General features: G+C 36.6%; 4 protein-coding genes across 11 annotated transcripts in view; 2 read left to right on the top strand and 2 right to left on the bottom strand.

Annotated features, from left to right (window-relative positions):
* Positions 1-8,201: 8,201 nt before the first annotated feature.
* On the bottom strand, positions 8,202-45,513 carry SPCS3 (signal peptidase complex subunit 3). Of its 2 annotated transcripts, XM_072037286.1 has the most exons (6): positions 45,476-45,513; positions 17,921-18,073; positions 13,269-13,344; positions 10,628-10,702; positions 9,102-9,217; positions 8,202-8,640 (listed from the first exon to the last, which is right to left on the bottom strand). In XM_072037286.1, the coding sequence occupies exons 1-6, from the start codon at positions 45,496-45,498 to the stop codon at positions 8,508-8,510; spliced, it is 576 nt and encodes a 191-aa protein (XP_071893387.1). In that variant the 5' UTR covers positions 45,499-45,513; the 3' UTR covers positions 8,202-8,507. The 2 variants fall into 2 exon arrangements, with proteins under 2 accessions (XP_071893387.1, XP_071893388.1); XM_072037287.1 differs by lacking the exons at positions 17,921-18,073; positions 45,476-45,513 and adding an exon at positions 15,599-15,984.
* Positions 28,072-53,667, top strand: ASB5 (ankyrin repeat and SOCS box containing 5). Of its 4 annotated transcripts, none has more exons than XM_021277734.4 (8): positions 28,248-28,386; positions 44,403-44,470; positions 47,511-47,590; positions 48,718-48,825; positions 50,370-50,520; positions 50,658-50,792; positions 52,595-52,786; positions 53,051-53,667. In XM_021277734.4, the coding sequence occupies exons 2-8, from the start codon at positions 44,413-44,415 to the stop codon at positions 53,176-53,178; spliced, it is 852 nt and encodes a 283-aa protein (XP_021133409.1). In that variant the 5' UTR covers positions 28,248-28,386; positions 44,403-44,412; the 3' UTR covers positions 53,179-53,667. The 4 variants fall into 4 exon arrangements, with proteins under 4 accessions (XP_038034129.1, XP_021133409.1, XP_005027942.1 ...); XM_021277735.4 differs by lacking the exon at positions 28,248-28,386 and adding an exon at positions 39,968-40,277; XM_038178201.2 differs by lacking the exon at positions 44,403-44,470 and having other exon boundaries at positions 28,072-28,386.
* A 2,159-nt stretch (positions 53,668-55,826) lies between these two features.
* On the top strand, positions 55,827-61,112 carry SPATA4 (spermatogenesis associated 4). The gene is made up of 6 exons (XM_027456381.3): positions 55,827-56,013; positions 56,093-56,222; positions 56,617-56,735; positions 57,114-57,334; positions 59,830-59,943; positions 60,841-61,112. Exons 1-6 carry the CDS (start codon positions 55,925-55,927, stop codon positions 60,930-60,932), a joined length of 765 nt encoding a protein of 254 aa, XP_027312182.1. The 5' UTR covers positions 55,827-55,924; the 3' UTR covers positions 60,933-61,112.
* Positions 61,113-61,136: 24 nt separating this feature from the next.
* WDR17 (WD repeat domain 17) overlaps positions 61,137-71,689 on the bottom strand; it is a 64,335-nt gene continuing 53,782 nt past the window's right edge. For all 4 annotated transcript variants that reach the window (XM_027456379.3, XM_072037283.1, XM_021277737.4 and 1 more), the window contains 7 exons: positions 70,938-71,049; positions 70,093-70,234; positions 69,889-69,991; positions 68,921-69,022; positions 66,619-66,714; positions 66,254-66,437; positions 61,137-64,432 (listed from right to left, as the gene is read on the bottom strand). In XM_027456379.3, coding sequence (XP_027312180.1) covers positions 64,313-64,432; positions 66,254-66,437; positions 66,619-66,714; positions 68,921-69,022; positions 69,889-69,991; positions 70,093-70,234; positions 70,938-71,049 — 859 coding nt within the window. In that variant the 3' untranslated portion in view covers positions 61,137-64,312. The remainder of the gene's footprint in view (positions 64,433-66,253; positions 66,438-66,618; positions 66,715-68,920; positions 69,023-69,888; positions 69,992-70,092; positions 70,235-70,937; positions 71,050-71,689) is intronic.

Below are 71,689 nucleotides of genomic sequence, written 5' to 3' on the forward strand. Positions count from 1 at the left end.
ATCCCAAACAACAACAAAATAACAGTATTTTAGTTAGAAATTGATTGTAATTTTTCTGTGTTTAGAGCTGTTTCTACCAGCTGTATGCTACTAAAATTGTATGCCGTAATTAAGACTGCATTCCTGAAGCATTTTACAAAAGCCACATCCACTACAAGCATCTGAAGAGTCAGTGAATAACTTTTGTCTCAGCAACTGGCAACTAAGCCACCAAAATTTTGGGACCCGACTTCAGTTTCAAAAAACTGCTGTCTTATCCTTCCTGACAGCCTGCGATTTTAACTTTTGAAACAGAATTACCTGGAATCCTTGCTCTGTGAACATGAATTTACTGTCCGGAGGATCAATTCATATGCTCAGGTCAGTTGGGGTAGTTTCATTTACATTAAGATTGTATAAATGCCAACTTGTAACCACACAGTCTTTCCCACTGAACCTTTTAGATGAATGAACGAATTGCTGCCCTAGCATCACGACAAGGAAGACACAGCTTCAACTGCTCTCCCATTGCTACGCTCATCTCAGGGTAGAGGTGGGATGCTGGTGCCCACATCAATGACTTACACAGTGCAATGCACAGGGAATGCTGTCTTCACGAAAACCCATGAGAAAAGCATTAAAGTTGGGTATGCTCAATGGAACAATTTAATCTATATCACCACTTTTCCCAGAGGCAAGATCTAATAGATATAAATTATCCCAGATAGATACTGGTGTAAGTTATTTCCAGAGAGAGTTCTAGAGAGATACCTTCCTAGAAAGTATGTGATAACCTTTTAAAGTTCTTCTTAATGGGTGAGGAGGAATTTAAGACTAAATATTCAAACAAATATTTTAAGAAAACAGATTCTATCATCATCTACTCTGAGGAGATGTGACACTTATTTTTCTTCCCATGTACAGTAAAGTATTACACATGTCAAGACCTACAACTCAAGGTACTCCTAAATATTTTGTAAAAATAAAACACCTCCCCATTAAAAAAAAAAAAAAAGTGAATTCCTGTTCTGCATTTCAGATTGAGTCAACAGAGTCAAAAAGCACTTAAAGCACTTCCAAAGTAACCCACCTGTGGGTTTGGCAGATAATATTAAATAGATCTTCTTATGTGTTTATTTACTAACTACTTTTGCTCTCAGAACAATTGCAATTTTCTAAGCATAATCTCTGAACGCATAATTCCTATTCTATCATCCCCACTGTTAATGAGTAGTGAGTAACACAAGTTTCAGAAAAGGAAAAAAGTTTCAGAACCCCAGTGTAGTCTTCTGGTACAATAGCAAAACCCTTGTAGTTACTACTTTTGTACTATTGTCCAAACAGTTTTACACTTATCTTCAGGTATTTTCCTCTTTAATGATCTTTTCTTCATGACTCATTAACATCACAGAAGACAGGGTCAAAAGTTTTATTTCAGTCAAGACAGCATGATAGTCTTCACTACTTCTAGGGATGCTGCTATGAATAAATACACAAAGCTCTGTTTTTTTTTGACGACCTTTGAAAAGACAAGTTCTGATGAGATCCTCTGTTTAGGAGACTTGAGAATACAGAGAGGTTACAATGAAGTAAAGTTCATCTGCTATCTGGAAGTGGATCAGAACTTGAGAAATCAGATACTCCTTATAGGAAACTCGGATGACATATCTGATGAAATCTATGATTTGTGGTAATTTAATTTAATTACTTAATTTATGGTAATTTTAATTTAATCACAGCTTTAAGTTTTACAAGTCACTTTACCAATGAATCTTAACATTTGCAAATGTAAAATAAGTAAGTAAATAAATGGAAACCCTAAAGAGAGGGGAATATCAGCATCGGCCATTGCCACATATATGACTAGACTGCAAGCACAAGCGTCCCTCCACATTTCTCAATGTGATTTCAACAACATATAGAAAAGGAAAGAAATTACCTTTCAGAAATAAAGGAGGGGGATAGGTGGTGTGTGTGTGTGTGTGTGTGTGTGTGTGTGTGTGTGAAAAAGACACTTGAGCAGCTACAACTAACCTCATCACTGTGACTTTCCAATCACAGTTAAACTAGTTCCATCTTAATCTTCAATTGCTACCTGACATGAAAAAAATTTCTCTCTTCCTGACTTGTCAGCTGCTTCATTACACCTAACGCAAGTCATTCTTAACGACAAACGTTTCTTACATTGAAGTCCCACACTCATTTCCCAAACTTCTCTAGCCACATCCAAACGACTTTTTGTCATAATAACTCACATCGCTTCACTGTGAAACCTCTCCTGCATGCCAAACCCACCTCCTTCACCCCCAGAACAAACACCCTAGACCATAGCTACCATTTGGAAAAGAAAAACAAAGCAACACCACCCCTCTTACAGCAAGAAGAAACTCTGAGCAAGACATCAGATCAAATTAATAAGACCATACCTGTTCTCCCTTTAGCAGCACAGAAGCAAAAGCCTACACATGGCATCCAAAGTCTGGTTCTGCAAAGGGAGCCCTCAGAAATTACCCCTAGGTAATTATACCCAGCAAGCACCTGTGAAGCCAGGTGGTGCAAATCCTGCAGGAGGTCGGTTGAACACCAGAGACTATTCTAGAAAGGGCTTCATAGTAATTTTGAGGTGGTCACTTGCAAAAGCAGTGCTGATATGGCTTCAGAATGCCAGCCTGTCCGTGGAAATAAGTACAGATAATTATTGTAAAACACTTGAAACACTGGATTACTGCTGCAAAATATATGACAATTACTGTTACCAATGTTAAGGACATAATATAAATATGTCTCAAAATTACAAAAATGCTTGTTCACTCTCACCGGCCTCTAGTGCTGGGAATAAACACATTCTCTCTGATCCAGTTGTGATTTTAAGGAGTACCAGCTATTTTTTCAGTACTGGCAGCCTGGGGCACTGCTAACCAGGGCATGCAGCTGATTATGCACCTGAGAGTTACAGGTGGCTTCGGTGGGCTTCATCAGCACAGAGCCTGGGGGAGGGAGGAAAGGACATGAGGTCAAATGGCATCTTTGACTACTTCTGAGTTTTGAAATTTCCTCTTAACTCTATAGTTGGCTCCATTTTTTTTTTTTTTTAATTCAAATGTCTTGTAATTCTGGTTAATATTAGATTGATTCAGAGGGTGGCTGTTTTCTGTTGTTGTTCCTTAATACTTTGCACATAGAGGAATTAGAATTTCACTGTTCCCTCTATCACCCAGTAGATATCAGAAATGCAACAATGTTGAAGTTAGAATTAAAAAAAAAAAGAAAAAAAAAAAAAAGAGAGAGAGAGAAGAGGTTCTAGTTATTCTTCCAGGCAAATAAAGACAAATTAAATATTTGTGGATAAACTAAATATTATTTTATGTGAAAAGACTATTAGTGTGACACTATTAACGGGATAAGAAACCTTAACAATGGTATGCCTACTTCGTCTCTCTAAGAAAGTGTAGGTACACAAAAATGACATCAGAAAATGCAGCTGAGAGCGCTCAGGGGAATGGTGGGCCCCAGAATAAGATCCAGCAGTAGTTTCAGCTGTTCAAGCTAAGTTTGGGGCTTTTTTGTTGTAGTTGTTTGATGTTTTTTGTTTATTTTAGTAAAAATATGCCTGATCTTAATAGTGTAAGACATATATTTACATGTGTTCTAACAGTGGGACCCATACTAAAAAGCATATGCGTGTTTGTTTGTATGAAGTTAAATTGTTTTTCAGAGAGGAAAATCTCGAATTTCTTCCAAAATGAAGAAGCCAAATAAACTGGAATATCATCCTTCCAATTCAAAAGATTGTCAGATATTTACTTTTCATGTAGTTTCTGAGACAAATTCAGAATGCAATTGGTCCTCCAATTTTTGTTTTATTATCTTTTTTTTTTTTTTTCATTTTATAGAACTGCTTCTGCAAAATGTCCTTTAAAACCCTTTCCAGAGAGATGGTATTTTCTGTATGTAATCCAAAAATAATGCAGGAACTCTGTTTGAATCTGGCTGTTAAGCGATTTAACAACCAGCTTTAGCTTCATTGTTCAGAAGGAAGTTATTAAAAAAAAAAGGAAACAATGACTAGTAATTTATATTCTACATGTCCTTCTATTTTCAGTATCTATAGTGTCAATCCATAAATAAGACTACGTGCAGGGCAGTAGAGGTGTAAATAGATATTCTAAATAGTTATTTTCCTTTCATGCACATAGTGCTTTCCGTTTTGTGCTGCATGCTCAAATCAGTAAATAGAAACCCAAGCTACTGTAAGAGTTCACATTTTTTTTTTTGGCCTTAGACCAGAACTGTCTCCAGCACCTCAATAAATTGCTATCTGAAATGCATCGGGGGTGGGTTTGGTTTAAATTTCCTACAGAGGGGTTTCAAGCCCTTTCACATTAAGTAAATTGGTTGCTTGGGAATAGGTATTTTGTACACATCGCTACATAAACTGGCATTATTTAGTTAGTAACACATCTAAGAGAACAATCAGCTGCTATTTGCTTCTTTTTATATGAACCACAGGCCATTTGTTTCCCTAAAGGAGGGTTCTTTTTAGAAATGATTCGAGAATTATCACAACAAAATACAGTAGTCATTTGGCTTTTTGAAAGGCCTTACAGAGACCAGCTGAGGAATTTGCCTTACTCCCTGAACCAAGAAGGGAACAGGGAGCATCCTGTTCTTGTAGGTGGCTGAGAAGCCAGGAGCAAGCACTTACAGTGCCATTTAAGTGCTTATCTATGGTGACCTTTCCATCAGGACAAACCCAAGTTCTTGCCTCTGAGAACTTGAGCATAAACTCAGAAGTTGTGGTTTCTTCTTCAGCCCCAGGTAAGTTTGAGCTTACCTCAAACACTGCAATGACCTAAAAAGGCTAGAAAAGCTGCAGGCATCATGCCTGAAGTTACAATTCTGGTATCTCAAAATTCTGGTACTGTCTGCTGGCAGGAATATATAATTTTTCAGAAATGAAGGCAGATTTCTCTCCAATGTTTTCTGACTGTGGGTCCTTGTCTTTGAAGTTAAAACATCTACTTCATAGACAGTCTTTACATTCATCGGACGAGTGCTGCCAAAGGCATACAGTGATGTGGTTGAATGCCAAGCCACAAGAAATAAGTTTCAGTAAACATTTCAATAAAATAATTTGTGGATAAACCAAACAACCAACACTTATTTCTCAATTAAAAACAAAACTAAAGGGAAAACATCCCCCCACTATTTTGCCCAATTATATTTAAAAAGACCTTTTTTCTCCTCTATGACTATATTAAGTTCTCTATAATATTAAAAAAAAAAAAAAAAAAAAAAAAGATTTTATATCAAAGCATGTTAAAAACAGGATGTATTTCAGAGTGCTGATTATGCTAATCTGTGGAATACAGCACTAGTTCAGGGAAGTGACATTCATGTAAGCATGGTGGGTACAAATGAAAGATTGTCCTAAAATAGGACTTTAAAATAGTTTTTATTTTTCACACTTCAAAACCAAAGTGTTTGCTTGTTAAAAGACAAAGCAGTTTCTGGATTTTTTATTTTTATTTTTTTAAGAGCTCTCTGATTGTTATGCCAACAGAGAATATACCTACTTATAGTTCAAGTAAATAGTCAGTTGGGGATAATTCATAAATATTAAAAGTTCCTTTTTAAAGAGCAAGCTGGTCTCTTCAAGATCAGCCAGCACTTGGGTCAGCTCCCAGCAAAGGAGGAGACCACTTTCCCTTGCAGCCAAAAGCAGCAAACAGAAGTTAACTCCTTTCCAGTGGTGGAAATATTGTGAAAGTACCCTGTCACGCTTTTTACCTTAAGTTCAGGAGGTACGCTCAGTAGTTCTCCTTCCTGCTTTGGTTTTGCTTTTTCTGCTTTTTAAAAAGGTGTTATTTTCAGTACAAACACCACATTCCCTGAGAGTCATAACAGAACACATCATTGTTCATCTGTCCTCATATCCAGGGGTCATCTGTAGTCCCTCTATGGATCAGAAGAAATGAGCCCCACTTAAAAGCTACCCTTTACATAGAATGTACTGTTTGCACTGTATTGTTCATGGCTCCAACCTCCTCTCTTTTTTTAGGTCCCATTTATACCCAAACCAGCATTTTCTGCATAAACGAATCCTGTAGCAATTGTATGCCAATAGTGTCCTAATGTCAGCAGGTGCAATTAGCTGGCTTGTTAGTAACAGCAGTATAGCTTCTGCAGCATAAAATTAAAAGTGAGATCACAGAACAACACATCCAACATCTCTGTTGGATTTTGGTTTGTGTTAGACAGGATCTAAGATCACTCCAGCCATGAATTGAATTCCCTCCAGACTAGCAGTGCTCCAAACCATTCCAGGGTCCCCTACTCCAACAGTAGCTCTGAGGGATGGTATCTGTACCCCAAATCAACAATACCATACTATGACCTCAATATGGAAACTCTCAATATGGAACACTAGAAGAACAGAATTCCACCTAACAGCCTTCCATTTTTTTCTGTAGCTAAAAAGCATCACATTTAGTAATCAGCTGCTTTATAAAGCATGACTACAATTGCAGAGTATTAAAATAACCACATAAGCCATCTTAAGAAACATATGAAAGTGCTGAATGTTTCACTTAATGTCTCCAGTTCAGCCATTTAAAAAAAATGTAAAAATGTCACAGCCCCCTTTAGTCAGGCCTCCCTCCTCCCCCCCAGTTGGTGAAAAAAAGGCACATGGAGAAAGAGAACAAGATCTGATTAGTACACTTCTAGGGTCAAAGATCAATTATCTCTGTCTAGATTGTTCATTTCCTTTCTGAAAATGGACATAACATCTTTCAGAATGAAATTAATGCTATAGAACAGCAGGTTTATCAAAGACAGCCTGTCCTATGGGAAGTTTCTCCCTACTTGCAGCCATCTCATCACAGATCACCTTACTTGTAAGAGGCAGCACATAGATGCAATTTTATATCCACGTGGCTTGTCTAAATATTGAACATGGTACAAGTCTTTTTGATTTCAGTCTTCCAGTTTTGGCATTGCTTAAAAAGTCAAGCAAACTGAAGTCAACATCCATTTTTCTATCTAGACATAATTCTGTGTTCATCTATTGGTGAACCACTACCTACTGGTGGTCTTTTTTCAGTTTTTCAATGTTTTGCATCTATACCTCTAGACGTTTGACGCAATGCCCTTCTAATCATTTTTCCATGATTTACAGTAGTAAAAAATTTCTTCATAGCTCTAATTTCAGATTATTTGCTCTTTTTGAAAATCTCCAACACATCCAGAACATTTTGTGTTTGGCAATAAATTAATTTACACCATACGTTGTTTGAATATACACGATATTAGTAACCATGTCAGGAAGGCAATAATGGCAAGTGCTCCTTCTCCTCGATACCTGATGAGCAAGAAACACTATTTGATCAGTATAAACTACCTTTATTGCCAAAAGACAATCCTGATACAGTGTGTTTTTCTTTCTGTCCTCTTAGCATTTGTGCCCATAGCTGTGGAAGGACGCAGAGTAGGATGTGTATGCAACCAGTGAGAGGCCACAACTGTTGTGGCAGAGGTTCTGCCTGAAACTGCTACACTCACTGCTATCTTTTGCGGTTGCTAAAAGAACAGGTGGGCTTGCAGGTATAGTTACACTCATATAAGCTAGTAAATCTGCCCATATTCTGTTTCAATTTCTGTTCCCATAGGAAATCCCATATTTTTCAGATGTTTTCCCAGACTGTTTTGGAGAACATCTGTCTCGTTCCTTGCTGTGAAGGGCCCCCTAATAGTTGTCCTAGTCCTCTCCAGAACCATTGTGCTCATTTTTCTCACTGAGCAGATCCTAATAAAAATAAACAAAAATAAAATGTTCAGCTAAGGCTTCTACATTCCTTATTGACTTAAGCTTAACACACTGAGATTTCTTTCCATTCTTCCAATAAGAATAGCAGTATTATCTGTATTATAAAGTTATTAAAATGCTTTATAGTACAGTATTGCAAATGTGCTACATCAATGACACTCAAAACAAGACCTATAGTCTGACTACAATGATGTATCATTTTTCAAAGTAGCTCTTGGCAGTCCTAGAAAGGGCCAAGGTTACCTCACAGCAACATGCCAAGCATGCATTTAGCAAAAGCGTTCTAAAACTGAACTTCCAGGCACTCACAGAAATTTCATTCCACTCAATGTTTTTGAGTTCTGCACAAACAAAATAACTATCACAGTACCTCAAAAAAAAACAGTAAGACTAGTTTCTGGCATAAAAATGTTTATTTAAAAGAAAGGTAGATTTGTACCCAGATGGCCAAGAAAAAAATTTCCTCAGTTTTCCCCCCAAAACCATTACTTCATAATTTACCTTTCCTTTAAGTTTCAGCTTCAATATTTTATTAAAAAAAAAAAAAAAAACAAAAAACTTTCATTTTCTTTCCTATGCTGTTAGACCTGAGGAAATTAAGTACCTTTCACTGGAGGGTGGCATGGGATGTGAGAAGAAATTGCAATAAAATTTATTCACAATATACAAGTATAAAAATATGTTGCTTCATTATTATAATTTAATAACTTTTTGGTGTTTCATAGGTATCTGGGAAAGGTACAGACACATGTCCTGACCCTGTCACAAGAGGTAGAATGCCAGCATTTGGTACAACATTCCAGGAGAGAGTCAAAGTGATGTTCCTGTTTCCCCTGCAAAAGCAACATAAGAACATCAGCATAAGTACTGAAGTTAACTACTTTAATTAACCAATACTAACATTAATTTATTTGGGATACAAATAGTCTTCCTGGTCCAGAAACAACTTTTTGATTTTATGTAGTTATTTCATGAAATATTATCTATTTTCTGGATAAGACTCTTTTTGGTTTTATTTTTATTTTTTACTATTATTCAGCTCCTTTAAAATTTAGGGCAGCACAGAACCAATTCTAGAGACCAACAAGAATATTGGAAGTAGTTTGTTTTCTAGTCTACAGAAACAGATGACAATCTTGGGATACACGATATCCCAACACTTAAACTATGAAGACACAATAGAGTGATAGAATATAGTTACCTTACCACAGCAATACAAATGCATTAAAAATGCAAATAAATCAAGATGTCAGGATTAAAAATAAAAAACAAACAATAAATAGGATTTACTTACTTGAGACCATTTCCATCATCAAAGAAAAAGTATTTTGACTTCATGTCTTTTAAGAACAGTCTTGGATTATCTCCTCTCAACATGATCTTGTCCCAAAGGACCACTTGGTTCAGAGCCTAAAAATGCAGTTATAGTTAAGTTACCTTGCTGATTTATCAGAGAATTTCCAGTCACTGAATTTTCAAGGCATTATCCACCTAGAAACCTTGAAGTATATTTCCAATTCATACAACTAACTTAATAAAAATAATGATTGACCGATGGGAAAACTAGTACTACTGAACACTAAAGTGCAGCACAATAAATGGAACAACAAAGAATAGCTTGATACAACATGACAATGCGATTTTAAAAAGTCTCAAGATTTCAAAGTCTTGCAAAGTATGATGGGTGTTCCTTTTGAATTGCAAAACTTGTTTCTAATCTAAGGTGGCATTTAGATTTTGTCTCAAACAAAAGACAAATAGAGCTACACTGTCCAGGTATTTAACATTCTTGCTGACTTTAATGGAAAAAATCTTTGCATGAATTGCAAGCATAATTCAAAGAGTTGTATCAACACATTAAAAGATGGATCCAAACATTTGTAAGCATTTGAAATACTGCTCTTCTAAGTAGTCACACAGTAAGAAGGGTACGTGGGTATCCTTCTAGTCTTGTTTAGTACCATACAGCCCAAATGAGACAAGGTATTTCTTAATATTTATGAGAACTGGTGAATTAAGTTAAAAATACAAAACAAAACAAAAAAAACACTAAAAGATGAAGCAAAACAATGAAGTTCCAGTCTCTAATAAAAATACCTAAAAACTATTTTAGCACAATGCAATACCCACCAGCATTTATAAAACACCTAGCATATTAAAAAAAATACAGTGTAAAAATAGTTTTATGTAGCCAGATAAAAAAGCCTTCACTATATCCTTGCAATATAAGTATACTAGATTAAAACAGCGTTCAGTGTTACCACAGCAGTACAGTAGTTGATTAAAGTTAACTTCCATAGGCTGTTCCACACAGATCCTTTCAGACCAGTGGAAAAAAAAAAAATCCAAAGTGAAGTACCAGTAACAACCAATTATTTTGAGAAATCGGGTGAGATAACAAATGAGGCTACAATAGCTGACCTGGGCAAACATTTATGTAACCAAAGAAAAAAAAGACTCGCTACATCTGGCCAAACCAAAGGCCACTGTATCTCTAACAGCAGTCAACTGCAAAATTAGGGAAAAGTTAAACAGACAGCACAAACAGGTGAATATGCCACAGTCCACCATTCTAAGTGAACAGCAAGGCATGCGTTACATTTTTCCCCTGTTTGCTAGATACATAGCAAGTTTCATCAGCTTTTGAACTTCCAACCCTGCAGTTAAACTGTCAAGAAAATAATAACCATAAAGGCTGGTGAAAACAGTCCAAGCCAGTAGGAAACACTGGTGCCTTAACTCTTTCCAGCACAACTTCAGAATGTTAAAAATAGTTGCAGTACAAAATGGGTTATAGCTTCAACTTTTTTTCATACTTACATTGTTTTTTGTTGAATATTCTGCAGACAAATATATAAACAATTGTTTAACATTCCAGTCAAATATACTCTCCAGATGTATGTGCGTTAAGGAAAACACCATATTGTACTTTCATAATCTTGTTTTATTTTTACTAGATCTAACTAGACTATGATAATTACAGTGAGTTCTTACATTTCAACATACTTGATCTTATTTGTAAATCAGAACATTTCCAGGAGTTCTAACATATACTTCCATCACTTTAAAGTAATAGGGTTCATTAATCGGACAAAAAATAACAACACAACTAACAGCTACTTCCTCTAATGATTTAAGAGTTCCACATTTAACATTACAAATCAGTAACTATAATCTATTGCTAGTTGGTCTACTATAAAATCTTAAATATAATATGCAAGATAGAATTCTTCAGAAAATACCTTCAAAACTGTTATTTATCAAAGAACACTGAACACAAAGAACAAAAAACTATCAAAGAACACTGGTATCCAACTGTGGATCAAGATATAATAGCATTAACCAAACAAAATTTAGAGGATAGCGAGAGCTCCAAGAGCCGGTAACATTAGAGAAGTCAGTAGATTGGAATCTATCACATTGGAAGATTCTAAATAAATAAATAAATAAACATCTGTTGTTTATTTAGCAATAAAACACACCATGTGTGCTGCTGATATCTCTTAATTGACAATAAAGATTAACTGTAACCTTCTATTCCTCCAACCTACAAAAATGTCGTCTTTTTTATTCTGTTCTCCAGTATCCAGAACAGATCTCCAGTATTCTCCAGTTATCCAGAACTTTTTTTCATTTTCTTTCCCACTCACCCCAGTCTGAATCATGTTTTTAAGCCTCTAATTCAACAAAAGGCAACAAATGAAAGAATTACATAATTAAATGCTGTTTCCACAAGAATAGCTGGAGCTATTTCACTTGAATATTTTAGTCATCTACTTAAAACAACAAACAAGAAATCCCATATGAGAGATCTCCAGAATAATTGCTAAAGCAAGCCATGTATTAAGCACATTCACGACCGCTTTTGAGAATTGCCTCCTCCCCTTTTCTTTCCCTAGGTTTTTCTTTTAACAGTTATTTCATTTAATTCTCACTAGGACTAACAACTTGTGTCCATTAGTTAAGGCAGCCAATGCACCAATATCTTTTTACAGATTTCATCAAAAGAAAACTATCAGAAAGTTGTATTTTACAACTCTACACACCGGAAGATTTATTTATGCCAAGGATGAAATATTAATTCAGGATTTTTATAATTAAATTTAAAACTACTGCTTCCATTAAACAAAATTAATAAAAGATGAAATCTTTAACATCCACACGCTGCAGACTAACCCTTGAATACAAACGTTTCTTCCAGAGGTCCTGTCCTGACTCACTCTGTTCTGTTCCCAAATACACTGTATACAATTTATTTCATCAATTTTAGAATAATTTCAGTCTCTGGTTTTAATACCTATAAGAATTTCAGAGGAAAAAAACTCAGCATAAGGAGTTCTGTTCTCCTGCTTCCAGCAGATAAAACTAATCCCTCTCATTCCTGTGCAACAAACACCTGCAACAATCTGGCTAACCTGTTTATCCAGCTTTCTTGTTCATTCAGGAATTGTTATTTGTTTCAGTTGCTTACACAGTGTATCATTCTCCAAAACAGGGAAGCTGAAGCACAGAGGAAACCAATGTCTTTTCTAACACAGTGACAAAAACCAGCAGACAGGGAAAAATCCCAGGAATCTCTTGATACCCAGATTCAAAGCAAGGCTTAGTGTAATCACCTAAGGTAAAGCACGACGCCTTATATTCAGTACCGATTTCTGCAGAAAAATACTATTTTAATACCAAGATCCTAAATCCTAAGAATGATTCCCCTCTACCTTCAAAAAAGCTACACCAAACAAAAACAAAGAACATCCACAAACCACTCTCTTTTCCCAATAAAAGCAGACTAACAGGGAAGTCAAGAAGAAAAATACAAAAAGAAAAGCTGCCCAAAGGCATCAGTAATGCGAAAGAGGTCAAAAATTAATGTGATTAGTTTTGTAGTACCTCATACGCTTCCCGGTGAATTTCACATTACTGTACAATAAAAATTTGACAGTTTAACTTCTAAGAAAGTAAAAGGATGCAGTATCTTTTAAAGGAGGACAGGTGCTTGTATACTATGTGGCCAGAATTTTAAAAGCCTCACAGCAAATTTGAAAGTTGCATCAGAGTTCCTAGACTCTGTATGACAGTCCAAATTGTGTGTTATGTAAACTCTACAATTAATTCACACCTCAAACCACCAATACAACCGTCACTTAATGCTAATGATGTCCTGGCGTTAAAATGCACTTCCCATTATTAGATGCACTGCACTTCCCTACAGAACCTTATTTTAAAAGTAGGTATCAAAAAGGAGAGGAAGCACCTCACCCAGTGTCATTTACATAACAACTATTCCAGGTTCTATTTTTATGCCCCATAAAAATACTATTTTTCACCACTTTAAATTTAGATTTTAAGACAAATTGCTGGTTTTCCTCAAGTCCTGAATATCTGAAGATTATAAGGTAACAAAAATAAATGTCAAGATGTTCTTATTTCAGAATGTTCTCAAACCATTTTTTCCATTAAGGATATCTGCAGTAATGTCAAACGTGACGAATCCCAGATCACTTCTTTCTCTAGGTCCAGTGAAATCTTCCACATTTTTTCTAAGATAAAACAAAACACAAGATTACCTTTTCTCATTATTTCTCTCTCACACTTTACATAAATTATTATTCTTTTTGCATACTTCCCCCATGCATTTCCTGTACTTTCTTTTAAATACATTTGTTTAAAATATAACCACATTATAAAATAAAGCCTGCCTTCCAGAAGGTTTGGAGACCCAGTCTCAAATGACAAGCCTTGCCCCCAGAGAATTCAATGTAATTTATACAAATGGCCTATAGGCATTTTTTTTTTCTGCCTGTTAATAAAAACCTGCGTTTGTCTGTACCTCAACTACACTACATTTTGTTTTTAGCAAAAGGTGCATTACCCATCCCAAGCTATATAAATCTGATTCGAAAATCAGCAGCATAGCTGTCTGCTGGCAACCATTTTCAATAATATTTCTTGACTTTACATAAAAAGCCTCTATTGCTCAGTCTCATACAAGACACTCCAAAGGTGCTGATAAACTCTCGTTTATGTTTGCAGTTCTCCCAACTTACAGAAATTCTCCTTGGCATTTACAGTTATTAAGTAGCAGTAGAAAGAAAATGCTTTCTTTTTTCTACCATACGGTTTTGGAACCTTATTACAAATCTGCTGTTTGAGAAATATCTGACATTGCCACAGTAAACCACATTAAAAAAGAAACCAGAAAATAACACTGAGGCACAGCAGATATTTTCATATTATCGAAGTTTATCAGTTTACCAAACTCACTGTTTACAAGAATTCCATATGCAGGCTGGCAATGAACTATGAACCCTAATTCCTCACATAACAAAAGTATTAGTAATTATGAATTTATCAATTGCATTTATTTCACTGTGAAAATTAGTAAAATATAATCTCAGGAAAATTACATTTAATAATCTCAGAGGGGAAAAAAAGGTTACCAGTGAAAAAACACTTTTGGAGACAGCAGTCAAGAAAAATACCACCAAAACTGACCAGTTTAAGACTTGGTAGGCATTTCCAACCCTTTGCAAAAATCAACACCTTTGTAAGTATTAAGCCTTAAACTGTGAGCCTGCAGAACTTTTTATTAGTTTAAGAAAAAACAGCTAAGGTGTAATGCCTCTTATTCTCATTAATATCAGATCTGTGCATCACTGAAAGGACTGGCAATATAAATTTCATCCAGATTAGGCATTAGTATGCTACCTCACATCTGTCAAGCTCACCAGAACACTATAAGTCTTTTCTTATGCCAGTTTTATGGTGTTTGCAACCCTCAACCCACTAGAAGTATGGGTTTGCTTCCTTGAGGTATTAAGCCAATCCAAAAGGTGACTGCAGTTCCCACTCTTTAATTGGGTTCATCTTGCCTTTCAAAGGCTGCTGCCAGCCATTCACTCCTGCCACTTCCCTTGGGGTGGCTCTAAACCTCCATCAGCTGTTTTAACTCACTGACCAAAACCGGTAAGAAAACAAACCTACATTTTGACTCAATAGGGAGTTAGAGCAGCTCAGAAAGGTGTCCAGCGTGCCCTATTCTCATGTTCCATCTGGTATGGGACCATGCCACCAGAAGGCCAAGTTGAGGCCTTCAGGTTTTGTTGGCGGGAGCTCAACCACTTGTGAAACTACAGCCCCACGCTTAACTTGATGCAAGCTTCCTGTGACAAAGTTTCCTTTGAAAAAAAATATGAAAAAGACAGTTCCGCTGGGCAAGGCGCTTTCGGTGCGGTGTTACATATTCCACACCTGGTAGGTTTCACAGGAAGACAAGCCACCCGAGTCAGCCTGCTGCTCCACAACTCGCCCACACCCCATAAAAAAAGGGACAATACGTTACTAAAAGGAGCATCTGCGGGAACTAGTAATTTACACTGTATCCATATGTATGTTAATTCCGGTGCAGTCGAGTCCCCGCAGCCCACACAGCCTCCCTGCCATGCCCCCTGCCCCCTGTGTAAGCCACGGCCCTGCCTCAGGGCACCCGCGGGCTGCCGGTGGGCCCCTCGGCGCAGCGCGCCCCGGGCCCCGCCCGCCACTCGGGGCCCCGGCCCGCCGCGAGCTCCACCCGGGACGGGAGGCGGCGGACGCCGTCGTGGGGCTCCCTCATTGGCCGCGGCAGGGGGCAGCGGGCAGGAAGCGGGGCTGCTCCGGCAGCCGGGCGTTAACGGCGAGGGGCAGAGGGGCGCGAGCAGGCCCCGCAGCCCGCCGTTACCCCCCCCGGCCGTTACCGCGCCCCGGCCTGTAACCCCCTCCCCCCGCCGTTAGCGGCCCCTCGCCCCCCGCACTCACAGCGTGACCCGGGAGATGGCGATGCTGACGGGCACGCTGCGCTCCTTGAAGGCGGTGGTGATGAAGCAGCCGAAGGTGAGCGCCGCCATCACGCTCAGCGAGAAGGCGAAGAGCGAGTTGGCCCGGGACAGCACCGTGTTCATCTCCCCGCTCGGCTCGGCTCGGCCCGCCGGGCTCCAGCCGCTGCTCGGGCGCGGGGTGTGAGCGGGGCGGGGGGGTGGGGTGGGGTGAGGGGCTGCTCCGCCGGCCTGGGACGAGGCGGGCGGCGGCGGCGACGCCTTGCCTTGGGCCGCGGAGGAAGGGGCGCGCGGCCGGCACGGAGAGGCGCGGCCCCGCCGAGAGCACGCCCCCCCCGCCGGCCGGCACCGCCCCGCCCCGCGCCTCGCCCCGCCCCGCCGCGCCCGCGCGCCTGCGCGCGCGCCCGCGGCGGGAATGACGGCGCGCGCAGCCGCTGGGCTCTGTCACAGCCGGGTCCCCGCAGGGCTCCGGCGTTTTATTTTAAGGCAATTTTGTTTTAATAAAGTGGAAATAACACGAAGCGAAGCTTGATTTTTTTTTTTCACTTGCTCTCTATCTTACTAAATTTGGCACTCCACCTTGCCGTTCGTTACACTGTTTCCTACAGTATTCCCATTGCTTTCCACCTGGTCGCACACGTATTAGTATATCGACCCTCTTACCGTTAGAATTTTTTCTCTTCACCAAAGGGCTCAGTGGTCCCACACATTAGCCTTCCACCCTGCTCTTGTGAGTGGGTTGACATTTCGCTGTGAAATGTTTAGCATCTGTGCTAGCAACGCTGCGCTTATGTAGTGGGGTGGCTTCTGGCTCATCGTCCCAGGCCCCTCCTGGGTTCCCAGTCCTGTGCTATGGACCTGCGAGGTTATGAGTCTGAGAACTGGGGAGACGGAGGGTGTCGTCCAGGCGACATCATTTTCTCTCCCTTTCCTTCTAGTTTTGTACTGTAAGCCTAGGTGAGAAATGCTTTTGTCTTTTGGGGAGCCTGTACAACAGCATCTGTGTATTTAACTGTATGTAGACCAGGCTTGATTCACACACATTCCCCAGGGTGGACAACAGGTGTCAGCAGTGGTTCACTTCTATTTCACTTCCCACACTGCAAGTCCAGGACTATCAATGCAAGGAGTAGGCACGGGAGCTACGATACAGGGGTCTAAAAAGGCCTCATGGTACCTAACGACACGGTGGGAAGAAGGTATGGGCTGCCAGGCCATTCTGAAATAGGTATATTTTATGGTGCTGTTTCTTTCCCTCCCCTATAACTGGCCATGAGTCAGGTTTGAGATCCAAGAAGAAAGAAAATCTTTGCAGATAAAAGTAGGGGATAAAAGGAAAAAAAAAAAAAAAAAGATAGTACTAATGCTGTGTGTTTCTACCCAGCTGAAATACTTGTTGCATATCTCTGTTTAGCGCTATTATTAACTTTAGGATGTGAACGTATCTGTGAGGACGTGCTGTTGGTTTCTGTGTGTCCCATGCATTTGCCATACTGAAATCAGTTGCAGGCCTAAACAGGATGGGCTCTTTAGCAGTGTGCTGATGATAAACTCTTTGCTGGTTTGCAGTTCTGTGTCTTTCTCACATACCAGAAGAGCTCACGGAACACAGAGACTTGCTTGTGTAAAGGTTTTTTAACTCATTATAGTTTTATGTTTTGATTTGCTATTCAAAACATAAGGTTGGGAGGTAAAGGTTTTTATCTATGGTCTAAAATGAAGTGTTACTGAAACCTTGGATAACTGTTACTGGAAAGTGGTACTTTCCACCAGGGTATTTGAAGACATAGAAGCAAAAAGGAAATTCTTACTGCAAACTGGGAAAACTAAACATTTCAGAAGTAGCATAATCTCTGCTACAATTGAAAACACAGTTCCAAATATAAACACTGTTCTTTTCTTATACCTACATACAAAGGGATTGATTGTCTTTGCTCTTGTTTCTAGTTCTTATAGTTGCAATATAGAGTTTTTCATTACAGAATCACACAGAATCTGTTAGGTGGGAAGAGACTTCCAAGATCACCTAGTCCAACCTCTGACCTAACACTAACCAGTCCTCCGCTAAACAATATCACTAAGCTCTACATCTAAACGTCTTTTAAAGACCTCCAGGGGCGGTGACTCAACCACTTCTCTGGGCAGCCCATTCCAATATTTAACAACCCTTTTGGTAAACAAGTTTTTCCTAATATCCAACGTAAACCTCCCCTGGCGTAACTTTAGCCCATTCCCCCTTGTCCTACCATTAGGCACGTGGGAGAATAGACCAATCCCCACCTCACCACCACCTCCTTTAAAGTACCTGTAGAGAGTGATAAGGTTGCCTCTGAGCCTCCTCTTCTCCAGGCTAAACAACCCCAGCTTCCTCAGCTGCTCCTCATAGGACTTGTTCTCCAGTCTCCTCACCAGCTTCGTTGCCCTTCTCTGGACACACTCCAGCGCCTTGATATCCTTCCTGTAGTGAGAATAGATATTCGATATTAGAGAAATCTGTTGTTGCAGAAAACTTAGGCAATTGAGGCGGAAACTGTAGGAGTAAATTAGTAAAATTTCTAAAGCATTGGTCAAGTAACCAAAGCAAGTTGAAATCAAAAGATCTAGCCAAACTCATGTAAGCTCCGTGTTCTTATGACAAATAAATATGGCTGTTGCTTATGTTGTTTTGAATGTATTTTAAGAGAACCTTTAACTAAATGTCACTTATAAGCACAGTATGCAGGGGAAGACAAATCGTGTTGCTTATGCAAGGACCAATGTATTACTCTTTCAGAACAAAGAAGCCATCTGTAGCTTTTCTGTGACTGAAATCTTGCAAAATCGAAAGAGGAGAAAAGTTTTGGAAGAATGAAGGCAGGTGTTAAGGAAGAAGAGAAGAGGTTTATTCATAATAGCTCTTTGCTTGTAAGTTAAAAATTGTTCTGTGAAAAATATGAAATCCATTCATTTTGTAAAGAATAGTGGCATAATATTAGTATCAGAAATTAGTATCAGCTACATAAGCTGTGCAAGTCTGAATGGATCAAGTACCACAATTACTAAAACAAATGTATACAATCTTGGAGAGAAGGAAATGTTTGGGAGACCATTTCCAAGATGTAATGCTGTAAGGTGGCTAGTATATCTGAGCACTGTACTAAGTTCCTGACCAGCAAAGCAACTAAGTCTTGGCGGTGCTCAGGCTGTTCTTGTTTCAAGAAATTTCTCAATTTTTCATTACAAAATAAATGAATAAAATTCAGAGAGGGGATTGGGAGCAGATCTGAAGCTTAGAACTCTCACTTGTTCATCCCTTCCCCAGAATTTTTTCCACTTTGGAATTGTGTTCTTATGTACTCTTTGATGTATTAATCACGCGCTCTTTTTGCGTAGCATCAGCACTTCTAGAGGATTGATCCCAGTCAGCAGCTCAAGATGGTAGTCTTCTGAGAGAGAGCGGTATGCAGATAAAGATTAAAATAAATGTCATCAGATATTAGAGTAAATGTGGCCATGAGCAGCAGCCTGTGGAATTTTCATCCCTGTTGCAAAAGTCCCCTTTCAGTTAGCACCTCTTCTGACTGGGCCATTTTTACAACTGATGTGGGAAGACTGTGACTAACAGAGTAGTCTTTCTGGACTGCATCAAAGGGTTTTTGTTTCTAATCTTCTTCTCACCTCTATTTTTTTCTTTATGGATCTACAAAGTATGGAGAATTCCGGGGTAGCCAAACAAAAATTTTCACTTGCACCTACATTACTGTTGCTAGTGCTTCAGCAAGAAAATATCAGGTAATTTAAAATTTCTGATTTCAGAATGAACTTGATGTTTTATAACAGTGTCTCATTCAGTTGCACAGGGAGATGGGACCAGATATTCTTGTCTCCATAACCAACCAAGTATGTTTTGGCACCCACCACAGTTCATTTTTGGCTACTAGCAGACTTGCTAGTGCCCATTCCATGACGTATGCAGCCATGTAAGGTAAAGACCTCTCATGCATCACTGGTTTAGCTGAAGCTTTCACTCTTCAGTGTGCTTTGCATTCTGTGGCAAGAAGCATGTGTGCTACTGATCCACCTCACACTAGTTTGACCTCATTCCCTAAGTCAGTTACAAGTTCTTCATCACCAAGTATTTTTATATCTCCTGTAAAAGCACCAAGCAGAGATTGTCATGCCTCAGCTTGCGGAAAAGAATGTTTTGATAGCTCTGTCATGATGATATCATTTAACTGATACCAATTTTAGTGGATGGAAAAACCTTTCTGATATTAATACTAGCCATGGGAGTCAGCGTATAGTGACCCTGGACATATGCTCGTAGTATCATCTCAGCCCTACCAAGTTATGAAATTGACTTAATAGTTTCCTTTTATTAATACCATTCATAGGCACCCGAAATATACTTTACTCAAAAAGGAGACAAATGAAACCACTTTTATTTAGTCTAGAAGAAAACTCGTTAAAACAAAAATTAAGAAAGTGGGTATGAAGTTAAAAGAAATTGATGATTTCACTTTTTTAGAAGCCACTTATAATAAAGAAAAAAAAAAAAAAACAGTTAAAAGGTGAATGAAAAAAATAAAAGACCCTAGTGTAGAATAAAATTTAATAATTATGAAAGGATTTCAAGTTGGTGACAAAAAACATTCACAACTCAGATATATCATCTCAAGCAAACTTTTCACTTTGGAGTAATCTACAATCATCTCATCTGGATGACGTAGTTTGAGGGTCTCACACATAAATAATTAATGATTTTCTATAAATCCCAAATAGTTTAGTAAGTCCAGAAAGTATTAATTCAAACAGCTGAGGTCTGTCTAGGCCTCAAGACAGCAGAGAGGCTTTAGTTACAGTTGCAAGACTGGTCTTTTGAGATCAATCAGTTGAAACAAAATTTCTGTCAACCCTATTTTTTAGATATATACTAACTCTATGTGTAATAAAAACAAATCATGGCCGTTCTAGTATTTGAATGTGTCTGACTTGTTTATTGTTAAATAGACAGCTATTTAATAAGAATGTAACATTGTGCAGTTTAATGAAAAGATTAACTGTAAAAACTGAAAAATGTCATATTCAACCACATTTAGATTAATAGAAGGTGCTTGCACTGCCTACTAGAGAAATAGCAAAATTAGGTCTGTCAGAGTGGTTCAAAATATCAAACACATATTAGCTGTAGTACCTCATACCTAAGGAAGTGGTCAAATTAGTTGCAGAAGAAGCAAGCTGTGAAGTTATATAGATATGGTTGGTAGCGAAAACATTTGTAACGAAAACATTAACTGGAGGTTACAATCTCTGTAGCCAAATGGGTGGTGACGTGTTTTTCACTGTGATGTCCAGTAAGTTAGTTTAATGAGCAGGTAAAATTAAATTGCCACATTTTGAACTGGAGTGGCTAAATATCAATACAAATTCCTTCCTGTTGATTTCCAGGAATGGGCAGCTGGAGATGGTAACTTTTTAGCAAGACTCTCCCCCCAGAGGTTTAGAATTTATCTGTCAACAATCTGTGTGCGCCTGCCATCTGACATGTTTCTGGTTTTAGTAATGTCTCCAAGTATGCACACGACTTCTCTTGGAATCTTCTGCTACAGAACTCTTAACAATTGGGTTGTGGTAGCTGCCTCAACAGGACTGAAATAAATATTGTAGGACAAACTTAAAATGTTTCTTAGCAGAACTCAGATTGAATTTACTTGTAAGCAGGTCAGTTATATCTGCTTCACTTCTGTAGTGCAGATATAGACTTTACTGTCAGCAATTAGATGGAGCGTTTAAGCAGATCAAGCATGCTCATACGATGATGTTGCTGATAGCAGGGATTGTTTGATACTAGACTTGTAGTTGAAGTGGAATCTATCACCATTGTGACAAGCAGCTATCCAGTGGGTGTATAACAAAGTGATACAGCTTTAAAACTTCTATGTATTCTTTCAAAGAACCGAGACAGTTGGAAAACTGGAATTTCATAATCACTTTTTTGTGATTTTAAATATATGTGATACAGAGAAAATCTGGAATGTTGAGAGATAGATACCAATTTATATTTAAATCCTTGAGAAGTAATTCAATTCTCAGGAAATGAAGATATGTAAGTCTGTATGTCAGAACTATTTTCCAAAGACAGGAGTAGTATTTTAACCAGGCAAAGACACCAGGAAAGACAAAACACCTGAATAAAATCAATTTAAATTCATTAAAAGTTATCAACAGATTAAGGAAATTTTCATGATGTTACAAAGGCAAGGTTGCATCATTCATGTGGTTCAATACTGGAAGAGCTTGATTTATATAGAACTTAAACTGTATCAGAGCACTAGTTTTAAAACAGTGGAGGAAAGAAAAAGTATGATTGTATCCACCCGAAGGCATGAATCTGGACTTTCTTTAGCAGTTTGAGAGCCAGTAAAAATAATGTTCTACAGCAAAATAAGTAGAGAAACTACATATCTAATAAAGCTTGGGACATTTTTTTTTTTTTATTTTTTTTTTTTTTGTGCATTCAAGGCTTTTAAATGATCTGATATGTTTCATAGTCTTATGAGAGAAGAAAAATGATATCTAAATACATAGCCCTCTAGTGGAGTATGTGTCAGACATCAAAGCATGACTGCTGAGGGAAGGGTTTTATGCTTATCCTGATTTTCCCCTTTTGCAACACATAAGATATCACTGCATGGCATTATCTGGACAAGCAGGAGACTAGAGTAACTTATAAAAACTGCAAAAGTCTGAGAGAAACATAGCTCTGGATATCAATTACAACTTCACATTGCACTCTGGGTATCAATTACAACTTCACATTGCATTGTTTGTGTAGATTCTGGATAGATGTGGTATTAAGGTACATCAGGATGAAAACAAGCTGTAAAAAGGAGATGTAGGCCTTTAATTTATTTATTTTAGTGTTGCTTCAATTGGCAATACAACTCTAAGGCTTTTGTGTGGACAATCTAGCCTTGTCATGTGGTTTGAATAATTTTTAAAGATAGCAACAAGATGCAGAGAAAAAGCATTGGATCTGAGTCAAACTGACTTCAGACCAAAGTTTGTGTTCTCTCACTTTTCTTCTTTTCATTCCCCCAAACTAGAAACACTAAATCTGTAGGTCCACTACCTCTTCTCTTCATATTTTACAAAGCTTGTACTACAGAGCTTCAATTCCTGTTTGGAAGAGGACCCAGTAGCTGTTTCATGCCCTCCAATCACTCCAGTTTGTGAACTCCCTCTAGCTATCAGATAATGGCGATTTTTTGTTTTGTTTTGTTTTTCTGTGCTTAAGCTTGGATGTGTAATATTATTACTAATTATTATGGATGTTCCTGAAAAGAACATTTCATATTTTTAAAGGTTTCATTGTATGTGTGTCATTTTTTGCTTTACCTTCAATGTCAACATTTTGCATGACAACACACATGATCAAATGCCTTTTAAAAATAGTTGCTCTATGTCTAAATTTAGTTCAATTGCTTCGAACAGGAAATTACAGGAAAGTAATGCTTCAGAATATATATTCAGGAGGAAACAACAACATTCAACAGCTTTAGATGAGTCAAATAAAATTTTTTAGCATTGAGGATTAACATTTCATGCATCTATTAAAATACAAGTCAGCAGGTCACTAAAGCAGGTAGTATTTCTTACCGAATTAGACACTGTTTAGTAGCTCTAGCTTCTCGGCATTTTTGAGTCTTTCATCAACGGTCACATCAAAAACTTAGTAAAAGAACTAGTGACTTCTTTCTAATTTTATTTTGAACTAAGTTTTGAGGTTGTTGTTTTTGAAGTTTTTACTGGTGGGTTATATATACTGTATAAAATAATGCAATCTTCAAAGCATCTAAGTGTTTTCCATTCCTCTCCTTGGCATCCTATTTCATTAAATTATATTTTGTTATATTTGGTATAAACCAAAAGTTTCAAAACCAGTATGACTATCTGGTATATTCTTAGTTGGAGCTCTTATATATGTGTATAGAGAGAGAAAGACATGCAGGCAGAGTGTCATACAAGTAACTCCTTATGCTGTATTGCGTATTTCATCTTAAAAAAAATAAATAAATAAAAATATTTGCTTTCAGATATTTAGATGCATTTCAAAAATACTGAAGTCTGTTAATAATTTGTTTATAATTACACTTCTACAGCATACATTAATCTAACTTAAAGATACTGCTTTAAAAGATTTAATGAGAAGTGTATTTTCCAGAAGTAAATACACAGGATATGCTATTAAGAAATTGTATTCCTAAGCATTTATTGTGTCTTTGGTATTTAAAGATGCCTTCAAAAACTAAATATTACATCAGTTATTTTTCTTAACTTACTGAAAATCAAGCACACCACTCTTCTAAGTATTGAGAATTCCCAAAATAATGCAGAGTTCATTATTGTGGTTATGTAATGAATTGTAGAAAACAGAGCATACATTTTTCCTAAAAGTTACTTGCTTGGATTATGGGTAAATTGCATTAAATTTCCTCAACACTTTAAATTATCATATGCTGTTGCTGGAATGTTTTCTTTCTGCTTTTGGCCACTACTCAGTAACATATTAAAGGGCAGGCTACTTTGTCTGGCATTGTCTGGCATTCTATTAATCTCAGGACTACAGCTTGACATTAACCACTTTCACTGCCATTATAAATGGCAATACTTCTAACTTTAATAGTCAGAAGTATGTTCTTTAGAAATGATAACACAGCAAGCTACATTAAAAAGAAATATAAGATCATGAAGTCCAGCATCTGAAAGATTTTAGATGGTTTTAAAATTAAAATGCTAGTTAAATGCTAGAAAACAGGAAAGTATACAGGATAAATGATTACATTATACTTGTTTTATTTGCTGAGAATATGCTAGCATGCCAAGCAAGGAAGATCCTTGTCTGTGATGGCTCTTAAACAAAACAAAAATTTTAATACTGTTTGTTTGCAGTGTAATTTGGTCCCATTTCCTTGTCTGCTGTGATAAACCCATAAATGTTAGAACAATTTTACACATCCCTTATGTAATCATGAAATCAGTGATCATTCAGTAGTATTTCATTCTATTTAGGTTTGTTATCCAAATTTTGTATTAAAAGAAAAATTAAGTACCTAATTAGCTTTAGTATTGCTTTCACTGTAATATTTGAGTGTTTTGTTTACAGCAATGAAGTAACCTTCAGAATCCTGCTACTAAGTAGTCATACGAAACCCATTTTCCAAGTGAGGAAGTGAGGCACTGAGAAATTTCATTTTCAAGTGTCAAAATTATACACTAAATATGAACGTCCAGATTAAATCACTTCTGTTTTCAAATGCTTTTATATTTTTATAACGTATATTTGTTGCATATTGATGATGCGTTTCTATTTTGAAGCTATCTGTATTCTGCACTGCTGCAGATCAGACTCCAATTGCTCCAAATTGCCATGCAAGAGAACATTTACAGGCCATTTTTCTCTGCTCTCACATAGCATCATAGTGATTATTAATTCCTTACTTGTGCTTCTACTTTCTGATTTCTGTTCCAACATCCATAGCTTTCCATTCCTGTTCACACAGTCTGCATCGGCTTGTTCTCAGCTATTTTGTGTTCAAGTCTCAGTATTCACATTGTTGATTCCTTCAAAATGCCACATGAATGTTAACATCTGAACTGTTGTTCTGTTTTCATGACTGCATGCCTGGAAGCATGAGTTTGCCAACAAGCTATAAATGGCAATATCTGGTGAGCTTTAGAAGCCTTAGACTAGGGTAAACTCAGTTGTTCTCTGCAGTTGCAGTGTCTCCAGTAAAGCTTGAAATATGAGAGAGTTATAGAGAAAGTAGAAGTATTATTAGGAGAGTAATTTTGCAAGCTTCTTTTTATGTGTGAACTGAAATTCTCAAGACTTATTATTACTTTTGTCAGTATATAGTTTACTGCCATGGAAGGAAATTTATGAGAGGACGGAAGATAAGCTTTGATACAGGACTAATTCTCCTGCTCGATTTTTGTGCTGTTTCTAAAAGCAGAAGATGTACAGATCAATGGGGATTTTTTGAAAGGTCAGTTACTAAATATTACGTGAATCTGCAACCTTAGTTTTGAAAAGGCTCTTACTGTTTTTGTTGACGCTTTACAGAAAGATTCAACCTGAAGAAGACACCTAAGAAATTTCTCTGTTCAGTGATTTGTCTACAGCAGTTGTAAGAAGTAGGAAACACTATTGTTAGGGGAAGATTAACTCTGAGTGCTGCTGTTAACTCCATCTCTTATTTATAGTAATTGCTATTTGGATTTTCACCTCTACGAAGAAAGGCTGCTTTGTTAATTAATGAAACATGGGAGAAGTCCAGATGAGAAAGAACATTTACTGGATGACACAATTTGCAATCAGGTAAAGCAAACAAACAAACAAACAAACAAAAACAAAAAACACTGTAAAGAAAATAAACGTTTCCTATGAGATAATTGCTTCTTCCTTATTCTGTATGGTAAATTTGCAAAAACAAGTACTTCAAGTGGCTTGGGACTTCTGATTGAGTTAGGCTCAGTAATACACATAGAAATATGGAAGTCTGAAATTCCAATACTGGGTATGTTACTAAGGAAAATACCATTTCTATTAATGATTGAAACGGAAATTGGCAGTGCTACCTCAGAACATAATGCCTATTTATCCTTATGGAAAACATGACACCTCAATTCAGTGTCAGATAACAATGTGCCAAATATAAAAAGGGATTTTCATTTGGCATTTTAAGTACTCACTTCTACTTCTAACTATGGTATGAGGAGAGCAGTTCCTATTCTAGCTAGATGAGAAAATGTCTATAAACAAAATGTAAGAGAAAATGTATATATTTTTTCACAGACTAATATAGTTCACAATGTAAGCTGCCTTTTTATTTCCTTTTCCAGTTACTGTTTTGACTTCTGCATAGATTAATTTTTATTTTTATTTTTTTTAAGAAAAAACTGAATGTCTGCCTCTCTCAAGATAAGCACAGTCTAGTTCCTGTCTGCTAAAAATCCTGGTACTTATTTCTAAGCACACTTTCTTTTCTTTTATCATTGTCTTTTCTTCACTTAGAAAGTTTTATTTGAATGTAATTTTCAGAAAACATTACAGTTTCTTACTGTAATAAATTACTCCTGGAGCCAGGTGATAAGAGTGGTTTTGTTTTTGCGTGTTTTTTTTTTTTTTTTTTTCCTTTAGAAATATGATTTTGTATAATATTGTTAATGTCTGCTATGCTATTCATTAAAGGCAGGGGGATCTTTGGATGCACTGACATTTGGATTGTACCCACTGTTCCTCATGGACAGTTGCCAACATTCTAAAATGTGTTTGTTTGTTGTTGTTTTTTTGACTATCAGACAAGAGAATCCAGAGTAGAATAGAAACCATGTTTCACTTTAAGATTACATAGTTTTTTAAGAGTATTTTAAGTTATAAAGACACTATTTCTTTTTTATTTAATAAGAAGTATAATGGAATTAAAATAGGACCCTCACCTGTGCTGACACAATTATTTTAGGGCCATAGCTTACTTAGAAATCTAGTTCTGTTCTGTGGCTCCTCAGTTTGTGTCATGTTGTGACACCGTAATTTACTCATTAGTAATTACTCACACTAATGGAACAATTTGTGTGTGACTTCTGATAACTATGAGTAATAAGCTTATGGTATATAAGCAAATTAATTCTTAAAAAATCTGAGGAACTTTGATTGCCCTTTCTAAAACTGGCCAAGAAAAAAACCTGCCATATCATTAGCTTAAAATAATATGAAACAGCACAACGAAATGTGTATCATAAGCACTAGAAATTTTCCATGCTGTATATTTACTACTGCCTTTATTTAAAGTGTTCTGAGATCTTATTTATAAGCACATGTTAGAGTTTGATTCTTACCTGCTCTGAGTAATGTGGTTTTTTTTTTTTTTTGTTTTTTGTTTTTTTTTATAATGCTATAAGCCATGCATACCAGCTATTTCATTCAGCCTGAACAAAATAACAAGAGGCTGACAAAGCTGGTCTATTTTAAAATCTATGTATCTTTATTAATGTGTATTTCAAGTATTTACTGATGTGATTCTCTTTTTTTTTTTTTAAAGAAAAATGTTAGCCAAACATAAAATGAATTAACATAAAAGAGCACTTGTAGTTAAGCAGAACTTATTTTAGCAGAAACTGATTTATTTATCTGAGTTAGCTGTTTTAGTACATGAAATTGTAGGTTATAATAATAATACTTTTGATAGTGTCTTTTTAAACGTGTATAAACAGGATAAATAAATGAATTAGAAATGCAGAATCTGGAATGAAACAGACCTTTAAAGTGGAACAAGTACAATCCAGGCTCTTGCAACTTGTGTCTGTTATATTCCGTCCCACTTGAATATCACCAGGCCAGCAGGAGTGGTAGTGAACTCAATACTATGTACAGTATAAATAATCCTCATATTTTGAGCAGCAAGCATCATGACCAGCTGATATTTTCTTTCCTCAGCACCAGTTGTTCCCAAGAGTGCGTAGCTGGAGCCATATGATCTTATCAACACATTTGAGAGCCCTACCCAAACACTGAGAGAGATTTTGCTGCAGCAATGACTGTCATAGAAGAAAGTCGCCCTTTTGCCCAGCAGCTATCCAATGTCTACTTTACTATACTTTCCCTTTTTTGTTTTAAACTTTTTGTGAAGATCAGCCTTGCTATACTCAGTCACTTCTACATTGTGAAAGGGAACCGTAAGGAAGCAGCAAGGATAGCTGCTGAATTTTATGGAGTTCCTCAAGGACAAGGTATATTTATATTTACAACTTTATCACTAATGTTTGTGTTCTTTGTTGCTGTGTGGGTTTTAAGCATTATTTATTTATTTATTATTTTCAGGCAATTACTTATCTGCTAGCCTTTTTTATATTCAGTTTGTCAAATGATATGTAGGAGGAGGTTTTTTCTATAGTTGTCTGTTATTTTTAAGAAAATTCTTAAGGAACACTGTTAGATTCTTTAAGCAATTTATTATTAGTAGTAGAAGTATTATTTTGCATATTAATATTAAGTTCAGAATAAAACTGAAGTATTACAATTAATGTCCTGTTAGGAGAGAGGCCTATGCCTAAGGCTGCCAAACACTTCCCAGTTTAAGACATTTTTCTTCCCCAGTTGCTTCTAAGGTTGCTCCCACTTTAGCCACATGTGGGTGAAATTTTCCACACTTGGCATATTATTATTTTGCAACACTCTATTGAAACTAGTCTAGATAGTTCTGAGAATTATTTCTTGATTAGGTTAAAGTTATCCTATAATTTATTTGAATCACAGAATCATAGAATAGTTTGGGTTGGAAGGGACCTCGGAGATCACCTAATTCTACCTCTCCCTGCCTGGATATCTCTGACTGGACCAGGTTTCTCAAAGCCCCATCCAACCTGTCCTTGAATGCATGGAGGGATGGGGAAGATACAGTCCTTCTGTACCTTGAATGAGCATCTTGGAATGCATCAGAAAACTTACTGTCTGTCAGGGTGAGCTTTTGGGCATCTGTGTGAAAACCACATTTTACTGGGTTGAAAGCTCTTGTGAAAATTCCATTTTCTGTTTGCTCAGGCAGAATTTTAGAAGAACTGGGCATTACTGTTGCCACAAGCTCATCTCTGGTGAGCCAGTACCATTTTCATACAATACCTTTTCTTGGTCACAGAAGACAGAAATCTCTTTTCTTAACTGACTGAGTCGTGCTTTTGTTCAGCATGGGATCCCTGCTGCCTCACTTGTCTTTGATTGCTCCTTGTGTTCTGAGATGACTGAAAGTTTGAGTTTGGCAATGAAACAGGAAGACGTGTATTGTTTTTTATCACATTCATCATTCATCTCTAGGTAACATGAGTTACTTTAGAAATAATTTTAGTTAAATGTGAAGGGGAAAATTAGAAAAAACTAGCTTGCTTTTCAGAACATTTACTTGAGGTGTGTTTATATCATGTCTTCTTTGTGTGATCTAGAGAAAGTTCTGAAACCCAGGGTTTTTACATCTGAGTATATTAATCAGATCATTTGAACTACTACATATGTGTGCTTGTGTGTGAATATATGTATAGCTGTATGTGTGGGTGTATGTATGTACATGTGTTCACTAGAGCGGGTTGGAAAGGACTGACCATCTGTCCCACTGGCAAAAATACTCACAGAGTACATGGTAGGTAGCCCTTGCTTGAAATCAAGAAGAACTTTTTGTCAGAAACTTCCTTTTAGCTCTAAGGCAGATCAGTTTGTGAAGACAGACACAAAATCTGAGTAAGGAAGGAAAAGACTGGGGAAAAAATAAAGGGAAAGGAATAAAATGCATCAAGATGAAAAGCAGAATAGTCTTCCCTATGTCATCTTTTGAATCCAGGTCAGTCATCAGATGTCTAAGCTATTATAGCCAAATAAATATATGTTTGGCCTTCTGGTAGTCAGCCCATACAAAAGACGAAAATCTGTCACTCTTGCAGGTTGCTGTTTTGCTCAGGTAGCAGGCATTTATATTGATTTTAAAATCTCACACATACTGTGGAGTTTCTGTTTTTCTGTTTGGTTTATTACAAAACAAGCAAACAAGGAACAGTTAATGCAAATATTTTGTGTGTAAGCTGTATTTTTCACTGTCCAATCTGCAGTGTTTGTGTCTAGTTTTAGAACAGTTCTAAGCAAGTGTTTAGCTAATGTTTCATAATCTACAAATTCAGCCATTTGTCATGATTAACAGGATTGGTCCTTGCTCTCTGAGATGCTAGTAAGACTCTTCAAAATCATGATTTTATCTTACTCTCTCTACATCTTTGCTCTGTGTTTGTAGAAGGGAGTATGATACTGTCTTCGCTCACACCATGTTGTGGCATTTGTTTTTTTATGTTTGTGAAGTACAGTATGGAGATACCTTAATAGAGTTTATAAAATACAGTGTTCAATAAGTAATGTGAAGCCACAGCTTGAACCATTAAATAATAAAATTAAATACTGAATATCTACCTGATTACCAATCCTGTTATGTGTTTTTTATTAAGCAACAGAGAAGTCTCAGCAGGAAACCTGCCCCCAAACAAAAAAAATAGCCTATCATTGCCTAATTGAAGTTTATAGTATCTTAGGAGTAGCTCCTATTAGAGGAAACGTTAGTTTTCATTTTCTAGTTTTAACTTGATTATATTACTCTTAAAATTCTGCTAACGCTCGTATTTTCAGTTTGCTTGTAATATTACAAAATTACTTTTTGCTCTTATAAAGGCTGACTAGGATAGAGTGTTATAATTTTGAAGAAAAGAGCCTTTGGAAATGTGCTACTAGCCACAGGCATTATTCCATACTTAGCAAATTGAGTTCTTGAGTTAAAATAAGCCATGCTTTTTACAAAGCTTTAATAATTGAGGACATTTTACGTACTGAGCACTAGTACTTCATGGAACTCATTTTATCATACTGAAGGTGTATGGGTCAATACAGGATTTGAGCCCTAGGAACCACACGTTTCTTGGCTGACTGCCTTAGTTTTGTGACTTTTTCTTTGTTGAACACAAGCAGACAGCTTTACCTGTATCATCTGCCTGCTGCAGTCTTGTTGCTAGATAGAAGTGAAACAGATCATGTTTTCTTCCTTCAGATTTCAGAAATATCTTCTCTCTGTTTTCTCTGTGGTCTACTGTGTTAAATTTATACTTTAGATCTCACATGTATGTGAACAGCTGGATTGGGACAACGCCCATAATTAATTTTAAATTATTATAGGGTGTATGTGGCATTGAAATATAAGAACTAGGTCAGTGTCCAGCATCAGATAAGACCAGAAATGTGTGTATAAAATCTCTACTAATTATAAATCACATAGTTTGTTTATGAAGATGAAGTATGAGTAAAACTTTTTTTTCTGTACAGCTAAAAGGCACCTTGAGAAGTAATTTGGACCCTCAAGTACCAAATATAAAAGGGTTGCCTGGTAAATATTCGTTTAACCTGTTTCTAAAATGCTCAGTAATAGTGATTTCTGCAGTGTCCTTATGCAACTGATGACAATTTTTACTGTTTCTCATCACTAGAATGCTTCCCACTTAACCTGAGATCTACATAAGTCTTATATAATGAATGATTTTATCAGTTTTTCTCCAAGTATGAAATTTGAAGACTACTAGCATGCATGTTCCCACCTCTGTAGTTTTTGTCTTTTCTAGAACAAAGGATTTCACTTGGTCTGTTAAGTCTTGTTTTCTAGACCTGGAATTACTGTAGTTGCCTCGTCTGGACTTGTGCCAGTGCATATACAGTTCACAGACATCTTTATTCACATCTAATTTCTCATGTTAAACGGAGCACTCCAGCTGACACTTCATGGGTGCACCCAGTGGAACTATCGGTTGTACAAAAGTGGGACACTTATATCACGTGCCGTATATGTGATACCCTATGTAATATCTCCTGCAGTGATGCTTTTTTTTCCCAACAATATAGTGTTATGGATTGTAGCCAACTATAAACTGCATGTTAAAACAGTGTCACTGTATTATGCGTTTGCTTCTTCCCCTTTAAGTATATTACTTGCCTTCAGCTAACTTCACGCAATTTCTCCATTTTACTCAAATCTATTTTTAACTGTTTCCCTCTGAGCAGTTACAGCACCTGCAGTTCAGTGTCATCCACAGATTTTAGAAAAAATAAACATAATAGTCTATCATCAGTATTTGCAGTATTAAAACACTGAATAGCACCAAATGCAGGACAGAACTATGCAGTCTTTTACATTTGTTTAAAGTGGATTAAACACTATGTCTTAATAAACTCTCTAATTTTTTATTTATTTATTTATTTATTGCCTCTGGTGAAGTCAGTGGTATTACTAGCATAAAAGACTTAAATGAAAAAGGCATCCACTCTATTGTAAAGATCCAATTTACTGGATTATTTTACTGGATCAGTTACTTTGGCACTGATCTTGTAAACACTTACTCGTATACACATACTTGCCCCATTGAATTGAAAGGGACTGATTAGTTATTTAGAGCTAAGTGCTTTGCAATCAGGCACTTATAGCTGTGCTATAAATAGATTATGATACCTAGCTTTTCTGTCTATCTAGCTTTTATGTTTACCTAGCTTTTGTGTTAAAGTGAACATGTATTTATTAATTATTCTATAAAAATAATTTTATTAATTTATTTTATGGGAAATGTCAAAGCACATGTATGTTTATTCAGTTTTAAAGTTCTGTGCCTTATAAACCGACCTACAAAAATGAACTTACTTGCAGATTAATTTGGGGTATAATTAGCTCCTTAATAGGCTATCTGCAGTGACAGTGACCTGCACAGTAAGATTAATTCTCTTGCAGTATTTCCAGATCTGTGAAGAGTTAATAACAGGCTTTTGTACATCTGTTGCTTGACAGAAACCCAAAGATCAAAGCAACCTTTAGGCTCTTCCTACTATACCAACCAGCTGGTCATGCCATGAAAGTACTCTATATAAGTGCTGAGTTAGAGATTGAGCTCATTTTTATAGTTCCTTTGCTTTAGGATGAGGTAGTAGGCTGTGGTTTCAAAGTACATGCATCAAATCTTCAGACATAACTAATTGTTAGATGTTTTGGGGACCGTAAGACATAAACTCTACTGGGAAATACTGCTGAGAGCTTGGCTTATATGGAAGAGTCCATAACATGATTAATATAGATAATAGAAGTTGGAGTTATAATTCCCATTCATAAAACTGTGTAAGGCAAAATATTCTGTTTTCATAGAATCACAGGATGGTTTGGGTTGGAAGGGACCTTAGAGCTCACCCAGTTCCAACCCCCTGCCATGGGCAGGGACACCTCCCACCAGGTCAGGTTGCCCAAAGCTCCATCCAGCCTGGCTTTGAACAGCTCCAGGGATAGGGCATCAACAGCTTCTCTGGGCACCTTGTGCCAGTGCCTCACCACCCTCTGAGTAAATAATTTCTTTCAAATTTCTAAACAAAAAATACCCTCTTTTAGTTTAAAGCCACTGTCCTTTGCCCCATCACTCCACTCCCTGACAGAGTCCCTCCCCAGCTTTCATGTAGGCCCCCTTTAGGTACTGAAAGGCCACACTAAGGTCTACCCAGAGCCTTCTCTTCTCTAGGCTGGAATTAATTTTATCAAAATTAAAACTGATATTCAGTAGCTGTCAAAGTGCTTTTAGCTGCAAGCAGAAAGTGTTCAGAGGAACCTTCTTTTAAAATAATAACTTGGCAGAAGTTAATGTAAGCAACAAACAACTAATCATGTACTTAGAAAGGTATGTGGGGTATGTACAGTAGTTAAGTACTTCTGACAACATGAAATGTTTATTCTTTAATATCCTAATTTTAATTATGTCAACTCAGCAAAAATCTTCATAGACTATCACTTTATGCGTAACTATACTATTTTTAAGTTGTATTTGAAAATTACTAGAAAGCAGAATTTGTGTTTGTAGTGTTTGTGTACAGTTTCTCAAAGCTATACTATTTTTGTAGAACTGGAGAGGTGAACACACTCTTGTTTCTTATAGGTTAAAAAAATAAAAGTCTACTCCTGATACTCTTGGAGTATCTGGAGTATCTCAGAACATGGCAAGTTCTAAGCTACCCTTCTCTGCTTTATCTGCCATGGCCATGCATGGTAGAAATGCCCAGTACATTAGTTATTCCTAGTTATCCTAAATTAAGCCAATGGCTAGGATTATGCCATTTAAGACTGGCGTACCCATCTCCTTTCAAGATTATGAGACTGGTAAATAGTATTAAGTCTGCTGTTCCCTGCTTTTTCTTGTACACTGAGCACTGTTTGGGAAGACCCGAGCAACAAGGTCCATTAAATACAACTTGGAAATTGGAAATAATGCTATGTTACACTGTTAGAGATCCACTATGTGGAAAGCTTGATTTTTGAACTGTAGCAAATGATTAGAGAAGTTTTCCTATTATTCTGCTCTAACAAGTTGCAATTGATAATGTCACTCAGCAACAGTTGTTAGGTAGGGAAGATAGGCACGAGGCATTTTCTCAACTTGCATTCCACAGAGATCACAGTTCTATTAATAAAAGCTGTATAAGACCTCTAATAGCTTCCTGGACACAATAGAGATTCATTTAGATAGGAATATTGTATGGCATACCTATTCGCCATAGCACTCAGTGTAAGGCGCCACATTTAGCATTTGTTTTTCATATGCAGCACGTAAGCTAATGGTGTAAAAATGTTTAAGATAGTGAGAATGTTCTTTTTGAAAAGTTCAGAAGGGAGTTTTTTTGATGGAGCTTGTCATCCCCTCTTACATGCAGAATAACTTTGCCTAGTATGACAAATAATGGCCAAGGAAGAGTCATACTTAAAAGTAAATCTCAAGATTCTAGACACTTGCTTAGAGTGGAGCAAATCACACCAACATCTACAAGACACCAGAACCATTCTCCTCTGAAGAACATAATTTTGATACCTTAAAGGCATTTTGGTGAAGGCTATGTGATGCAACTAGACTGTCATGGAAATTCATGCAACTGGAGCTCTGACCTGTCTGTAGCAGCAAAAAACAAGCACAACTGTTGGCAAGCATTGGCTCTTTCCCCACCTTAAAGAAAATCTCTGAGGCTACAGAAGGTTCCAGTGAATGTATCTGATGGGGCCTGTTTTCATGCTTGCTTCCCTGAAGGGAAGTGAGTTATCCTATCATGTAGGTTCCTTTGTATTTTATTTTATTCCTGTCTGTATTTGTACATTAGGACCTCCTTGGGAAGACCATCACTGCAGGCTGTATATTACGATCAGTATCATTCGTGTGCACTTCCTTAATACGTGTCTTTTCTGAAGGTGGACTTTAACTTGTCACCATCACAGATCCTATTGACATGCTTGATTTGTGTACATGTTCACATGGAAATTCCCTTCATCAATTGATTTATTTTTCTGGGTGAGATGAATAATAAGATGAATAACAAGTACAAACAAAACTGTTTGAACTCCGTTGTAGCTTAAAACCTACAGGCACAGGTTTTAAAGGTGCACAGCAATAAAATGAAATGATAATCCTGGAGCAAATGATAGAGGAATCTACCTGCAAGGCCTTACAGGCAACTATTCAAAAAACAAAGCCATGAGGAAGATCCTGAACTGGGTTAGGGCAAGCTCAAATGCACCACCTGTATTTGCCTTTTTTTTTTTTTTTTTTACAGCAGCAGCAAGGCATAGGCATCATGGGGGTACCAAAATAGCATAGCTCCCTGAAGGCGATGTTCCTTCCCGCACCCATAGGCTTGTTATGGCCAGAGTTCTGCTATTCACACTCTTCTCTTGTAGGAGATGTTCTCAAACATTTGCAATGCAAGCAAGCAGTGAGTGAACTTCTGCCAGGGTTGGATGATGATGGCTTTGGGGGAATGCATTACGTGCCTAAGTACTGAGCTCTGTTCGTGATTGCAGCAATGCTGCCTGGCTGGTCATAAATCCATTATGGCATGCTCCATCTGTTGCACTAGAGGATGTTACTTTTCGCTATGTCTAGAGCCTTTCTGGCAATAGATCTCATCTGACTCTTTAAGGCTCTCATGTTAATTGTCTGAAGATTCAATCTGGGGTGTGCTGTACCATTCCCATGTGAACTACTGGTCTCATGCCTTGGCCCTTCATGCTCTCTGTCAAAATCTGAAGCCCAGGTTTGTTTTGTATTTCCAGCTAACAGAGAGTTAGAATACTGTAAAATGGAGTCTGTAGTAGGATTGTTGGTTTTCTTTATAGTGGCGTAGAAAAATAGCATTTTCTGGTTAAATAAATAGTAATCATTTAAGCATTATCTACATACATGTATCTGCTGGCATTGTCAAGATGTGGAGGACAGAGAACTGGTTGGTGACACCTGGGTAATGCCTAAGCTTCTGCTTGACTGCTAATTATATCATTGAATTGGCCATGAAATACACAAGTACATGCAAGCATCTTTTTTTTTGTTGTTATTGTTAAGGGGGTTCTAGTCCTTTCCTGTCCTGCTGCTGCCAGTTTCTAGTCCTGTTCCAGGATATAACATGGTAGGCTCCATGCAGTCACTGACTGATAATACTGCCCAAAAAGGTAGAGTGACCAATTCTAAAAGTACAAAACACTTTGGGAAGCTAAATGGCACATTAGTTGGCTTACTTCAGGAGTATGGCATACAAAAAAACACCAATCTGTGACATCTGAAAATAGTGCAATTTTGTCCAATCCTTCTTAAGATAAATTAATGTTATTGGAGTTCAGACTATACTGCATCGGGCTTCATCATGCTTCATCATGTGTTGAAAGGATTCTTTTTTTTTTTTTGGTTGTTTTTATTTAAGCATCTTTTTGTGTGTTATCGTAGTTGCCTCTGCGTGGCCTTACGAATAGCCTTGAAAATAGAGTGAATTCCCCATGGAATTTGCCCCTGTAAACTCAGAGCTGTTTGCTGACACAGAAATGTTTGAAACTGTACTGAATTTTATTTTAAAATAAAAATCTGGATAAAAACATCGTGAAGAAAATAGCTTTGAAGTTTCCTCTAACAGTTCACCTATTGGGATATAAAAGCACTAACTGTAAATCAACTGCAACGTCGTGGTTTATTCAAAGCCTGTCAGTTAAATTAAGTCAGAATTCCAAACTCATCAGTAAAATCCTCCGGTTTCCATATTTTGTAACTGTAGTGTCTGCCCCTTCCTCTTGTAGTTTTTCGGATAGTTAGCTGCATTGCTCCCATGGGTACATGAATATATGAATGGACATATACATAACATGAATACTATCCATAATTACTTGTGTACCAGGGCAGCAAAATAGTGGTTTATGATATTTTCTCCATACATAGGTGTCTACTTAGATTTATGTTACAGGTTTTGTAATGGATTTTGGAAATGTGTCTTCAATAGCAAAAATAATAATAATAAAAAAAAAAATCTGAAGAACATAATCTAGGTACCAAACCTGAGTAATTTCAAGTAGTAGTGGCTTTATTACTTAATGAGGTTGAGAGAAAACTGATGCTCATTTTAAAGTTGATGCACACAGTGCATGGATGGCTGACTTGAGCAAGATCACACAGCAATTCCATGTAAGGGGTGGAAATGAAATACCTGGTTCTTCAGTCTTACCACACGGTTTTAAGTATATGTCCATCTTTTCTTCATATCAACATCACAGTTATATTTTTAATACATTTTTAGTTGATTCTGATGTTGGTCTAGCTTTCACTTCAAAGAAAAAAAAAAACAACAAACACTTTATGTACGGTTTTGATATGACTTTTGCCCAGAATATGAAGAGCTTCGCCCACTTCAGAGAAACAGCATGAAGAAACAGCATACATTTTTATTGTGCTTTGATGTCCTTCAAAGTGTTCAAACTATGTTGGAATGGCAAGTGTCTATGGAATAGAGATACTTCTGAAGCTGGCAGATTTTTGGGGTAGTCTACTTTCATTGATAGCTTATTGCTTCTTATGCAGTTTTGTAGAGGAGAATGAGCAGGTGCTGCTGACTCTCCAGGGAGTCTTCTCTGAAGCCATGAAAGGTTTCTGTGTATGTGGTGTTTTTCTTGCTACTGCATGGTCACACCTGTGTGGATGGTGAGAATAATAACGTGTGGGTTGGAATATCTGTGGGAAGCAAGCAGTATGACCTGCGTCCATGTTCTTTGTGGCACTCCACTTGAAGGACCCAGCTTCACTGTCAGCTGACAACTTCACCCACTCCTACAAAAACATGTAGCTCTTGTCTTCCCAGCCCACTGTCAATCCCTGACTTACAGTGCTAGATGCTTTGCTTGATCCTAATCCTCACCACCTTCTCCTGAAAGCTCTGGGATTCCATTCCAAATGCAAAGAAAATGTAAAACTGAGATGAGCCTCTGAGCCATGCCAAGTACAGAAATTGTCATCAGTTAATTCTCACATGGAAAATAGTGCTGATATCTTCCTGACACAGACACATGTATACATGTTCTTAGTAAGGCTTCTTGTTGATTTGCTGTATTTTCTCATACTTATTTTCTTGAGGAAGATACGATGAGTTGACAACTAATTTTAGTATTAAGGTTATATATAATGTCCACACCCTTTTGCAAAAGCTTATTCCAGCTTTTACTTGCAGAGTCTGATTGCTGGATGTATAGAGGTACTTATCACAGTTGGTTAGACAGTCTGGCTGATTCAGCTAGATAATATCTGAGGAAAAGAACTTTCTGAAAAGAGCATAACCTCTGGAAGAGCACAGTTTTGTTCTCTATTGTGAGAATAGAAGTAGCACACCTACTTCTCTTCTGTAAACAGTGTAACACTGTTCCAGTAAGACAGTTCTCATGTTCAGCAATTTCAAGGTAAAAAATTGTGGCTGCTCTTTCATCATCCCCTCACCCCACCCAACTATAAACTTGCCTTGATTTTCTTTTAAGGACAAACAAGAGGGATCTAGAAAATCTCATGAAATACATTTGTATTATTCCAGTATCTTAGGGATTCATTTTTGTCAAGTAAAAAGAAAACCTGAAAAGAACAGTACCAGCAAACCCCAGTAATGTTAATTTCCTTCTATAAAGTTTACAGATGGCTAGTTTTTGTATTAGTAGAAAAGGTTAGTGAAGGAAGTATTAGAAGGTGGGGAGGCAGAAGTAAAGGCAGCACAACAACTTGTTATTATTACAAAGAAATCACTTAGAAATCATTTAATCTTTGTTACTATCATAAAGGAACAGCATGCTGGAATTTTATTGTGGATTGCTTCTCTTTGCAGACTTCTGTTGTGCAGTATCAGTGTGATACATAATAACAAACAAAAATGCTACTAGTAGTTGGTTGTCCTTGTTTTCATTATTTATTTAAGAAATAGCAGCTTTTGCTTCTCATGACAAGACTGCAGCCTTACTTTCATAATGGGATCAAACCCATTGAAGTTAACCTATGAAGTCTTTTTTGATAGTGAAACCATTTTTTAAAATTAAAGATGTACTTTCTAGTTGACATCTATAGGATACCTTTCTCCCCTACTTGAGAAAAAAAAATAATTTCACAGCTTCCTCTGAATTCCAAAATCTCCCTCTTAACTGCAAATTACATAGGAGTAAGGCCTGCTGCAGTAATAATTATTGTTTCTGTCTCTTACTATAAGATTTGACAATGTGATAAAAACAGATTTAGTTTTTCTGTTTTAGGTTGCTTGTTATTCAAGAAACAAAGCACTGAATACTTATGCTTTAATAATCTCTTTCTTTTTGATTTAGTTATTGAAAAATTAACACATTCTATCCTTTTAAATCATGTAAACAGTTAAGACTCATGCTGTAGCTAAGCTGATTCTTTCTCTGCTTTAAAAATAGAAAATGCTAGAGCAATCCTTCCCTTCCCCCGCTACGTACCCATTAGTCCAAGCTAGCAAATGTTACTGAATGGATTTCAGTGTTGTAGCTATTCTACAGTAAGTACAAGAGCCTTTGTGAAAAAACGAAAGGAGGAAAAAAGGTAGTAGAAATCCATTTGTGGATGTTCGTCAGACCGGAATACCTGCAGCAATGACAGCCAGACTTCCCTCCAGAAACAAACAATGACAACAAGCACTGCTGTTCAGAGGAGCCACAATCTCCCCAAAAGACGCCTAGAAAGTATAGGGGAGTGTTCTGCGAAACGAAAACCTAGCTGGGGTATTCTGACCAGCCAAGGTTAGTACAGCAGCCATTTCAGAAACTGTGTAATGAAATACGCTAACCTGACCCAATTTACCATGTTCTAGGTCTAAACTGTTGTTTGTTTGAGCTGTAATATAAATGCATGTTTATGTTAAAGGCACTCTGCTTTCTTGCATGCGTTAACTCAAGGGTGTTGAGGATATTTCATTACTTTTTTTTTTTTTTTTTTCTGTACTCTTATCAGGTATCTAAAATACCCTTTCTTGTTTATCTGTCTTATTTGTTTTATGGCAGTGTTTAAGGCTTGACTTACCCTGACTTTTGCTGTCCGGACACAAGGTAACTGGATACTGAAGGCTAATTATTTACAACAGCAAATTAGAGAATGAAAGGAGGGGGAGGAGTAACTTTATATATAAAGAGCAGTTTATAGGTAACAGAAGCAAGAGGCAATGGAAGAACTACAAGTGACAGAATTATTGTGTCCTGAACTGAGATACTAAGGACAAAATTATAATTCTAAGGGTTTGCAAAGAAAAGTACTTATGAGGTAATTAAGTTATTGCACACAGGCAGTTTGAGCAATGAAGAACAAACTGTATTATAAAAGAAGTGCTTAGGACTGCTATTGCCTGAGTCACATTTTCCTTTTTTTTTCTTTTCTTTTTTTTTTTTTTTTTTTTTTGTTTTCGGAAAACAAATGTGTAAAAGGGAGCTTTGAGTAATCATGAGAGTCTAATAGGACTTCTTCTTAAAATGGTTATCATAGTCATAAGTAATACTGACCACATCCTAAGGCTGTGTAAGGGGGGGAAAAAAGACAAAAACAATTGTATTGTTGATCTTATATGAAATTTACGTGTTTCAAAAGTGGAGATGTTAAAATACTCAAGGAAAATAAGAGTATTAAAGAGACAGGAGACAGGAAAGAGAGATTTTCTAATGTTGTGCATAATTATGAATTTATGACGTAAAACATAGCTATATGTTACAAAAGTTCAAAATCCCAGCCAAATACAGAAAGTAAATTTTTCTGAAGATTTGATCTTAACATGGTTCAGCTACTTGCAGCCTCCTTGAGACCAACTAGCAGGGCGTATGACTGATGCCTGAAGTACTAGGAGACTGCTGTTGCAATTGATGCTTCTGTTTGTCGCTGTTCACTTGAATAACAAGTATATCTAATACTAAATCTGAAGAAGGCACTTTATTTCCCTCTCTGTTCCCGTCTGTGAGAGTTACTGAATCCTGATTTTGTTCCCCAGGCACCCTAGCAGAACGGAGGAAGAGGAAGTCATACAGCAATGCATGAAATACGCAGACTGGAAAATAGGCTAAAAGTGATGGGGTGGCAGGAGGCATGTCAACGTTAAGATTTAGTAGAAGGGAAAAAAATAGGGCCAGGTTATGAAAAGGTTTTTAGCCTACTGGCACGAGGGTCCGTAACCAGGCTATTTGAGCAAAATCTCCTATATGTGACAAAAATCAGCACACACTAGCCCCAGCTTTGCTGGCCAGTGAGCTACTGTCTCTATGGCTAGGAATTACACCACATGCTGCATGCACTCTGTCAAACTGGGAAAATACGGAGAATTCTAAGCACAGCTTGGGGCAAATTGCTGGCAGTCTGGCTTAAGGCCGAGACTGGTTTTGATGAACAAAATTACTTCAGGCAGAAATGCTCCAAAGACCCAAGTCAGCTCAGATTGCCAGTATTCCTCTTCTGTCAGCTTCTTGTTGACAGTCTGTTGAAAAACTTGTTTTAATAACAGTCCAAGGAAACAATACTAGCCTTACAATGTCACCAGCTGCTCCACATGCTTAAGTCAAATCCGATGTGGGTCTAAAAGTATCTACTGATTTAGAGGTTAATGTGATTTTAGATTTTGGTGCTCTAGCTATGGCACACAGAGTTTGAAAGCTACATTGGTCCAGAAGAATATCCAGCCTGTTGTTGATCCTCCAAAAAGACAGAAAAAACAGACTGTGCATGAGTAATGGGCAGGGGAGTGGTTGCTGTGCTCTCATGTGACAGAAGGGGCCTGACATGTCTCTTCCTGGGTGTGCAAGGCCTGGCTCAGAGCCAGCAGCAACAACTGCTGCTGCTGCTGCCATCGTCAGTATCATTGCCTTCACGTAGCATAATGTAGCTTCTGTTGGCACCTGTCTTTTTTTTTTTTTTTTTTTTTTTTTAAGGCTTTTAATACAGTGTAGTGGCTCGCATTTCTGTTAAATTGCAACAGCAAATGCTCAGGATTTAGGAATTGTTAAAAGCAATGTTGCTTGGGCCGCAGTGATTTGATCCTCTAATGCCCAGTAACAGTATTTGACAACACGTTCACCTGCTGTACTTTTCCACAAAGATCCTACTTTCTTTGATGTGCAAGATGGATGATTTTCTGAGAATGCATTAGGTTTATATACAGAAGAAATACACCCTCTATATTCTTGTATGTTGCAAAGGTTGAAAGGAATGTAGTCAATGGTAGGAATCCACAAGAAAAAAGAGCTAACTTCCTTATGCCCCATCCCTAAAAGAAAACTATGTTCTTGTCTTTGTTGTGGCCCCTGTGTGTTTTAAAAGCAGTCGTCTAACCTAAAAGTTTGTTGGTGGGTTGTGGTTACTATCTAAGCATGAAATTTCAGCAGTTTGGTGCTCTCGTAGCTATAATTAAACCATGCTTTCAACGTACACTCTAACACCTAAGTACTCCGGAGACAAAAAGAAAAAAAAACCACTATTATATCAGTTTTCCAATTAGAGCCTTAAAATTCCATCTTTTGGTTCCTAGCTGTAGGAACCAAAAAGTTATAGTTCCATAGAATGGATGATGCTATGAAGGTGGATTAAATAAGGGCTTTGAAGTATTTTTATGGTATTGGGAGAATGCTATTAAACAGACAATATACAATTATTAAATATTATGTTCAGGTTGGAAGATCCTACTAGATATGGAGATATAAAATAATCTGAATACTAATTCAGTGAATATAGCACCAGAATTACAAGTATAATGTGCATTCATGTCATGTAGATGGACAAACAAAACTGTGTGAGGAAAGAAGTTTTGTTTTGTGTGGTTTTCAGGAATAGGATATTGCTGTCTTTTGCAGTTGGAATGAAATCACCACATTTTGAAAGTCTATGTGATGATAAGCACTGGAAAGAATATTGGTGTGAATCAACCAAAGTTTCATTTTTTTGTATGTGTATATTTACATGTTTGTGTGTGTATATGTATATATATATAGTTATAACACATAAAGTCAAATTAAAGCAATGATGATTTAAAATACTGAAATGAAATACCTAAATGCCACTTGAATGGATGGAATGACTGGGTCTAATGACTTCAACTAAAATGTTTTTACTTAGTATTTTACTGCTATGATTGTTTGTGCAGGAATGGCTTACAGGTAATTGTAGGTAGATGTGGAGGAGTGCAGGTTATACGAAAATGGAAGAAAATAATGTTAATGACAGAAATAGATCAAAACCTGAACTGCAAATCCCCAATTTTAGGGGTGGACTGATACTTTCACTGCTTAGATTAGTTATTAAAAACAGTTTAATAGCCCAAGAATTGTTAAGAACATAATAGGCAATAGTGAACTGCTAAAATACAAACCCATTCCACTGAGCAAATCAAGCAGCATTTGCAACATGTTGAGAATATCTCTGCTTCTTTCTTTTCTAAGAAAATAGGAAAATGACTTATAAACATTTGGCAGTGCTTCCCTTAGAAATCTCTGCACTAATAATGATGTTTGAGGATACCAACTAATTGAATGAGGTTAAAAAGGGAGGAGTTCATTTTGCAAATCTTACTCAGCTCAAGGTTCTCTTGATCTCACTAGGAGTTTCTCTTGGGTTGAAATTCAAGTTAAGCTGTCTTGGGAAGCAAATACACAGATGCTGGCACTTTTGTTACATAAAAAAAAAAAAGAAATGTGGGAAAAAAAAATAAAAGGCCATTGTCCTTTAGCATAAGAAAAGAAACTGGCAACTGCACATGCTCATATCTTCAGAGCTGTGTTTACTGCAGGGTGAAAGTTCATGTTACAGTGAGCTGCTGATCTCCTTCCAAACATAGCTGGAGAGTATTGAGAACAGGCCCAACTAGCAAGAGCAGGTTAATTTATTTATTTATTTTTCAGATTGAAAGAAATGAGTAGGATTTATAATTGCAATTGGTTGGAAGTGCCGTGGGGAGACGGAGATTTAGGTACTGTATGATACTTTGTAATTTTGTTTTTAACTATGACTGTTAATACACTAAATATATTTATTCTTTCTTATTAGTGTTTACAAAGCAGTGCAGGCTGCCCTTCCTGGTAAACTCTATGCCAGCAAGCTTGGAACTAGTGTGGCTTCTAAATATAGTTCAAGATGCTTTGTATTCAGCGTCTGTCAGGGACTACATCAGTAGGGACTTAATACATTAGCAGTTTTGGAACAGACTGTGTTTGCTAATACTGCTGTTACAGACAACGCTGAATTAAAATTTTTCCTTATTTATATTCTCGTGAATGCTTTCTAAGTAAGAGCCATAGCAATCTTTGTAGATTAGCAGAAGGCAGTGAGCTAGATAAAGAATTTATTTTAAGACAACTTTGATGTTTATTTATGCTCTGTATTTATTTTTAATGTATTCTTGTACCTGTGATATTTAACGATTATTATGTTTACCAATAAATTAGTTGGAATGTGAAAGAATTTTTCCAAACCTGGTTTGCACATTTTTTTTCCTGCAGTATTTTGCTTACAGATTTTCTTTCTAATAGAGGTGGTACAAACATGTAGGTTTTAATGGATTTAGCAGAAACAGTGAGCTGCTTGATGCCTACTTGAAAGCTGGGATATAAGGTGGGCCTAGATGCAAAACAGAGCTAAGAATGGGATCTGGCATCATTTGCTTTTCAAATTTCACTGACATTGTAATATTAACAGTTATTCTTCTGAGCAATCCATGGGGGAAGGAGATGGAGGAATGAAAGGTGTTTTCAAATATAATGGTGTTCAGGAATAACGGTGTTTTCAGATTCTGCTTGCATCTTCGTTTGGTTTAGAATTCTACAAAGCCACAAAATATGTCCAAAGTATGGGATAGGGATAAAGATTTTATAGATTTTACAATATTATTAGATTTTTTTTTCTATATAACGGTTGTGTCTTTTTCTTCCTGTTAATTTAGGAGTAGGGTAAACCATCAAGAGAGAGAAGTTCTTACCTGAGGAGAAAGGAGGAAAACATTTCAAAGGCAGCCTCTAAATGCAGTTTTTAACTATTTTTGAGGATTTTTTGCAGCTGCAAAAAGGAGAACTTAATGAATTTAGCTTCATTTGAATTAGAACAACACAAGTACTGGTTCAGATACTGCTATAGAAGGATAGAAGGAGGAAAACATCAGTCAAAATTCTCATAGTGATTACACACACATTCAAGCTACTACAATAGGGTAACTGTATTTGAGCTTATTGGGATGGCAGAGAGGAAATACTGGCATTTTGAAAAATCAAGTCAGTAAGATTTCTGAGCTCAGTTATTGTGTAATATTTCCTAAAATTCCAGTCAGTTTGTGTATGCCTTTTAGCTCAGTAGTTCCTACTAGAAGTAAAAATTGCAAAATACTGCATTTAACCTTGGCAAGGATTTTTTTTTTAGTTTTTGTAAGTTACACCAGAAAAAAAGAAAGTAACATTAACTTTTCACTCTGATTTAAAATAAATCTGTAACATAGTGGCTGCTAACAGTAATATTACAAAATTGCCCATTTAGGATTCCTTTTGTTCTCCTCATACAGTTATTTCTAATTAGAGTTCCAATTTCAATTCTTGTGAGAAAACTATGAACAGAGAAATAAATGGTAGAGGAAGAAGATAAAGAACAAAGTCAGAACCATACTGTTTAACAACTGTACATTTTGGATGATTTCAGCATAATGGTAATAGCTGGCAACAAATCCATAGCATGGTTCCAAAGGTGGAACCGCAGTCTGTGCAGGTAGTTGACATAAAGTCACTCAGCTGGGGGATTGCCCTCAAGTGGCCATGATAATTAAATGATGATAAACATGGCTGGCCATTTTTGTGGCTGTCTGCTTCTAATCAACAAAGACTTTATGACTGGTGAACTAAAAGTACAGTATAAACTTTGGTAAGGAAGCCAAAAAAGTCCTAGTCCTAACCCATACGTTCATTCCAGACAGCTAGGTGAGAAAAAAAAAATCTGCCAGTGTTAGGAAGAACTGCAAGATTTAGAAAGCTGCAGGTTTCACCAGTTATTACATCAGCACCTTAGAGTTCAAGTGACTTTTTCTAACAGGAATAAATATTGGTAATTCATAATGTATTTTGAAGATGGCTCTTTCTTACACAGTCTTTCAAAACTTCATTTGCAAAATTCATACAATAAAATGTTATCAGTTATGCTTGCAACTCTGTCTGGCTATGAAAGGGCTGTCAGCAGCCAGTCTTCTAGAGGAAAGGGCAGGCTCTTCAGCAGGAACCACAGGGGAGCTCTGGGACTTGGGCTGTAGTTAGGGGTTGTGGAGTTGTGTCTTTTTTTTTTTTTTTTTTTTTTTTATTGGGTGGGAGAGGGGTGCAGGACAAGTCTTGAAAATAAATGCAAAACTTTACTTTAAGCATAACTGCCTATTCTTAGTGCTAATAATTTCAGGACTTAATATCCTGTTCCTACTATAGCAACCTTTTGCAGTATGAATTCTCACTGTATTTCTCTTCTTGAATTTATGTAGCAGCAGATTAATCTCATCATGCAGAGGGATTTCCAAATTGTATTTCTAATTAAAAAAAAGTGCTTTCTGCACTTTTTCAGGCAGGCTTATATTTGTTTTAGGTTTAAATACTGATTTGTTGAAGCCTGTAAACTGCTATATGATAGCTGCTAAAATAAATTATATGATTTTTAAAAATAAATAATGAAAAAGTACAAGTTAGAAATATGGCAATCACTGCATCTATTACATCACAGCAGTGAAATCAATATAGCAATGTTTGTTCTCCTCTGTACTACATAATCATTTATTATAGATGTTTACAGTTAACAATATAATATAATACAGTTAATAATATATTTTTTACTGTTTATAAACTGATCATTTTAAATACAGTCTTTAAAGGGGAACAGTTATTTCCACAGGACAGTTGACTTCATTCTGTGCATTATATTTTCTGCTTTGCTCTGTGCATTCCAAAAGCCTCCTAATTCCTATGGTTTACTCAATAAATGTTGTTATTATATAGGTTCTTGGGCAGATCGCTCACCTCTGCATGAGGCAGCCAGTCAAGGACGTCTTCTTTCTCTAAAGACTTTATTGTCACAGGTGAAGGCTGTGTTCTTAAAATTGCTTTATTTTTTAATGTTACTTAATTTCTCAGCATAGATAATTAATGCTGATTTAGTATGTTTTGCTTTGCTTTCATTCACCCGAACTTTTCAAAGCAATTCACATTTACAAATTTTTGATACAATAAGATATAATATTTAAAATATTTCTTTTGTATGTTTTAAAACCTCAAAAAATTAATCTTTACCAAAGCTGTAACTAAATGTCTATCAGTCTTCCCCTCCTGTGTGGTGTAAATCAATGTATCATAGAACTATCTGAGTTGGAAGGGGTCCTCAAGGATCATTGCTCCACTGCTTTAAAAAGTCCTCAGGAAATAGAGCTAGCCAGGAAGATACTTGTTGAGAGGGAGGTATCACTGGAAGATTAGGTTTGTTGCACAGTTGTGATTAAAAAAAGGATTTTGTTAGCAAAGGGAAAGACTGTATACAATTAAATGTTAATATTACAGTATTGTTATATTAGTTGCTACAATACTGATAAATTATACTAAATAACATTTGATGAATTAGCTTTTAAGAATTGAACAGTAACTACTGTAGCAAATTTCAAGAGCTTGGTGTTTTTATCAACCGACGAAGTGTTCTCCTTGCTAAAATTTATTAGATTTCTCTAGGCATTTTGAACTGTAAACCAGAGAATCTTAAAATAATGGGGCAGTTTAGACTCAGGGCCTTATTGGGCTTTAAATTTTAAAGACCACCAATGGTGGAGATGCCCCAACCTCTCTGAAGCCCTGTTGCAGGGTTTCACCATCTCCACAGTGAGATTTTTTTTCCCCATATAACTAATTGGATTTCACCACATTCCAACTTGTGTCTCTTGACTTTTGTCCTGTTGCTGTCAAGAGTCAGGCTCCATCTTCTTCATAACCCCTATTTCTGGTTCTAATATAACTGATTTAAAGGAAAAAAAAAAAGCCGACAACTTATTGTTATCTACGCTGATTGAAAGATTCTTTATATGCTCACTGAGGATTTAATTACTGCAAGTAGAGTTTTAAGCCTATTTAGAGTGTTATGAATTATTCCTTTGAATAGTATGAGCAAATGACTCTTAAAAGCCTCTGTGTGATCTTCATATGTCATTCATATCTTGTTTAGGGTTACAATGTAGATACACTAACTATTGACCAAGTAACTCCACTTCATGAAGCCTGCCTGGGAGATCATGTAGGATGTGCAAGAATCCTTCTTGAAGCAGGAGCAAATGTAAGGGTGTTTTTGTATGTGAAGTCCAATGCTAACTTTGGTTTAACTGAGAAGGATATATTCCTTGATTTTTTTCTATATTGATATTTCTCTGTACTCTACCTATTAATTGCATTTATTTCATGTAATTACAGTAAGTTGATAAGTTGCTATCTGAAAGCTAGCAAAGGAAAGTGATGGGTCAAAGAAGCATCACTAGAGAGATGTAAAGTTAAAAAAACAAAAACAAAAAACATTAAGAGTAGATCTCAAACAAAAGAACAGCAACAGGAAAAATAGATGAGAGGTGGGATGGCACAAAGACAGAGTAATGAATTGGAGAGAATCTGCTAGCAGTGTGTCACCAGCCTTATTTCTCCTCTGAATTTTATTACGTCATTTATCTTTTGAACTTCTGAATGCGTCTTTCCTTGCTGGTTTCCTCTTTCACTGAGTGGCTTCTTAGAGACTTATATTTTAATATCTCTGGAAATGTTTTGTCACATTGTGCTTGTGTGCTCTTAAAATTCTTTGGTCTGAGTACAAAAGAACATTGGCTATTTTTGGTACTCCTGGTACAGACTCCCTGTTATCCCAAATCAAAAATAAGAATTCACAGACAATTTTCACTACAATCTGTGCTGACATCAGATTCCCCATCAATTATAGTTTCCCAAATCACTGATCTTTGTAATGGAAATATTTATTGTCCTTTCAATTAAATTTTGAGAATCATCTAGAATATGTGTAAGTAATAGAAAAAAAAAACAAACATAGTTGTGTTCCAAAAACTAATTCCTGTCCACTTCAGCTAGCACAAGGATTCTATAGATACAAAACTATAGACACTATAGACAAAAATATAAGAACAAATTTTATTTTCCTATCTTAATTTTTTTGTAGTACTTTTAATTGTTGGCATGTGTTTGGGGACGCATGGAAGAGGGTAGGCAAGAGTCCTCTCTCCAAATACCTGTGCTTTAGTATCACTAGCCCTCATGATTTTGCCTACTCTCTCTCATCATTCTCTCATACTGAGAATATTCAGTTAAACTGAGGGATGGCTACATTGGTATCAGAACAGCAAGCACTATTAGCCTTGTCTTGTCCCATGAAATATCACTCCAACACAGAGATTAAAAACATAGAAGAAAATAGCAAATAATTCCCACGTGGAGCTTGCAGTCTCACAGAGCTACAGAGAAGGTCCCCACTAGGATACAAGGTGTGGATTTTTTGTATCAATTAAAAGAGCTAAGTGCAATGACTTTTGAAAACAGTTATTTGCTGCCCAAATAGTCTTCAGTATACCAAGTGTATTTTGTTTTGCTTGACGTAGTTTAACAAGAATACCAGTGAACTGATTTCACCTGGGGAGTATGGTGAGAGGAAGACAGTAGCATAGGGACTGAGCAGTTAAGTTATTTTATCCTAAATTTTTATTCTAAACATTTTTTTTTGTTTTGTTTTCTTTTTATATTTTAAAGCAGTTTCTAACCATATTCTGTTTTAAAAAAATATTTATTCTTTCAATTTTGTTCTTACCTATATTTTATGTATTCTAGGTAAATGCTACAACAATTGATGGAGTGACACCTTTATTTAATGCATGTTCGAGAGGCAGTGCAGCATGCGCTGAGCTCCTGTTAGAGTATGGTGCCAAAGCTCAGTGGGAGTCCTGTCTTCCATCCCCAACTCATGAAGCGGCCAGTAGAGGTAAGAAATTACCCTCTGAACAAACATGGAGTAGTGGACAAATGTTTCAATAACAGTGTTAAGAAGTGTGTCCAGTTTTGTCAATGAGACAGCTTACTGACTGACGTTGAGCAACCTGTTCTACTTTGTACTGACAGGACACAGCGAATGTCTGGAGGTACTGATATCCTGGGGTATAGATGTTGACCAAGACCTTCCCCATTTGGGAACACCTCTGTACGTAGCATGTGTTTCACAACAGATCCACTGTATTCGAAAGCTTCTTTATGCAGGTACGTCATGATTTAAATAAAAGTACTGCTAGTTTATAGAATTATGCACGCTGTACTCACTTGTGAAGTGAGCTGTGCTCAATCAACAAAACTAGAACCCTTGCTTGCAGGGTTGTATTTGCAAGTTTACTGTAGTGTGTACTTGCTCATAATAACTTACCATATCTTTCATTATTTTGCGGCATAGCAAACATATGAGGGGAAAAGGGAACAAGACCAATAAGAATTGGTGTTCAAAATTTTCAGCACGTACCTCAGCTTTGTAGATGTTCACTTTCTGTAGGAAAAACAAAGGTAAAAATTAGCTTTGAGAAAGGTTTTTTTGTTTGTTTGTTTTTTTTTAATATAGTAACCATTGTGTTTTCAACAGATTTTTTTTAGCAATGTAGTCCTACACTTTTTCATTCTTCAGCATATTCTAATTGATCTTTTTTACAAAACATAGAGGCCGAGCTGCAAAAAGAAGAGCTAAGGCAAATGGCAGTTAGTTCTAAACTTCATTTTATGTAGTTAATCAACAAAAACAAAAGTTGGAGGTTCAATTTCTTTCAGAAAAAGTCCAGGGACATCATCTGCAGAAAGGTTTATTTATTGCATTTCAGGCAATGAGATACAAGGTTTTTGCATCCTGCAGAATGTTTCTCCAAATATCCTGCAGAACAACGAATGAAAATATATACTTGAATAATTACAGCCTTGCCATCTTTGCACTTTTTTTTTTTTTCTAGTTAATTGCAGGTTACTTAGGCGAACAGTTAAATTATTTCTTTTGAAGTCAGTTTCTTTGTCTTATTAACTATCCTATTTCATGATTTCTAGGTTTAAGAGTCCCAGAAATAAAACTAACATGTTTTGGGATTCGAATACTACCACACAATAAAAACTGTAACAGGACATTCTAGATTCATGATTGCCCTAATGTAGAATGGGATATGTAAATTGACAATATAATTAACTATTTATATCTATCTGAATTTATTTGATCAGTTTGTGAGAGTGTATTAGAAAGTGAAAAGCAAATAGACAATGAAATTGGCAAGAGAATTATACTGGGGAAATATTCTCAAGTTGTTAATACTGCTAACAGTGACCTATTTGGACTTCAAATTGAATTGCTAGGCCTGTGATATTTTAAAGTTATTTTATTCACATAGGAATTAAAAGGGCCAAAACCTTTTTATCAGTTGGAAAATTTGGCACAGAAGCTAATTTTTGGTCTCAGTAGGTCTCTCAATATTTATTTATTTATTTATTTATAATTTTTATTTTTTCATCTTACAAGATAGTCTAGAAAACTATTGAGGTAAACCTAATTTTAGGAGGGATTAACAGCTTGCTTATCAAGGAAGTTATTCCATAGTATCTATTTTGTTTAGCTCTTGTGTGGACATTTTTTCATGAATAGACATTCATTATTACAATTGTGTTTAGTCCATTTTAATTGAAATACTCCAGTTTAGAGATTCTTTTTAAACATTTACATAAGAAAAGTTTATTTTTACTTGTAGCAAATTTTCTTATACATGGACTTTTTATAATTTTTTTTTTCACCTTTTTATAAAGTGATTTCCCTTAAAATCTAGTTCTCTCTAATAAAACTATCTAGGAAAAGTATATGGGATCAGAAGAATCACTAATATGATTAGCTATTGTTGTAAGCAATAAAATTAATAAAATGGCTAAAATAAGTGTTGGAATCCCCAGACAGTGGATATTTTTTGTTTTTTTTAGCATCTTATTTAGTCAGTTGCAATTTTAATTAATCTTTTCTTTACGTTTCTTTACACACATATACCCACCAGGTGCCAACGTGCAAAAAGGAAAGCATTTGGAAACTCCACTCCACGCTGCTGCCCAGCATTCAAGTACAGAGATCGTAAACTTACTCCTTGAATTTGGGGCAGACATAAATGCCAAAAATACAGATTTTGAGAGGCCTGTAGATTTAGCTGCTCCAAGCAGTTTAGTGGAGAGACTGCTGCTACTCCATGAAGGTAATCAGATAATTTCTGTGTGCAGGTTTTTTATTTAAAAATAAATTATTTGCTGAACCTCCCTGACCTTGCTTTTTTGAATATCTGCCTGTTTATTAATAAGGTTTCCCCTAGTCTTTATCTCTGAGAGGGGAAAAAGGCCATAAAGGAAAATAAAAAGGATAAAGAATTTACATTAGAGATACCATTATTGTGCAAGGCTGTTGTAAATCAAAACAGTGGCTCTTAGATAATTACACATCTCTCTCTTTTTCTTCTTTGCAGCCACACCTTCTTCTCTTTGCCAGCTCTGCCGACTACGTATCCGAAATTACATGGGAAGAGCCAGACTGCATCTTGTGCCACAACTCCAGTTGCCAACAATACTGAAGAATTTCTTACAGTATAGATAACGTAGTAATTAACCTTTAGAAGCTTGAATAACAAATACTTTTTCTTCTTTCTGTTTATTGTATATTTTACCTAAAGAACTGCTGGGCAGAAAAAAAATGCCTTTTGCATATTACTTTAAGAAAACAAATCTTTGACACCTGGTGTTGATATGTAATAATAATTGGGAGCCATTCAGCAACTGGTACCAAGGTGCTAATAAGGCTGAATTGAATGTGTGCTGATACTCTGGGAAATGATTGTATAGCTTTAGTTTAACACTAATTACTAATTAGCTTTAGTGCTGTTAATTTTAATTGTATTTATACTTTAAAATTTGTTTGACACGCCTGAACTGCAAAAAGTTTCTTCATTATTATTTGTTAAGTTTGTCCATTTGGAGTCATTATTTTATGTGTTTTTAAATTTCTGTTTTTTGTGTACCTAAAATTACTTGTTAGTAGGTACGCTACATCCATTGATTAAAAAAAAAATAAAAATAATTACATATCCATTTTTCTTCCTTTTCTTTATATAGACAATTCATTAATGACAGTGAAAAATTTGCTTAATACTGCCTGTGCTGTGAACTGGAATTCTGTGCTATGACCTTTTTTTTTCCAGACATGCATAGTTTGTAGATTCTCTAATTTAAAAATTAGTAAAGTTACAAGTCTACAAACTCTAGGAGAATATCCCTCAGAAGCTTTAGTTCTGAGATACTTTCTGGTACCCTCTTGTAACAGGATTCTTTGGGCTCTTTCCATATCTTTTCATAACAGTACTCTATCATAACTTAGGGACATATTAATTATTTGCCTCCGAGAATGACATGATTGTAGGGCATCTGCAAGATTTCTTAAGGCTACTACATCTTCAACCTGAAGTTCAGGAGGTGGATGCAATTGATGTATTTCCAAATACATCAATTCCCTGTAATGTGGCAGGTCTCACATTGAAAAAGTTATTATTTCTTCCACTGTCTATTTCATAAACAGGTTCCCAACTCCAAAAAAGATGTGTTTCAGAATCCCAGAATGCAGGCATTTCTGTGACCATACTGAAATTATATTTTTCAACTCTTTAGCCAGAGAAGGGATGCAGACAGCTCCAGGGGACATCAGAAAATCCAAAGGATTTTTACTGCACTCATGTTCTTGCATGGTAATGATAACTAGTCCTATCAAAAAAGGCAATCTGACTGGATAATAAGAATATAGCACTCCTAATTTTGTCTTTTAATTTGATCTTCATTTGAGAACTCCCTAAGTGACAGGCACTCAGTTCCTGCAAACCAAAGCATGATACCTGAAATTTTACCACTTGCCCTCGTGATTCACCTTCTTCCATTCCTTTTCAGTGACTCCTTTCAGTAGTTACGTTACTATGGAAAGATGCTAAGCGAGGAACTAACTATAGAGGAAGTTTTCACAAAGAAGAATGCTTACTCAGTTGCTAATTTATGTGCACCTAATAAAATCCAGCTCTTTGACCCTTATACTTGTTAAAAGGAATATTAATTTACATCTGCTCCTTGCAAAAAGCTCCAGTGGGAGCCCCTTCTGGAGCCCCTCTAAAGGCAGGCTAGATGCGTTAGGACCCCATACTGTGCATACTCTTCTTAACAGAAGTTAGAATACATAGTGAGCAAGTTCAGTAGTTTTGTTTTCCACCCAGAAACTAGTAATCTCTTGGTTTTATGTACAACACCATTAGTGTATATTACTTCAAGAAACAACCACAGCACCACTGGAAATTTATATATGGAACACGATCACTCAGGCTCTCATCCTCAGGTGTGAACTTTTCAAATTTGACTCCGGAAAAATGGCATGAAAACAAGTTACTTTTGCTGAGAGTTACATTACAGTGCCTACCATCTTGTCTCACCTCCCCTAGGTATGTTCACATGCTCACGGCATTTGCAGTGTCTATTACCACTGATCCCTGCAATCATCCAAAAAGCAAACAAGATCATTTTAACTGCTTGCAGCTATTGGGTTCTGTTTCCTCTTTACTTCTACAGCATGGTAGCCTAGCAGGGAGACTAAACCCCAACCAGCTGGCAGTAGTATTTTTATGCCTTCAATCTCAGGTAATGTGCAGTTCTCCACATAATCTTTAATCTTCTGCTACCAGATAATAACATGAAAATAGAGTCACTTGAGCCAACTGAGCCAAGTTGGACGGGAATGGCTTCTGTTACTATGTAACAGGGACAAACAAAATAGGGAACGTGGGTTGCTGCCCTGGCAGGACTGCGGAGTGGAACAGGTCCTTGGCAGAGCAGACCACTCTAATGCCACATACCAGAAACACACGCTAACAAAACAAACGACCTTAGCAGGCCGTCAAATCCTTTCCAAAAAACGATCCTTTGTTTAGCCAGAAGTTGAAGAAAACTGTCACGTTTGTACAGTGGGGCTCTGAGGGGTTGAACTCTTAGCATGACGTACATTTTAGCTAACGTATTGAAACATCAGGAACCAGACCTGAAACAAACACTGAACCAAGCCAGAACCCTGGCAAAGAAAACTACTACAACACAGCCAGTCTTACAAGGAGCCTTCTTCGCCAGCTGCCCTACCTTTGTATGAATAAAACAAAGGCGCAGTGCGGCCGCATGGGGAACGGCGGGGCGACGAGGCCCGTCCCATTCCACGGTGCTGCCAGCGCCATAGCGCCGCCCGCCGCGCGGCCCTGCCCGTTGCGGCCGTTGGGGCCGTTGCGGCCGTTGCCGTGAGGCGAGGAGCGGGGCTCGGCGCCGCCATGGCTCCCCGTCAGCCCGGACTGCCCCGGGCCGTGCTCCGCTGGCTGCAGAGCCTCGACCTCCCCGCCTGCCCCAGGCACTGCCGCAGGTGCGCCGGGCCGGGCCGGGCAAAGGGGGGTTCGGGGAGCGGGAACCGGTGCCAGCGCCCCTTCGTGTTGTCTCGGCAGGGACTTCTCCAACGGGTACCTGGTGGCGGAGATCCTGGCGCGCTACTTCCCCGCCGAGATCCGGAGCCGCGCCTGCGGGACCGGCAGCTCGCTGCCCACCAAGCTCAGCAACTGGGCCCGGCTGCAGCGGGTGAGGGCTCCGCGCTGCAACGCGCTGTGGACCCCCTCCCCGCCCCCTAAAATTTTAATGGGCAGTTTGGGGCTTCTTAACGAGGCCTAAAGTGTGTCATTGGTCATTTTGAGCTCCTGCTCCACAAGAAAGAGGTGTGCAAAACTGGCACAATTGGGATAAGCTGCTGCTGTCGGGAATGCTGGGCTTGTTGTCCTCTTGGTTGGTACAAATTTCATGCTGAAAGCTTGTCATGGTGAAGTAACCTTTCATGGGACAGCAAGAAAAATCTCATTTGGGGTAACAAATTCAAAGACAGGCATCTTTGCACTTGGTCATGCACAAAGATACATGTATGTGTGTGTATATATATATGTATGTATATATATATGTATTTTTTTCCTGTCGCATAAAGTTTTTTGCAAAACACAACCTCAGCGTGGCCCAGGAACTGATAGAGGGAACAATTCACTGCAAACCAGGAGCAGCAGAAAGGCTGGTGCAGGACATCTACTCCCTGCTGACAAACAGATGGTGAGTCGATGATGCCTATAGATGGCTTCAACGGTGTTGATCAATCAACGTTTCTTATCGTATCCTAATTTGGCAAGAAATAGCACAGTCATAAACAAAAAATATATTTTAATGTGAAATTTGACTCTGGAAGAAGACCTTGAGGAGCTGTAACTGAGTGGATTGAGCCCACAGCCCTGGGTACTGACTGCTGCTTGATTCCGTTCAGCTCCTAGACTGGCTCTTTACATATAATTTTGGTTAAGCTATTAGTTTGTGTATTGGTTTCTATTTGTTGAAAATGAAAATAACATACATTATAGAACTGCAAAAACTAATATTTAGCCATTTCTTGCTGTAATTAATTCCCAAACACTTTTTTTTTTTTTCTCCCCGCAGTATTAAAAGCCTTCAAGACAGGGAGATTGATTTTACAGACTACTGTTACCAGACACAGTTACCAATGGTTGCCAGATCAACAGCTTCCAAGGCTATCAAGAATAACATTAGGCTGACAGAAATAATGATGGAACCCAGTGTTACCATAAATAGACAGAAGGCTAATGCCGTCATTAATATGCACATGAGAATGAGAATGCAAGAGAGGGAAGAGGATCCACGTGAGTGTTTCTCTTGTTTTTTATTTTCCTGAAGCAGGACCAGAGCTTGGGACGGCCACATTTTCCCATAGCTGCAGCTCGAAATTTCTGAACAGCAGCTGAAGGCAGCAAGTAGCTGGCCTGCTTTGGTTGTCTTTGTCTTGCTTGCCTCAGTGTGGCTGGGGAGTACTGTGAGAACCTTTAGATGTGATGCGTTGGGAGTACAATCTTTGAATTTTTTCTGAAGTTTCATGGTTGATGACCACTGTGTGGCTGCATTCAACGTTCCTTGGGTAGTATATCAGTGTTATATTATTGGAGTCAAAGTTAATTTTAATAACACTTCCACCATTAACACAATTAGTACTTACCTCTGATACTTCATATTACTGAAAGAAGCTGCAGAGTTCTTCACCCTTCTTTGTTGAAGGAACATCCAGAGATGCTGTAACTTAACATTGTTAGTCTTTGAAGAAATAGACAGCTCTGGGTTCACGGGGATAGCAGTGGATGTTGTATATCTTGCCTTTAGCCAAGACCTGCAGTCAATGTCAAATTACTGAGACATAGAGTGGAAAAGTGGATGACAAGGTGGATGGAAAATTGGCTGGAGTGTCAGATTCAAGGAACTGGTTGTAGACAAAGTCTAGATGAAGTCTGGATGATGGCCTCTTATGAGTGACTTGCCTCAGATATCACTTTTTGGGCTAGCACTGCCTAACGTCTGTATTACTGACTTGGATGGTGTGATGGAGGGCACTCATAGCAAGTGGGGGACATTCATGCTGGATGAAGGTCCCTTCAGGTTGAAAGACCACAGCAGGCTGGAGAAATGGGCTGACAGGATGTGATGCTTATCACAAAGTCCGGCCATGGGAATGGAGTAAGCTGTGCACTGCTACGGGCTGCAGGCAGCTGCTTAAAGAGGAGCTTTGCAAAGAATGGTTCCTGGTGGACAAGTTGAATAGTGCCTTTGCAGCAGTGGAGGCCAGCAGCATCTTGGGTTGCTAGTAACAGATCAATATGTCAGTCATTTGGGAATTGATTTTTAGCACCTTTATGGCACTTAAGAGACTGCATGTGGGGTACTGTCCTCAGTTTTGGACCACCCAGTACAAAACACAGGTTATCATTCTGGAGTCAGTCCAGGAAGGGCCACCATGGTGGTTAGAAGGCTGGTGCACATATGTATGTGAAGTGGAAAAGAATTGGGTTTCTTCAGCTATAAGATGATGTGAAAGGATAATATAACAGCTGATTATTTCCTCCTTTTGTTTATTAGGTTAATTTGACTTACTGGATAAGGAATCAGACCAGTTATTGCCTTTCACTGGCATTATCAAATGATCTTCAACATTCAACAGTGCAAAAACATTTTAAAAATCAATTATTATAATTCTATTCATTGTAATGTTTATTGCTCTTCTCTTCTGCAAGACAAAGGATAAGACCTTCAAAAAACTCAGTCTTGCAGATGTTTGCACATACATCAGTCATGGATCAGTCTCATCACAACCAGTTCACCCATACAGAGGTTTGAAGAGATCATCAGGCTATGTAGTTCAACCTCCTTTGGTCAAAGATGCTCTGTATCAATTAAAAAATATCAAGCCTATGCCTATGGCGTTTCACAACTTAGATTGAGTTCTGTGGTTTGTTCTCATATTGAAGCCTTTTTCTACACTTCTGTGAATTTTTAGTACCCTTCTGAAAATGCTGGCACCAAATCTGAGCCTAACATTACAGGATTTGTCTCTTCTATGCCATAGACCAGGGCTGAGGTCTCTTCTAATTTTTTTCTGTTTTGTGCATTGCATGTACTGGGAGTATGAGTTCTGAGAGTTCTTCCAGATTCTTGATATCAATGGTAGTTGCAGGAGTAAACAAAGCTTATGCAGACAGAAATCAGAAATCACATTTCAAGTAGCATTTCTTCTAAATTAATCTTTAATGTTTTTGAAGAAGCTTCAGTATTCTGATCAACAGACAACAAACAAGTAATTTGTTCTGGATCCACATCAGGATGTATATAAGTTTTCTGTTTTTTTTGTTTTTTTTTCCTGTTGTTTTTTGTTTTATCCAGTAGAGGACCTACTTTTCTAAGTAGTATGCTTAACTACACTGACTTAATGATTATACTCTTGAAATATTTTGAAATTGTTGAAATTCAGAATGTGTGGTTTCAAGACATACCTGTGCAATCTCAACATTTTATCTCATGCTAATTTATGAACTCATGCATATTGTGTCCCAAAATGCTTAAGTTAATTTTATTTTTTTAAACATATGAAAAATACTATGCTTGAAAAGAAGATACAGGGAATTTTTACTATACAACCTGTTTAATAATTCCCCTTCTCTTTAGAGGGTTTATTTTATTTTTATACAGCTGCCATGGTTGTCTGGGTGTTTAAGTCAAGTGGGGGACAGTAACTGTTTACAACTAAATTGGGGGATTGATAACTAAGTGCTTGACATACTGCTGAAATGAACAACTTGCGATTTTTGCTTTAAAGGACGGTTTAACATTAAACGAAGTTTCAGACATCATACAGTTTACCATCTTAATTGCACAACGTCCTCTACAAACATAGCTAGTATCCCAAAGGAAAAAGCATTTGCTCCATCATGTAAGTTTTTTTCTCACATCATTTAAGATCTCAATTTAATCTTTTCAGATTATAATGTTGGGTGGTTTTGGTGTACTTTAGCTATACAGGCAACCAAGAGATTCCATGTTTAAAAACTTGGAAGAAGTCAGCTACAATTTCTTAGAAAACAGAAAGCTTAGAGGGGTTGGGTATTATTTTTTTTTTCTTTTAACATAAAATTGCTTCAAGGTTTTCTCTGGTCTTGCAACTGCAGAAATTATTCTGACATTCAAAAGTGCTTCTCTTACTTTCCTCAGAACTTTATTTTGAATACATTCACCATACTGAAATATTTTTTTTTCTGCTCGTTACATAATGGAGATCTTCAATTTGTTGAACGTGTGAATGGGTAGATGTGGTCCTTACTTAAGCAATAAGCTTGCCTGCATAGGGAACTGTAGAATTTAGTCCTGGAGAAGTGGGAACTGAATCAGCATAGTCAGCTCTGTAGCAAATTACTAAGCCTGGTGTGTAGGTACGCTGAACCACATGATGGGCCTAGGCACACAGATGTCATCTTGTTGGGCTGTTTTGGGCACTGATAACAATAGTCACAAATTGAGCTGACTGATCAGTTTACAGCTTGTTTGTATACGTTCTTCCATTTTCCCATCAAGGATAGTCTGTATTGATTTAAACAAACATACCCTCAGAAAATAGTAGAGCTTCGACCTCATCTGTAGGGCTAAAATGGTGCCTTCACAGGGGAAAATGAAGCCTTCTTTAAAAGCTTAACCATAAGTTTGTACGCTACATTTAAATCTGATTAAAACAATGCTTTGACCTTTAAATTATGGCATTTTAATATTTCTAATCTTCACACCCCCTCCTTTTTAAAAAAAAGTAATTTTACATTTTTTTCTGAATCACTTCTAGATTCCTCAGGAAAGACAGACAAAACAGACGTGCATTATGAAGAACTCCAAGAGCAACAAGCTGACAGATCCTCTGTTATGATCGTTATTTAGCACCTTCCAGGATACCACTGAACAGATTAACCAGAGAGATGTGGAACTTTGAAACACAAACCTTATTCCAATTACAGTTCTGTTGACTGTATAATCAACAAAGAGAAATCTCAGTTTACTGCCTGTTAGGGAACAATTCCATTTTAAGCCAAATAAATTGAAAAAGCTGGTTTAATAGTAGTCACATTCTACAATACAGCTTTTCTTATTATTTATTTTAAAAATAGTTTAATTTACTTGTTTCTATAATAGTGCCTAGCCTCCTTTTCAGCTTCATTAGAGTTGATATTTATCAGTATAAGTTTCTGATACAGAAGATATTGATAAAAGATCAGAACCCATCAGAACTACTACATGGAAGTATACAAAGATAGGAAGACATGAAGACAAGATCTTCACAAATGATTTTTAAAAACAAACAAACAAACAAAAACCTTTATTTTGCCTCCTGTTGGTCTAGTACTTTTACCTAAAGCAAAGTTAATTCTGGATTTTATTTCTTTTCTATATAAACATAAAAGCTTCAAATTTTAAAAATACTAATACCCAGTCTGAAAAAACAGGTCTCTAGACTTTGTAGTTTACTTTTGTTTTCTCTGGAAAGAATGAAGGCAGTTTCTTGCATTAGTGTAATCTTAAATTATTCCCATTTGGGACTTAATATTTTTTTCCCATTGAAGAGTTCAACAAGATGGATTTAAAGTGTCATATCTAATTTTTAAAGGCAGTGTTTGCAATGGGAAAGGTTCATAGTTTGACACTTTTTTTTTATCGTTTTGGAACCCACCTAGGAGGCTGTTCTGTTCTGAGGATCTCACCTTTGGCTACAGCCTATGAAGCTTACAGACACATCATAACAGTGATCAGATTCTTTCAATAGAACAATGATTTTATAGGGATACAATCATGGAAAAAAATCTTACCTTAGGTATACTGAGATTTATAGTAACTAGGAAGTACTTAGTAAATTGCTTCTAAATTTCTTTTAAAGAAATGCTTTAAAAAGCTTCTAAATAAAATTGCTTGCTAAATTTCTTCATTCAAACAGAAATACTGATTTTTACAGAAGAGTCAAACAATTGTTTGAAGACAAAGGATTCTTTAATATTAAAGGAAAATACTTGTATTTGACTAGCTGTGCTGGACAATGAAGTCACACATTAACAAACAACCTGAAATTCTTTTTGAAAATAACATAGCTATGTTTTGACAGTTGCAACCACAGTTTTAGCAGCAGACACACTTAATTTTTTTTTTTTTTTTGCATGTTCCCCTCACTCACCAGATGGGGTACAATTATGTTAAAGAAAATGCAACCTCATTTTATTCACAATGACTGTTACCTGATGGATCCCAATATAAAAAGTGCCCTTTGACTTATTTTTTGTATTTCAACAATGTATTTCAACAATTATTAACCCTCACTCTCTAGTTTAAAGAGGGAGTAAATTTGTCTAAGATTCCATGTTAAGGCACAACTTAGGCACAATAATTGATGCAGTAATACTACGTGTTCTAAGATATTTGAACTATGATGTATTCGTAAAAATCCTTAAGACACAGCATAAGTTTTGAAATAGAGCTGAGTGGCAGTTCAGTCAATCTTTCAGATCCTATCATCAGACATAGGTTTGCACATTCAGTTCTTACCTGTGCTCTCCAGTTTTGTATTAAATTACACAATCTTGTGTGTAATAGATTTTGTATTAAATTACACAATCTTGCGTGTACTAAAAGATAACTAGTCTTTCAAGCAACCCATCAGCTATTGACTGCTGGAAAATTATTTCACAAACTATGAATTTTTATTTCTGAAATCCAACTCTAATTCCCCAAGCTCCACAGGGTTGGACAAAGGAAAACATCTCCCAAACAATACCTGCAAAAAGTGAAAAATTTTTCTAACACCTAGGTATGTACAGAAATTTTTTTGTATAGATTACAAAGCAGCTATGATTTTTTCCAACATAATCTTATACCAGAAATCCTGTAATAATACTCTAAAACAGACAGAATGAAATCTTAACTGATAAATCTTAACTGATAACTGGAAAAAAAAAGATTGATCTCCATCCCACCTTTCTGGCATTGGGGCATTGTTACTTCTATTTAGATGAGGGCATTGTTTACTGACCCATTGAAGGTTGTCTTGGATAAGGTATGTTAAAAAGACCTTGTGTTACTTCTGATTTTACCGGAGTTGCTCTAGAAATAATTCTGACGAATTCTAAATATAACTTCTTTATATTTCATATAACTAGCGGGATTTTAAAATTTATTTTAAAGTGGCAGCAAAAAATGTAACAACGGGTTAGGTAGATTTCTGACTGTGGGCCATCAAGCTGAAAAGAACCAAGGCATCTTTTCTACAGGTGAATAATTCCAATTATAAGATTTCTCCTATAATTAAATTCCATACTATATACATCTTTAAAATTTAAATATTCATTGTATTCTATTGACATATTTTTCTTCCCATTTGAGCACAGCATTAGTAAATAAAAATATATGCACAAGTATTTGTTTCTGGTCCATCATACCATACGTGTATTTAAAACTAATATAAAATGTAAAAAGAAAACATTTTAAATGTATATAATGTATTTAAATAATTTCAATACATGTGCTGTTTGTCCCTTACAAACCCTCTTTTTTTAAAAAAAAATGTTTCTATACATTTTAGTTTCTGGTTAGGAAACTATAATGGGGACAGTTGCCGAAGACTAACTTACTAGAAAATAGAGTATTATAATGTAGATATTCAAACCTATCTAACCAAAATATTAATAAACATATTTGTATTACTATTAAAGCACATAATAATGGATGAAAAAGTCATCTAAGCACTTGAAATATTACTTTTGCTATAGAATTCTGTATGTAAAAACTAGTTAAAATTTAAAAGGGGGACACAATGTGTTAATCAGCTGCAGGATTTCAGTCATTCTAAAAATGGGTTGCAGTGGCTATCCATAAAGTCACTATGTATTTAAAAGTGTGTTTATGAATTTCACAGTTTGTTATCTGTATTTTGATAATGTGCAGATAGTTGCCTACTTGCTTTACAAGGCATTTGTTTACACAAATTTAACAGAAATGTGTCTGCATTGTCTGACAACAGTTCTTTAAAAAAAAGGCATGGCTGTCAATTAAGTTAGGACTTTTTCTCTTTGGATTCTCAAATTTTTCTTTGGATTATCAACAAACATTTATATAGAAATCATTTTCTTGTTCTCATATTACAGTTTTCAAAGTCCAAGTAATTGCCTTTCAGGATGGATCAACTGCCATCTTTCTGTCCTTTGACAAGCAAGGTTAAATTGCTATTAACCCCCAAACTGTTATTCTAAGCACTACAAAGAACAGAGGAAAACACCGCATCAAAATGGGTTAAGTCGTATTCCTGTTCCTAGTGGTGAAAAAGGATTCACTTTGGCCCACATCAAAGCATCATTCAGTGAAATAGCAGATTTTCCATCTTCAAGGAAGAACACTGGACCCTGTACAGCAAAAATGTTTGGAGAGGGAAAGAAAAACAAAGTACACAAGTATTGAGTAAAGACTACCAGAATTACCAACACATTTTGTTACATCTGAGAAGCATGTAAAAATCAGATTTACATCTGTCACCTAAATTTATGCAAAAATAGTACCTAGTCAACTCAAAGCTTTGATACTGAATTTGTAATGCACAACTGTTAAGTAAACTGGTTATCTTCTAAAATCTGGAGACCCAACATTTTGTAATCTTTCTATTTTTTTCTTTTTATAATTGTTGTGTTCTATATGTTTGCCAGTAATTCAGGCAAAATGTAACTGTAGAGTAAGAGTCTGAGCTAAGATTTTTTTTTTCCCTTCAGAATATCGTACATATTTCACTGTAATTATCTGTGGTGATCTTTGGGTTTCTTCATCCTAAAACTACATAAATATGAATATATTTATATTATTTTAAATATTATTTTATTTATATTTATAATATGATAATATAATTAAAATAAATATTACTTTGTATATATATAATATATATATATATACACACACATATATATATAACACCTACACGGAGGCTATATGCAGTCTACAGGAAAATTTCAACTGTTCGCTATGAAAAACATGAAGGACAAAACACCAATTTATCTGTTGGGAGAAGAGCTATCTGCTAATTTCCTCATCTGATAAAATACACTGTCAAAGCTGCAATTTAGTTTTAAGAGCCTTCTTCTCTGAATTTACCACTTAAAACTGTAAAACCAAGCAATTAGGTTATTATACCTTAGTATTAACTCAATGAATTGTGATCTGATCTGCATGCCTAAAGCAGTAACTCCTAATATTAGCTAATCCAGAGATTAGGATATTGTAGACGACAAACTGGTGATATTTGCTATTGCTATTCTTGTCAAATGGATTATAACAATGACATCTTTCTGTGGCTGTTAACAGCAACTAACATGTGGCATGTATTTTCCTCTGAGACATAGCAAAGACTATGTTCTAACGTTGAGGTGTTGGCAGCAAATCTTTTAGACTTGAGGATGCTCAGTTTGTAATTCTGTTTACCTCAAGGACCTCACTAGCATTTTGTGATCTCCAATTTCTGATACAAAACCATCCCTCTTAATCCTTCAACAACCCTCTCATTCTTTGGGCTGGCATCTTGCACTGGACAGTGGAAATAACCTCATACAAGAGAGTAATTTGGCATTGAAGCAGTGCTTGGAGAAAGAAGCCTTTGAGTAGTGTTTTCAGGCCCTGTCAATTTCCCCTTTGTGAAAATAATAACATATACCAAAGAAGCATTAAAAGGACTAGAACATTTTGATCATAAAGCCCTATGCAAGTGAAAAATAAATATACTTGAATATTTACTTTTCTAATATTTGGCTTTAATTAATGAATTTTAAGTTTTATATTATGCATTTCCATAACGATTAATTCTAACAATAGAATAATGTCAGTATGTTGTTGAAAACAGAAAAACAGGATACATTTTTTTTAAAATTTAAAGTGCTGTGAGGTAGGAGTTAATAAGTTGAAAGCACTTTAAAAAGAACATTTGGCAAAATAAATTTGTCTTTCCCATGGAAATTTAAAAGTTTTGGTTTGGGAAATTGGGCAATCATTTGTTTGGACAATTCTTTATATAGCTTTTCTAACACAGCAGATCTCAGCACTTGTCCTCTTTAGGACAAGTGCTACTCTGACAACAAGAAAAAGATTCTTCCTCCTACGATGGGCTAGACATTAGACTTACGGTAACTTCACAACTAGCCAACACTATCACCAAGACAGAATACCTTGGCTCTCTGAAACTGTACCTGTATCCTTAGCCCCGTCAAACAAGAGATGTGAACATCAGAATGACTAGGAAGATTTGATCCAGTGACATAGTCTGGCCCAACCATTCCTTTCAGAGGCTCCTCTTGTATTCGCGATACCAGTATTGAATACACCATTTTTTGTGATTCAGATGGTGGGGTGCATGGCAATTCATCCGTTGGCCTATGAACAAAAGACATTTATTTTTCAACCATTATACGTTATGCGTTAGAAATTAACGTCCACACAATAGCAATTTTTTACATTCAGGTTAAAATTTTACAAAGGGATAAATACTGTATTTACAAATAAACATTTAAATGCCAGCAGTCTCATTCATGCTAATTTCATACTTTGCACCTACTTGCTTAACTGAGTACAAGCTCGCCATGCATCTAATTCCTCCGTGAGCTGTTCAATTTTCAAAGGTACAGATACTTCTCGTCTTTTTAAAAGCTGACTGAAAAGGAAGAAAATAATTAAATTCCCAATTAATTCTAACAATTAATATTTTCTTGAAAGAAAAATAAGATAGACAATAGTAATATCAAAATATTTTGATGTAACTTTAGCATTTGATCCTTCATAATAATCATCAATATAAACCCACAGAAATAGTAAATTACCAGATATTCTAGTATGCTAGAAAAAGTATACTTTTTTCATTAAGCTTCTCTTCAATTATCTGTTTTTTTGTTTGTTTGTTTTTCTTTAAGGGCTCTATATTTTAAGGCTTTTATTTTCTTATGACAAGTTTACTAGAAGTAAGGGCACAAAAATATGTGATAAAAATATGGTTACAATGATGGTGGTTTAATACATGCTCTGCGATAGCCTTGTTTTATCTGATTACCTGTGGAAAACAGAGTTTCAAAAAACTTCCAATGGATTTATTATTATTATTATTTTAAATTAAAATATAATACAAGTGACAGTTACTACCAGACCTAATTCAGCAAGCTTCCATCTCTGTTGGACTGCCTTAAAAATGTGCAGCTTAAGCATGTATGTATACAAGTATCCAGTTGCAGATGGCCTGAAATCTAAAAACCTATGAATCCCAAAAATACTGTCCAATCTGAGAAAAAAAAAAAAAAAAAGAGCAGTTTTGTTCAGTGGTTCTCTAAATCCCAAGAAAACTTAAAGCTTGACAGTCAAAGTATCACAGTCTCTGTTTGTTACTAGCCTATTAGTTTCTGTATCAGAATGGCCCTTCTGTAGAAACTTGTATTTTTTTTTTTCCCCAATATGTAAAGCTGTGGCTCATAAAAGAAATAAAACCAGTGCTGTTTCCTTTTCCTGTTTGCACACTCAGGTGTCAGGGATGATGGTAGCTAAGAGGAAAGGAGTGCTGTCTAGAATATAATGGAGAGGAGTCAAAGAAACGGGGCAAATACACAGATTTAAGATCTGTTAAATTTATGCTATTTATTGCTGGTAGAAAATTATGATAAAACATCAGGAAAGCTCACAGTTTAGGGTTCAAAAAGACTGGACAACATGCAACATTTATAAATGAGCTGTAATTTTTAGCAAAGCTGCAGGTAGTGTCTCAGTATTAGCTGGAGCAATGCCAAAGCAGACCACACTACAAAATCAGTGACATCTTGGACATGGCTTTGCTACACAGCAAAATGGGTGACAAAACCCAAAAGATCTGATGGTGCCAAATTATGAGTGAGAGGTTATGCTAGAAATGAAATTACTTATCTGGACAGCAGTGTCCTTACAAATCAGAGAGGAAGACTAAATAATAGTTACAGTTTGATGAAGGAATACTAAAATATTGTATATAAACCTATTTTATTTACCAGATAAAATAGAGATTAGAGAACTTATTTTTTCTCCTTTCAAGGTGAGTTGATTGAGTCAAGTCAGTCAAGTTAAAGTAGGTCAAGCCAGGTTGGGTCAAGTACGGTCAAGTTGGATTGGGTCGAATAAGGTCAGGCCACATGGAGTCAGATCAGGTCAAGTGAACCAAGTGGACCAGGTCAGGTAGGGTCAAGATGGGTTGGGCCAAGCGGATGAGGTTAAGCCAAGTCAGGTCAGGTCAAGTTGGTGAGATCAAGTCAAATGGGCCAGGTCACATCAAGTGGGTAAAGGTAAGTCAGGTCAAGTCAAGTAACTAGGCTGGACTGGGCCAAGTCAGTGGGCTAGGCAAAGTGAAATGCTTGCAGATAGGGATATTAGCTTAGCAAGTGCCGGAAGGTCAAGACAGGTGTTTTAGCAGGAAATCAAGCAAGTCATGAGGTCTACAGTCACAGCTTTTCCTTGTCATTACTGAACAAGTCTTCCTAAGTGGTCTACACTGATACAAAATTATATATTTACAGTTACAGTTCTAATCATGCATGGAGGCAATGTTAAATATTCATCTACTTCTAATAATCTGATAATCTAATAACAATATCTTCATAAAGAACTACAAGTTTGAGTGAAATCCTGAATTCACAACTTGTGCTAACTCAAGAACTTTTATTAACATAATGCACACACAAAAAAAATAATAAAGAAAGCTCCATAGCAGGCATGGCTTCACCACTATACACCACTCACAGAACTGAGACCTCAGATTATTTTTTTGTGGGGGAGAAGTGTGGACTATCTATGGCATACATCATAATAGGGATTGAGATTTCTAAGTGTTATTGAAAATTTAACATTACCTTGTATATTCATAAAGTGCAGGTACAATGCTATTGTACTGTCTTCTGATAGCAAGTAAAGCACCAATGTAACCACACAAAATCAACAACTCATTCCGAAACCTATAAATGGACAAGTATTAATCATAAACAATAAAGATTTCAAGCATTTGCAAAAACTTTACACTCATATTCAAGTATATGATTTTAAAAACTAATTTATCAGTCCATCTTTCATGGGTAATACACGTTAGCTGACTGTTTACTTTCTTTGTGGTGTGATGTAATTATTAAAAAAAGATTTAATCTGCTGTGTACTGATTTTAGTTATTACATTTTAAATAGCAAGTATAACACAGTTAATAAGCCCAATCACAGAAAGCTGAGAAAAGAATGCACTCAGACATTTTAATGTAATAAAACTCAAAAATGTAAATAAAATTGTCTCACATATTTGTATGTTTTTCAGTACCATCAATTTTCCCCACAGACCAGAGGTAAGAGTTAAGCTTTCTGCTCCTTTCTTCACACATACACTTGTGCAGATACCCCCAACACCTAGCTTCAACCACATTTTTTATGAAAGGCAAACCACAGCACTCCAAATATTTCAGAGTTAATTTTAAGAGTAACAACTTTTCCTTGACGTAAAAACCCATATTGTATGTGGTACCACTACTCCTTTTCTTCAGGAAACGGAAACAAGTTGTGATCCAAATGAGCTTCTTCAAATACGGTCAACCTTGACTCACCCATTGTAAATGCCTCACAGAGAAAGAAGAAGAAAAATAACTTTTCCTTCTTGCTAAATTTAGGAGGAATTCCACATTCAATTCTCCATACTGGGAATTGGCCTGCTTGTTGCAATCTTTTTGTAGCCCTCTTCTAGTCAGCAAAAAATACATTAACAATGTGTACCTATAGCTTTTTATTCCAAATGTTTCCTTTAATTAAACTTGCACTTCTAAAAACAGGTAAAACATACTCACTTGCTACATTTATGCAACACTAATTGTTCAGTACGTATGTAACTTAGAAGGTCAAGATATGGGCAGACTGAATCTAAAGTCCAATCTGAGCCACGAAGTTGTTCTGTTGAAAAATAGAAATAGAAATAATAGAAATAGAAAAATATCTAAAGAGGCAGGCTGTCAAAATTACTTATGCATAAAAAAGTTTCTTCATTTAAGTACCTTTCACATATTGAATGCCAATAGGGAGAGCCTTTTCTGGTTCTGTGCTTAACAGATAGTACTTTATAGTTTCAAATATATCTCCATCTGCCTCAGTTGTCTCTGCCAATCGCATACATTCTTCTGCATCAGGAAGATTACACTAGAAAACAAGGTTTTTGCTAACGAATTATTGTAATACTCAAACAACCATCTAAGATGTACAGAAATACTGAAGCTTTTATATATCATTAAGATCAAACTCTCTGAAGATAATGTTTGAATGACATACCACCATATAATAGGCATTAAAAAGCCATCTAGAGTAGAGATGACACTGCTGAAGGAGAAGGTTCTGTAACTATCGGCTTCACTTGTTAGTGATTTTGTGAATTTGTTACTATTCCTTTGAAGATGTGCATCCTGAGTTTAAGGGAGGGAGTTAGTGGAGCAGACTCCTTTGCTGCTGAAGATGAAGGGGGGGGGAAGGGAAGGGCAGGGCTTAAGGAGACTACAGACATCAAGATGTAAAACAATTCAGGGTACTACAGAGAGGTGATCTGCCAAAACATGATTAGGCTGCACTTCAGTGATGAGGTTATAAATCCTACTGACAAAAAATGATGAAGATCATAAGCTACTTCTGGAAGTAACCTGTACCATGAAAATACTGTACACACTAGAATTAAAGAACTAAAGTTCTTGTACTGAAAATAAAGTCAATAAAGACTGAAAGAGAAAAAAATATATTGAACATATGTAAGAACGTTAGTGAAAAAAACATCTTAAATTTATTTGGCATTATATGTTCTGAAATCATTACAAAATCTCTTTTTAGGATTCAGGTAAATTCTTTCTCATTGTACCTTTTCATGTAGGTCATTTATTTCTGCTATGCATCCAGGATAAAAAGCACATAGCTTTACCAAATGCAGTTTATTATCAGGAATCATCATAAGAAGATCGGCTGCCAAATCCCTGCACAAACACAAAGACAACATGTTGTTATTCTTGATGGTTTGTAATAAAATGAAACAGTTTTCCCTTTACATTCCTTCTACACAGATGAGTTTACTGGGAGAGAAAAAAAAAAAAAAGGGCTATTTCCAGATAAGATCAGAAGAGTCTATTTTTGGTACAATAAATGAGGCTTAAGATTTCAATCAATAGCTTACTAAGGCCTAAAGAAGGAGGTTCTACCTCTTCCTTCCCTTAGATCTCCACTTCCCTTCCATTCTTTTATCTTTTTGTTCCAGTTTTCAAAGGCATCATCCCATCCCTCATCAATTTCTCTAATGCACATATCATCACAAGGTAGGCAGATCCAGGTCACTACCTTGCAAAAATCGATTTTTTTTTTCTTTTTTGAGAATTTAATTTCTAGATTTTTTTTTTAATGTTGCTTTAGGTGGTTGAATTAAACAACTCTGCAATCCTCAAGTGTAAGAACCACCTCCAAGTGAGATGGAAGAATACATGAGCAGGGATTGGAAGGGAAAGCAGGACCTCTCCCATTGAAAGAAAGATGGTAGTGTGGCTCTGTCCTTAAACGATATCCTCAGTCAAACCGCCAGAAGTTGAGGGTAAAAGGCTTTTAGAACACCATGACATCAGTATA

Source organism: Anas platyrhynchos, chromosome 4, assembly GCF_047663525.1.
Source record: "Anas platyrhynchos isolate ZD024472 breed Pekin duck chromosome 4, IASCAAS_PekinDuck_T2T, whole genome shotgun sequence".
In the NCBI taxonomy this organism is placed as follows: Eukaryota; Metazoa; Chordata; class Aves; order Anseriformes; family Anatidae; genus Anas; species Anas platyrhynchos.

Bases quoted from the DNA above. Each gene is read 5' to 3' on its own strand.
- ASB5 (XM_038178201.2), top strand. From the start codon at position 28,191: ATGACTGTCATAGAAGAAAGTCGCCCTTTTGCCCAGCAGCTATCCAAT. The intron at 48,826-50,369 runs GTAAGGGTGTTT...TATGTATTCTAG, and splicing joins TTCTTGAAGCAGGAGCAAAT to GTAAATGCTACAACAATTGA. The intron at 52,787-53,050 runs GTAATCAGATAA...TCTTCTTTGCAG, and splicing joins ACTGCTGCTACTCCATGAAG to CCACACCTTCTTCTCTTTGC.
- SPCS3 (XM_072037286.1), bottom strand. From the start codon at position 45,498: ATGTTTTCCTCCTTTCTCCTCAG. The intron at 18,074-45,475 runs GTAAGAACTTCT...TTCTCACTACAG, and splicing joins TTTTCCTCCTTTCTCCTCAG to GAAGGATATCAAGGCGCTGG. The intron at 10,703-13,268 runs ATCCTTAATGGA...ACGCACATACAT, and splicing joins CGTTTGACATTACTGCAGAT to CTGGAGAGTATATTTGACTG.
- SPATA4 (XM_027456381.3), top strand. From the start codon at position 55,925: ATGGCTCCCCGTCAGCCCGGACTGCCCCGGGCCGTGCTCCGCTGGCTG. The intron at 56,736-57,113 runs GTGAGTCGATGA...TTCTCCCCGCAG, and splicing joins TCCCTGCTGACAAACAGATG to TATTAAAAGCCTTCAAGACA. The intron at 59,944-60,840 runs GTAAGTTTTTTT...AATCACTTCTAG, and splicing joins AAAAGCATTTGCTCCATCAT to ATTCCTCAGGAAAGACAGAC.